The sequence below is a fragment of the Pongo pygmaeus genome, chromosome 12 (assembly GCF_028885625.2).
Source record: "Pongo pygmaeus isolate AG05252 chromosome 12, NHGRI_mPonPyg2-v2.0_pri, whole genome shotgun sequence".
Lineage (NCBI taxonomy): Eukaryota > Metazoa > Chordata > Mammalia > Primates > Hominidae > Pongo > Pongo pygmaeus.
In genome coordinates, this window is record NC_072385.2 from 35,549,487 (window position 1) to 35,621,575 (window position 72,089).

Sequence of the window (72,089 nt, forward strand, 5' to 3'; positions counted from 1 at the left end):
TCACTTCCTTTTCCTGCCCAAAGCAAGAGGTAACCCTGTATTAAGACCATAGTAGGTATGTGTGTGTGTGTACAATACACACATACAGCCACATATCTCTATTTAGAGATTCCATGATATGCGTTCTATATACACTTTACAGTCCCTTTTCTTAATGTCAAAAATATAATTTCCAACGTCTGAAGAGTGTTTTCAAAGACTTTTGCCGTATTTTTTAAAATAGTGTCTAAATATGATTAAGTGTCTTCCCAGAGAAAAGTCAAAGAGGCTCTTAGTGTTAATTTCCATATTGCTTAAGACTTAAGCTTTTAATTTATTTTATCAAGGTTGAGGGAGTATAGTAATTGTTGGAACAACCCCCCTCCAAAAAAATAGCCTGCACTTGTTTGTAAATTCCATTTGTTTTCTCACACAGATTTTTGATACACTCTTAAATAAACTAGAAATCACAATTATTTTAATGTGGCAGAGTTGTAACCAGGAAATTGCGTATATTTTCATAAACTAGGCTGTTATAGATTTATTAATATTTGTTAATAACATTATTTTAAGAATTTTTTTTAACGTCTTTCAACCCTGAAAGGGCCTGCTTGAAACATACACTGCAGCAAAATCACTGGAGTCCAGGGTTTTTGTCACACACACACAGAGCACAGATTTTTTTGATTATGTAGATTTCTTTTCCTACTGCAGTTTCATATGCAAAGCATGCATCAGCCACATCCATGCTATCTCCTAAAGCAGTCATTCTGAAACCCAATCTGGGGACAGTGCAGACTAAATAAAATTTCATTTTGATTTGGCCTCCCGCTGCGAATGGGACTGCTTTGTCTCAGCCGACAGAACCAGCAAGCCAGAAAGGTATGTCATGTTTTGCATGGCTGATGGTGTGTCTTGCGGCTCACAATCAGGCCGCCTTGCTCCCGGCTCCTCCACTTCCTGCTTCTCTTTCTCTTTCCCCTTCCATTTGCTCCCGTGCTGCCTGCCTTCTACCTGCAGGGCACAGCCGTGGCAAACCCGCACCGATTGTTTACTTTGGCATATGCTTAATAGCGCGCGTGGCTGTTTGCTTTTTTTTTTTCACTGTCTTTGTTAGTGGGGGCTTTTTTTTTTCTGTTTTGGTTTTTATTTTGCTTAGCTTTCCTCGCCCACATTGGCTTTCCCTGTTTCTCAAGGTGTGGAATACTAAAATACTGACTGAAAGGAAAATTGTATAGGCGCTGCTGTGACGCTCCAGAGATTTTACTGGAAGATTTGTCATGCTGATTTTATTGTAAATTTGAAGATGCATTTAACAGCTTTGAAGGACCTTAGTTAGCTTCTATGGCCCTTTGAGCCACTTTGGCAGAAAAGCAATCGCCCATTTTAGAGAAGGGGGGAAATAGAGAATAAAGACTCTCCTCCAATGGGACTGAACTGTTTTGCCATCTTGGTATGTTTTATAAAATGCATTGTGGTGTTTTCCTGAAGAGCTGCTGAATATGGCTCTGCTTTAAACAATGACCTTCACTGGGAGTCATCTCATGAGAGACTGGGTTGTGTCAAATGCTCTTCTTACACTTGTCCCACCTTTGGGAGAATGTACTAGCAATCAGGGACAACCTGCTGTGATGTTCTCAGAAGAAGCTTTAGATAAGATGGCGAAGCACCAGGGGACTGACAGTGGTGGGAGCTCAGTTTTCAAGCCCAAATTTCTCCTTGAAATTGTCATTGCCCTTGACCAATTCATAGGGTGCTATAAAGGAAAGAAGTTTTTTCCCTGGCTCACATATTGGCATATCATTAATCTAAATTAAATTACAGCAAACTGGTAAAGATGGAGATAGAGTAAATGACAAATTAATTGCTTAAGAGAAGAGCAGAAAGGAAAGTTCACTCTGACTCTGGGGTTCTGCCTAAGTAATTCCACGTAGGATATAGATTAGCAGATGAAAAATACCAATTAGCTTCATAGGGACCTCACCCCACCCATCCAGAACAAAAACAAAATAAGTCACATCATGTAACTTTGTAGGGGGGTCAAAAATTAACTTTTGTCAATCCATAATGTTGTAGCCATTCCAGAGTTTTGAGGGAACTGGTGCTCCAGGGGTACTTCCAGATGCCATTTCTGAACTGTAATGGCTGAGGTCTTTGCCATTACAATAAATTATCCTTTCACCACAAAAATCTCTCAGTTCACTATTTTGCACCTGTTAGCTAAGCGCTTTGGGAAAGAAGAGTCACCAAGAGCTTTAGTAATTTGTTGATAGACTCCCTACTTATTACATACAACAGATTGAAGAACAAAATGAAAGTTAGTTAAAGAAGACGTTGAAGAAACAATAGTGTGAAAACAGCACAAAATGTCATTTGGTAAATATGCCACAGCCTCACATAAGGAAGAGGAAAATGGCAGTGTGGGCCATGACTGGCAGGTCTGGATCCATAGACTGTGATTTCCAGGATCACCCAACAGTAAGTCTTTTTGCTGTAGCCTTACCATCAGAGCCACTTGCTTGTTTCATAGCTATTGATGATATTGAAAAGCCCAAATTTGCTTTTTGTGCAATTTGTCAGTGCTCTTATAGGATCCATGTGTTGGAATTTTAGGGACTTCTTTAGGTAACTAAGTGAATGTTTTAAGAAGTAAATTCTGGTATGCTGCTATACAGGCTATCTTAAGTACAATTATTTAGCAAGAATAAAGTACTTTTTATGAAAATTCAAATGCAAACACTAGTTTTGGAACATAAGGTGCTCAAAGAAGATTTATTTATCTATAAAAAAGGTACAGGCATATATGCTTACAGTATGTGTGTGTATATATGTATAAATATATACACATAGATCTAATACATCTAACATATTCATATACAGAGACTGAACCAATGATGCTATTAAAAAGAGTCACAAAGCTTATCTTGGAGATTAAAATCAATAAATATACCAATAAATATAGCTAGCAAAGTTCTAAACTATAGTTTGATTTATCATATCATATATGTAATACCATGTACAGTTTGATTTATCATATCATACATGTGATATACACCAAAGGTTTATATTAAGTGATATAATATTTTTATTAATTGATGGGTTCCTCTTGAACTCCATCTATAGGAGGCAAATTATTATAGTACAATTTAAGCTATCATGTGATTTGGGAAGATGGACTCCTCAATGTCTTAGCATAGGTCTGTATATCTCTGCTTTTAGTGTCTGTTATGCCTGATGCAGGTCGTCTTCCAAGTTTTAGTCCATATGTTCCAAACACATGATAGCTCAATGCATCTGCAAGCACGACACATAATAACCTGATAGAAATATTGAAGATAAAGACTGTCATGGTGACTCCTGGCATGTGAGTTTAGTTTCTATGCCTTTCGTTTGCTAATATTGTGAAGACCTTAATCTGATCTTACATATTTCATTAGCTGAACCCCTCTCCAAGTAAGAGAAACAACACTAGCTGGAGTGAAACGTAAATTGTGGCGAGAGACAGAGAATTCGGTTTTCTATCCACCCTTCTAACCTCCCCTGTCTTGGGAACAGTGAGGATGCTCAAGTATTCTCTGTGGAGGGAATGAACGAGCGTGTGAATATTGCTGTTGGATCGCATAGAAGAGCGGGAGGCACTTGTACCAGCAGGAGCCTGGCTCCACATCACCTAGCTCTTAGTACTCATGAAGGGAGGAAAGATATTTGAGAGACACCAATTCTCACTTTTAGGCCCATAGAAACTCCCCAGGCTTGTGGACCCAGTGAAAATGTATGTGCGTTTTTCAAAGGAAATAACTTACATGACGCAGGCAAACTGGGCTGAATAGACACCCCCCAAATGTTAAGGATTTATGAGTTCTAAGCAGGTCAGATCCAGCCACAGAAGAGTCATGAGTGGCAGAGGAAAGAGAATCATAACATTCTCTGGAAAGGTCAGTATGGAAAAAAAAAAAAAAAAGAACTCTATGTATTTATATTTATTTGTTTATTTATACTCTGTAACTACTTTCTGATTACAAAGAACACATACCATATGGAGAGACTAAAGAGAAGCAGCATTTTAAAAAGTCAGTTATGTGGAAAATTCATTTTTGACTTCTGTAGGCAAGGTAGTTAAAACAGAAAACAGTAAAGAGAATGCTAGTCAGAATCCAGCTACTGAGTTTGGGTGAGGTATTACTGACAAAACGTCTTCGAGTTACTTCTCAAAGCACGATGCTAGACTTGGAGTACAACTGCGTATGTTGTTTTAATACAAATAGTTTTATCTGATAGAAAGGTCATTGATTGTACCAGTTTTAGTTAGAAAAAAACTCCCTGCTATTAAGATGTATATGGTAATAATAAATGACTTCCGAGATCCGGAGACTACATCAAGAATATCACACACTCAGATTTTCCGTTTAGGATTAGGAAGCCTTGGGAAATCGCCATAGTTCACCAGATTAGGGCAGATATTGGGGTGAGATTCGTCACTGAACAATTCCAAATCTAATTTTACTGTTGGAGAGAAGACTTCTACTTGACCTATCAGATCACAAGTTGTATCATCTCATCAGAGAAATTCTGTAAAGTGTGTCTTGTCCACACATGGAAATAATCTTAGACCTCAATATTTCATCTCATGGACATGTCCAGCAAATCTTAAAGCCTGGAAAAAGGTGATATCCTAGATAGTCTTCATATGTGCTTGTCCTCAAAAAATGTAAGAATTAACCCAACCTTTCTTACAAAGCCCACATCAAAATGGCCATTGTCCTTGTCACATATTTAGGCAGAGAGAAGCCCTCTGGTTAAGCTTTGTTGGCTACTCTTGGTTAGTTGAGGCATGGGTGCTGCTGACAGGGTAAGACAGCCCCACAGCAGCCACTGGGGATGGACCACTGGCCAGTGAGCTGGATTGAACTCATGGCGGGGACTCAGAATTCTACAGACAAAGAGACCTGAGCCAAGACCATGGCCACAGGAGAAATTGTATACTCTTTCCCTATCATTTTATGCAAGCCAAAGTAAAGGACCATGAGCTCACCAGCTCCAGACTGTGGCCAGGAATGCAAGCAGGCTTCTAGAGATCAGATAGGAAGTGGATTCAGCAACAGGAGTGTCAGAAGATAATGCAAGGGCTCCACATGAATCCAAGAAGTCCTACTTACTCTCATAGCCAGTAGGATCCATTAATTGCATTCACCTTTCCTCACACACCAGGACATCATCTTAGGGGAAGAAGCAGGGGGGTGAATACATAAGAGATTGGGCATTTTATCCAAATGGAAGAATGAACACCAACTGAGAAAGACAGCTTAAATTATCAGGCCTGACAGCTCCAAACTTGATGGGACATTTAATTAATTTCTCTTCTCTACCTCATTCACTTCTGATTGAGGGCTTGGGAAGAAGCCTAGATAAGCTGCAACCAAAATAAAGAAAATAAATTTTATTTTTATTTTATATACAAGATGTATTGTGATAGAAATTCTGTAACCCAGCAACACTTAAAAGATCCTAGATTTTCACTTAAATGTCTGCCATCAGTGACCCAAGGAAATGTTAGAAACTTCATATGCCAATCTTAGCATCAAACAAGTATTGGTTGCAATAAGTCACATTAATCTTCTTCAGTACCTACCATGCAATATAACTCTAACTCAAGAGGATAAGTTGCCTGCAGTGTATGGATTTCTCATAGCTATGTCTCTATTTCTTGAAGGGATATTTGATGCACAAAAGCTGGTCCCAGTTGTTCTGCCGATATCTCAAGTCTGAATCCCTGGCCTAGTTCATGGACCACGCTCAACAGGGGCCCAAACACAGCCAGTTTCTCTCTCTGAGAAATTTAAAATTTGAAACATAGAAGGCCACTTGCTGGGGCTTGTTGAAACTGAGTGCATTCACATCAGCAGAGCAGAAGACACATGAATTTTATTTCTTATTCCAGAAGACCTAGAAGCCAGCTGCCTTTCTTCTTCCACAGCCTGGCTGGTCAACTCCTGTTGAGTTCCTTGAAATGCCACAGTGTTATCTCAGTCAATATCCTCCCTTCTGCTTAAGTCTGTGAGAGTTCACTTCTGTTGTTTTCAACTTCAGGGTATTCTATGCTACCTACAAATATGTGAGAAAAATTCTCACAAATCAGTATAACATTTGAGAACTTCCATTGTGTAGCCTAAGGAAGGAAGAATAGAGATGGTGAATGCTCACTTAGTCTTGGACTTGTGCCCACATACTAAAACTGAAGTGTTGTTGAATTTGGTAATGGTTGTAAATGTTCACTATTTCAACCAGACATTTTCTAGAAAGGCACATAAATGCCTTCAGGAATGCCAATAGTTTATAACACAAGGATGTCACCTTACAGAATTAACTGTTCTAGGGTATTGTCCATAGAGTAACTTTCCAAAAGTTATGCAATGTTTCTTCTATTCTATTGGTATGTTTATTCATGTAAAACATGTATCAGATTGACTGTAAGCAGAAAACTAACTTGGAATTCAAGATAAGCTCAAAAGAATCAAGTAGTATTGTAACATTGAAGAATAAAGGCAGAACCAAGCCACTACTATAGGGATCTAGACACAATCAGGATCTAATTATTTCCTACATAGAGACCAAGGAAAGAGTTTTGGGATACTCAAGGAAAATGAAGAGAAACCTCAATTTTTAAAACATAAATTATTTTGAAGTTTTGCTACTAAAACATGGTCTTTGGACAGTGCTATTAAATCAAATTTCTCTCCTGGGGAGAGAGGAAAAGAAAAGCCACCCGGCCTGCCCCACACAGATCAGGTGTTGCTCAAGTGATGAGGAGAAGGTTTAAAAATATTTCTTCTGCTTTTCATCCAGAGCAGCCTTCCAACACTTCTATAGGAACCCCAATTAGTAATTGAAAAAGAATAGGTAGTGTGATGAATAAGGCATAAAATAAGGCTTGGTCCTTACTTGAAAGTCCACCTTGTAATGTTTTACGTAATTATAGAGTAACACAAATTGTTAGTACTGTCATACATACATATATATGTAGATAGGTAAAATAGAAGAATGAATATAGAAATAGACTACTGTAGGGGAGAAGGCTTCATCCCATTGTTTCAATGGTTTGTTCTGTGTCTGTGCAAAGGGCAAAAGAAGGTGAATGTAGCTGTACCATTATCACCCGCCCACATTAAAGATGCATTTAATCCCCTCTAGTCCATAACAGACCACTGTGCATTTCACTTCCAGACTCTTTATGCTTATTAAAAAAAAATACTTGAATCTTTTAATATTAAAAAAGGTTTTAAAGGAAAACAATATATTTTGGAACTGAAATATTTTTCAAAGAAGCAGTAACTATTTATGGGCCAGCTAAATGATGACTGAAAGTGTTTTTTTCTTACCAGCTATCTATTAGTATTTGGAGAGCGTAAACACTAATGAAGGTGAAGAAATAGGTGGAACAAGGGGATGGGTTTTAGAGTAATGGGATGAAATTAAGAAAAGGGAAATTTAGGTTGATTACCAATTACCAATTGAAAATCTTCTTAATGTTGAGGTCTATTAGACTGTAGGGTAATCTTCCAAGGGAAGTAGTGGGACTCCCATTGCTTAGATGTTTAAAATTAGAGTGGACAGAGCACTAGCAAGAACACCCTGTGGTGAAAGATCCACCCCGTTGTGTGGAATGAGTGAGTTCACCTTGGTTGCCTTTACAGGCTCAAGCTTCCGTGCGACCTGGGGAGAGAGGAGAAGCAAAGCCACTCCGGCCTGTCCCACACAGATCAGGCTTCGCCTAGGTGATGAACGGAAGGGTTTAAAAATATTTCCTCTGCTTTTCATCCAGAGCAGCCTTCCAAACACTTCGATAGGAACCCCAACGAGGCAGTTATGTTGGCAACAAACACGTTCCCAAGATACGTTTTCCACCTGAAAAACTGACATCTTTCTGAGTCTTAACAAAAAACAATAGTTCGTGTCATGTGGCACTCTGACTTTCAGTAAAGTAAAAATTAGAGTGGTTAGCAAGTGACTTTGTAATAAGATGTCTGTCAGGATATTTGTGGGTGTATATGTTTTCTCATTCCTGAAAGACAAAGGTATAGAGGGAACGGGAGATGAAAAAGAGAGTTTGGAATTGAGAGAAAACAGGTCTGATTAGCAATTGATACAAATCCTGCCATATTCCGGAGGCCTACAAATGTTAATATCAGTGGTTGCTTTAAGAGTAGGCATTTCCCTGTTTCCCAGGGAGCCCATCTCAATACCTGCAAGTCAACTTCAGAAAAGACTCTTGAATTTAATGGGAACATGTCTGAAAATTATGATGTTAGAGCAGATGCAGTTATATCATCTCATTTTAATGAAATATTATTTTGTGCTGTTTGATAAGCCTTCTGTCAGTAATAACAAAGTGGGAAAGAATATTAGATCCACATGGTATTAGATAGTGTCTTTTCAGAATACTTAATTATTCTGGGTTAAATAAGAGTATCTAGCTTCAAAAGAAAGCCAGAAAAAGCATGACATGAACTAACGCATACCTGTATATAAATTGTTGATCTGAGGGGATGGTAGGAGCCAGAGACGTGAGTGATGAAAATCAGACACGCAGCACCGCACAGCCTCTCATATCTTGAGGTGATACAGGAGAGTCGAAACATCAAGCTGAGGGCAGAGACAGCTTGTGCCCTGAAAGTATCTATTAAGTAAAATGGTCTTCTCTGTGAGGCCGAATGCCAACAGGCCCCTTCTTCCTTCATCTCTGCTCTACCTGCCTAGTAGCCAATGGTTACAGAAGTAATCCTTAGTCTACAGAGCAGGTAATTTGGGGCAAGATGAGGTAAGCATAATTCAGGGCTTCAATTTCTCTTTTGACAAGTGTGTGTGCATGAAGCAGGAGAGTTAAGAGAAGAGATTACAATTGTATCTTACATGTTCCGTGGGCCATTCTGGTTTCCCATTTCCTCCCTACAATGAATTCTTTCTGTTTTTATGAGTTTAATGTTTTTTCTTGATTACACATTTCAGCAAGCTAAGTCAGTCAATAAAAATACCTAACTCCTACCAACTAGTTTCACACATGAAATGAATATTTTCCAGAAAAAAAAATCTTTTTTTTTCCCTTTAGGGGAAAATTTCCTCAGAAACTTGTGGTTATACACAAGGAAATATATGTTTCAGAGTTCACTTACATGCAAACTATTACCTTTTTTTTTTTTTTTTTTTTTTGAGATGGACTCTCACTCTTGTTGCCCAGGCTGGAGTACAGTGGTGCGATCTCAGCTCCATGCAGCCTCCACCTCCCGGATTCAAGCAATTCTCCTGCCTCAGCCTCCCAAGTAGCTGGGATTACAGGTGCATGCCACCACGCCTGGCTAATTTTTGTAATTTTTAGTAGACATGGGGTCTTGCCATGTTGGCCAGGCTGGTCTTGAACTCCTGACCTCAGCATGATCCACCCACCTCAGCCTTCCAGAGTGCTGGGATTACAGGCGTGAGCCACCGGGCCCGGCCGCATTCAACCTATTGCTTAAACTTAAGCCCCACATGGTGGTTATTTATCAGGAATGATGTTTTGAGATCAACTGTTACCTCTGCTCTGAGATCAAGGTGCCCAGCAGTTGACAACGTGTCCTGACCACGAGGCTACAGCCAACCTCCAGAAAGCGGCGCTGTGACTGCACTACCCTCTGAGTGTACCAAGGCTCACAGCAGTTTCCACATCATAAGCCAAAGAGAGACCAAACTGGAGAGGAAGTGCAAAAACACCACATCCACTTCTGTTCTCCATTCTTGGCCAAGCTGACAAAAGAGGTGCCTAGTTGACAAGCTAAATTTTCAAAATAAGAAAGCAAGTGGTTTGCTTTCAACAATTGATTGCTTGTAATCCCAGCACTTTGGGAGGCTGAGGCGGGTGGATCACGAGGTCAGGAGATCGAGACCATCCTGGCTAACACGGTGAAACCCCGTCTCTACTAAAAATACAAAAAATTAGCCAGGCGTGGTGGCGGGCGCCTGTAGTCCCAGCTACTCGGGAGGCTGAGGCAGGAGAATGGCTTGAACCCAGGCGGCGGAGCTTGCAGTGAGCCAAGATCGCGCCCCTGCACTCCAGCCTGGGCTACAGAGCTAGACTTGTTCTCAAAAAAAAAAAAAAAAGTAATTGCTTTTGGTCAAGATTCCAGCCTCCTAAAGAATGAGTGTGTGCTCACATTCTGAGAAATTCCAAGATCTTCAGTTAGGGAATCTTAAAGTCAAAATACGGAACCTAAGCAATGTTATTTATCTGAAACAAAACCAACAAGCCTCACTGCAGAAAAAGCAACACTCCTGGAAATATTTCAGTCACTCAAATTTACCTTCACAATGGATATATCCAGTATTAGCACTTCCAAATGCTTACTTCTTATGTTCAATTAAGGAGATAATTTTTTTTCCTAGATCTGAACATTGTAATTTACTTTTTAAGATGATATTAGTTTATATGTAAACATAATTTCAATTTCAAAGCGCACGGATGTTATTTTTATTTTTTAAGAAATGTTCAATTTTTATTAACAAAAAATAAGTTGATTTAATTATAGCTTAGTTTTATTTAACCGACTGGTAAAAGAAAAGTTAAGTTGAAGCTATGCATCAATACAGTTCACATTTCATAATAAACTTGTTCATAAAAATATATTTTGAAAATCATGACCACTTAATGTATTTTCCATCATACTTGCTGAAGTAGGCTTTCAAATGGTAACAGAATATTCATGCCCCATAAAAATTTTGATGTCATCTTTGGAAATGGAAATTAGACATACCCCCATACTGATTGTTTTGTTGACAGGTAGAGTGTTTAGAATTTATTTTTCAGGGCATCTTTTATGTTCCAGCAATCTCTTGGAATTCTAACTGCTCCGTGTGACTCATGTATGCTCCACCCCCACTTAGATACTCCACAAACAGCCCTGGCTGCAGTTGGCATGAATTGTGCTTTCTCTCTATTGGACCCTTTTACCAACATCTGTTAAAGCTTTAAAGGACTCACTCACAAACCCATGTGTGGGTCTTAGTATCTACAGAGGTTCTAGTAGCTTTGCTCCTCCTTGAAGTCTTCCTGGAATGTCTTCCATTTGCTTGCGAGGTAATATGCAGTATCTGAATAGCAGCTGGCAAAACAAAGAAGTAAGACAAGGCCGGCATTCACTGTGAACATCTCCAACTGATAAGAGTTCCAAGGTGTGTCTCTGTGGCCTTTGAAATGTGCTGGGATGGAGAGGCAGAGCCTCTAGGCTGATCCCTGAGAAACCCTACATCAAAGGTCAGCAAAGCCTCAGCTTACTCCACATTGTAGTCCTCTCATTCAAATTTCGAGGAGGCCTTCTGTCATAGGCAGGCCGGGTGTGGCTGTCTGTCCTTTACAGATGAGGAAAGGGAGGCATTCAAGCTAAGTGTCATTTCCAAAGTCACAGAACCAGTAAGTAGCATGAATCAGCATTCAAACAAAGTGTTTTGACTCCATGCTACTTCTTAGCTTATCCTCTGATTAACTTAGTCAAAATATGTCCTTCTACTTTTGGTTAAGAAGGGAGGATTTGAGTCAGCATCTCAAAAGTGAAGCAAGGAGAAGCTTAATAATACTAAACGTCAGAGACTACGGTTTAGTCAAGTTTTGTATTCCTACCCCAAACTGGCACCACAGTCAATGAAATGGATGAAGGCAGATGCAATGGAGGAAGCACACAAGAGTGGATAAAATTCACTAGTTAAAAACTGCTTTGCAAATACTTGCAAAAAAGATTATGTAATTTTGCTGACAAGATATACATGTGACCAAAAAAAATAACATCAGAGCTCCTGAAAGAGCATTAGCAGTCCCCCATCTTAAATCGTAGTTGGAGTCAGGATCAGCTGCAAAATTTGTGGGCCCAGCACAAAATGGGAATATGGGGCCCCTTGTTCAACAATGATGAAGAGTTTCAAGACAGTGATGCTAAAGCATTAAACCCAGCATGGGGCCCTGCATGACTGCAGAGGTCCCACACCCATGAAGCCAGTCATGGGCAACATCACTTTTTCTGCATGTTAGTCAGTTCTGCTTCAAGGACCAGATTTCAAGCTCAAAGTAAAGGAAAACTACCTACCAATTAGGGCTGTTTACAAATAGAGCAGATTGCTTTGTTAAGCAGGGGTTTGCCCTTCAATGGAAAGTTCAGACAGAACCTGGAAGAACATCTGTCAAGGATGTTGAAGAAGGGATTGATCCCCACGTTAGGACAGAGCCAGATTTGACCTCACAGATCCCTTCTCATGCTAAGATTCTGTGAGTCAGATTATTTTCATCATTGTCAGATTTTTTTAAAAGAGCCATGTTATGTGATTCATTAATGCCACTGAAGAAGCCTACCAGATTTCTTGATACCTTAAAGAGGTACCATAACATCTCAGTGCCAGAAAATCTTGTCTTATGGTCATTTGATAGAGTAAATGTGTCTGTACACACCTGAGCATTGAGAGTATCTGCACAGTATGAAAGGTGCTTGATAATGGACCTGACAGACAGCAAAGGAGGCTTGGGTATTTGATTGCTTCAAAATCTGTGTGTCTGTCGATGCTATGCAAAGCTTAAGGTCCACTTGCAGATAAAGTCTCACAACTGAAACTTTTTGGTCACTGTGATCAGTGGTGTCACTGTAATTGTGGTGTCATTACACAGAGAAGCTAACAAACTAGAAGGAAATATTTGAAAGTGCCAGAGTTATAATATTGACATGAAAATTAAGGTGAGGGTCCACAGTTAAAAAATAGCAATTGCAGTATCCCCAAAGAAACCAGGCCACACATAGAGTGGAGTGAAAAAACTAGTCAGTTTCTCAACTCACATTGGATCCTAGGACCAAAGCAACAAGAAAAGTATGAAACTACCAAAGTCTTACTGTTTTGCCCACGTAACAGAATCATTAACAATATTAACATCTTATACTTTTTATGGAGTCCCCTCAGGCTGTTCAGTTGTTTTAAATCTACTTAACGTGAGTGAAATTCACCCTGGCTAGGAGTTAAGTTGATATACTCCTGTTTGCATCCAAAGCCGTCATCCAATAGCATTTGCCATTGCCATTTTGTTAATAAAATAAGAATGGCATGGGTTTCTAGCATCCTGGATTTTTTGTTGAGCAAAGCAGCACGGTGCATGAAAGGCATGTCAAGAGATGTGACGTAAATGGAAATGGCAGAGTAGCATAATGCAGCACAACAGGTGCACAAAATAGATGTTCAAAATGGTTTCTATTATTTGGCTTTTTTGGAATCAAATCAGAATCAAGAACAATAGTGGCCATTTCAGATAAATTACTTCTGCACATTCTTGCAGATTGAGCAGCTGTAAAGGAGGGGAGGGGGAAGTTGGGGGTGCTTGCTATTTGGAAGGTGGATGCAAATACATTTGTAATGTGTATACAGTATACTCTGTATATTAAATTTTCGCCTTTCATGTGCAATGATAAAAGTAGCTTTCTTTGCAGGATTGCGTGTTTCATTAATACTACATTTTAATAATTAAAGAGCACAACTCTAGAGGCAATAGCTAACACAAAAGTTTGCAGACAATCCATTATTTTTCTCAGACAGTCCTTCTGAAGAGCCCATGGAGATGCAGTTTAATGATTTAAGTTCTAAAATGGGTTGTTTAATAAAATATTGGGTGTTTATGTAGTTTTGTTCCAGCAGCCATTATCTTTTCTTTTGTCAGGTGTGGTGTTATTAATGCTAGGAGGTGGGGTGATGGGCAGGTGCTCCCCTCTGCTCATCATTATCCACTTCTGCCTACTCTCTGGCTATTTTTGTTGCATTATGGTTACTATTTGTAATTTTTAATGTTGGGAAAGGAGAGGTTTGTTGTCTTTTTAATCCTCTTTGTTAGCATATTCTATTTTATTAGACATAATTCAGAGGGAGAGAGAGAAAGGGAGGTGGACATTGGTTAAGGGGGATATATAATTGGGTGTAGTGGGATTAAACTATTATTAGTGTACACTTCTAATGGATGCCCCATAAAGAACCCATGGCAAAGGCATTAATGAGTTATGAAGGAAGAGTAGGCAAGCTGAACAGTGTTCCCATTATCACAGTCCTACCGATACACACACTGTTCAGCAACTCCCTGAAAGAAACACCAGACTCCTGATGTATTTAAGCAGAGTAATTTTCCTTCAGCATTATCTGTTCTTTTTAAATCTGCAACTTCCAATTTGCAAGACCTCTCTCACATGCCAATCTTGATATTCAGTTCTGCTCCAACCTCAAGCCTTGACTATTTTTTTTTTAAAATTCCCTAAAACAGATAAATATACAAATGTGTATGAAAAATGGCCTCTTGTTTATTAAAAAAGGAAAGAAAAGGCAAGATATGTGAACACTAATGCCCCCAGGTGATGGGAGTAGGAAGTGAGTTAAAGAGCACTATTTTTAGGTATTAAATATTCAAAAGTTAAAAAAAAAAAAAAAACATTTTAAATGTGAAAACTATAATGTGCTTTGATGTCAGAGTTTAAAAAATAATCAGAGCTACATCCTTTTGCTTTGGTTCTTGTTGATGTTGCAGGTGAAAAATCAAAAAGAAAGTGAAAGTGCATAGGTTTTCACAGATATATTAGATAGCATGCTTGAGGTTATTTGATAGCTTACTCTTTGGTTTAAGCATGTATCTGAGGGATTACTCTCCACTTAAACTGGGTAAATATGTATAGTAAATCTCTTCCACCTTATATTTTTTCCACCCTTCTTCTTCCAATAAAGTGGGGTTGCCTCCTCTTAAAGGAACATATTATAGGTTGATGACAACAGCAGAGAAGCCCTGACATATCAGCTAGAGTTACCTTTGCGTGACATTTTCAAACCTTACAGATTTTTGATAATACTTTTTATCTAAGATGGAATTACTACTGCACTTTACTAAAATTTATAATGATGCTTGCTTGTATAATGCTTTCTCCCCGGTGAAAGCAACACCCCACAGGATGATTTTGAGGCGTCTTTATTTTTAAACTTGTGTAAGAATTAGTACTTGAGTCTTGTTTCATTATAAAGTTTTGAATCATATCCTTTCCTAAATGTATTTTTAAAAACAATTTTAAATTCTGTAGCTGGTTGTGTTTTCTGTAAATTCTCCCTACCTTTCTTCTGTGGAAGCCTGTCCAGCAACTTGGAATGTGGTTGTAAAATATGAAGGAAGCTAGGATAGTGTTCCAGTGGAAACTGAGCTCCCTCCCTAAATGGAATGTTTATGTAAGCAATTTCACACGATAAGGTTTACGGATAAGGTAGCACACATCCAAGACCTAGGATTTAACCTTCCAAAGATGCAGTTTCATTTTTCTGATGTATCTTTTCGCTTTTATAAAATGGGTTTCAGCTCTCATACATAAACTACTAGGTAGAGAAATGAAAAGTTCTTTGCATGAAAAATAGTATCCTAAGGTATATGAAAACTTGGTGTTGGAAGTAATTTTCACTTTTTTTTTCCATTCATTTTTATTGCTTTCCAAAGTGAAAACTCCATAGATTCAGAAGCCAAAGGGCCTTTTGAAAAATGCCACTTTCAGATTTCAGCCAACAGCCACAGCTGAATCGACAAGGAAGGGTTCTAACAAGACAGTTGCTTGCTGCCGGCTACAGTTCCCACTTTTGTTTCCTATGGAAACTAACGGGGCAAATTGAAAGAGTGATTATTTTAAGCCTCCACTGTCTTTCCTGATCCAGTGTCTACAGTATTTTCATAGAAAATGGGAGCAGGAAAAGCAGAGGAGATGTCAGGCCTTGTCAGTTTCAGCTGTGGTTGTTGGCAGAGAGCTGAAAGTTTTAGCTTTTCAAACAAGCTACAGAAATCTCTGTTCTTTCTGCTTTTAAAACAAAAATGTGAGTTGAACATCCGCTTCACCTTTACCTGTCCCTTCCATGTCTTCCTTTTTGCATCCTGATTTTTAGGAAGGAAAAATGGCCCAATGGTTCGTATGGGCAGTTATGAGGGAAAATTGCAGTGCCAAAACTTTGTTCCAATAAATTAACCCATGAATAATGGATTCTCTCTAACTGTAGGACACTGTATCTGTGAATGCAAGTAACTGGTTTATTCCATTGGCAATTTATGTTCTAACCCTTGGTTTTCTTGATTGTTTCCCTCCCTATGAGCATTTCTTTATTTAGAAATCTCATCTTTTATGGGGTTAGGAAAAAAAGGCATAAGTTACAATAAATATCAATTGCCCAGAAAACATGAATTAGTACCGATCATAATGCTAAAACTGCCTTAAATTAAGAATTAGTTCTGTCTTTGCATGGATAAAACTTCTCCATTGTGAGTCACTTCTCTAGGTAACTTAAACAAAATCACTAAATTTAAATTTTAGGAATTCAGTGTACTTCCTTATTTTTGATCCTCCAATTCTGACCAGTCCTTTCTTTAATCACATAGTGGTTTAAATGAGTTTATAGTTTAATCACATTCCATTTTAAGATGCCATGGTCTATCACTAAATAGGGGATCGTTTCTTTGAATGTTTCATATAATCCTGCAAAAGGAGTTCTTATGATTGCTACTGATAGTATCTATTATTATTGGGTACTTAGTATGCGCCAGGCACTTAGCATGCATTGTCTCTATTAATTCTCCCAACAATGTTTTGAGGTACTTACTATTATCCTTGTTTTGCAGATGAGAAAACTAGGGTAGGTTAAATAACTTTCGAATGTCACACACTAAGAAGTAGAGTAGAATGCAAGCGCAGGCCTTTCTGACTCAGAATGCACGTTCTTAACAACTGTGCTATATCCCATTTTTGACCTCCGCTTGCGCACACATGAGGGAGAGAGGGTGGGAAATGACAGAAAACAATCATCCATGTCCTGCTTACACTGTAGGCAGAAAGAACACCCCACACTGTTAACCTGACACGTTGGACGGCGCGGCATATATGCTCATTATGGTGCTGCAAGGTAATTAGGAAGAATGAAAGCTGTTCACAGAAAGAGCTATAAATAGTCAGAGATCTGATTTGTCTTCTTACTTTGTGGCTCCCCAGCATCTCCAGCAAGCCTGGGTGTCCGCGGCCCCCACCCTGCCCCTCCCGTCTTATCTGCAGAGGAGAGGCCTTGCTGTGGGAACGTCGTCACTGGGCGCTGCTCCTTCCAAGGCTGCCTGGGGACCAGAGCCTGGCCCTGATGCTGACAGGACAGGGGCACACAGGAGATATGTGACCTCACAGGCATGGACAGCACATCCCTAGCATCCAGGCATTTTGGGAGCAAAGGAGAGGGATCATGTTTACAGCGGGAGAAGGTGCTGGCCCAGATATGTTCTATACCTTCTAAGACATCCTCTCCATTTCCCTACACACACACACACACACACACACACCCTCCCCCCGAACAAACCATGTTTCAGTCTTGTCTCAGAGTCAAGAGTAGATCTCTATATTTAGGCTCCATCAGCTCGAAATTGCCTAAATTTTTTTGACAAGGCAAAAAAAAAAAAAAAAAGACATTCATCCTACAAATCACAGTTAATGCTATTACAAGTCAAATATCTACGAGCTTTAACAATTGATGTAAAGGTTGTATTTAAAGTTTGAACAAAGACTCCAAATTATTTCCCGGGTTGCAGAAGGTAGGGAGGGAAAGGAAGTCGGGTACCACTAAGACATTTATGACCTGGAGGTGAAGACCAGAGAGCAGACTGGACCCTTGGGATGGGGAGGAGAGGGCTGAAAAACACCTCTACTCTATGGCTAATCGCCTTTTATATGTACTGTCTGTACTCCTGAGGATTTTTGTCCACACAAGCTCATTTAGAAAGCTGGAAAAAAAATCCCTCAAAAGTATGCTTTTCTGCTTTTAATAAAGAAAAGGGGAATTTTTTTTTCCACTAAACTACTAAGGTAAATTGCCAACTTCTCTTTTTTAAGAAAAATAAAATCTGATCTTTTAGACTCAACTCTTATTGATTCTAATTTGATAACAATATTTTTTGAGACAACTGTGTATATATTTCTTAAGAGGAACATTTTAGACTGCCAGAGCAAAACCCCCAAATGACTTCAAAAAGCTATTTTGCAAATCAAAAATACATAGCATTTTCATAGAGCATATAATTAACCTTATAATTAAAAAAAATTATAATCTACAAACCTGCACTAATCTTGATAGTGTATACATAGATACATAGGTGTGTGTATATGTACATATATGTGCACACACACGCACACATATTGAGAGTATGTTAGGGGCACATGCTCCAAGGTTCGAGTCAACACTCTGGGTTTGAATTTGAGACATGCCATTTACTAATTGTATGAAGTTGGATAAATTCCTTAGACTCCCTGTGCCTTGGTTTCTTTGTCTCTAAAATAGAAAATAATAGCAGGACTTATGGCCCTGGTACATGGTAACCATTATGAAAGTGTTTGTTAAATGAATAAAATATCATAATGGTCATAATTTCCCTCCAAACAATCTGATGAAGTACTGTGGTCCCCATTTTGTCTGATAAAGTCATTCAGGCTTAGAAGCTCCATTCCATCACAGTTTGGAGACACAGTTAATGTGGTGTTAATTCCAAGTCAGCCTGACCCCAAAGTCTGTGTTCTTTCCACTAAATCACATCATCACTTTCCCTTAATTTAGACTTGTCAATGTATTTTCTTTGATATACCTACTGATGTTTAAGGCTTATATATATTTTTTTACTTGAAGATATTTTTAAGATATCATGGGTGCAAATTCTTTAATGATTATATGGGCTTTTGTTTAAATTTGTCTGTTGAACTTATATTTTATGTAGTTTTAAAAATGAAGACAAATGAATCAATCATTTCTTGTAGTATCTTTTATTATAATTTAAGATAGTTTATTAAATTCAATGTTAAAAATATTCTCTTATTTTTTCCTGAAATATTTAGTTTTGAGTTTACGTTTAAAATACATAATATGCAATATATTTTTGCCAACAGTGTGAGGTAGGGATCTAATTTTATCTTTTCTCTATCTTTTTCTCCCTGTGGTTCTGGCACCTCTTATTAACAAGTCCCTTGTCCCTCTCCTTATCTGGCGTCCCAGCTCAGCTTTTGTTGCGCTGTACTGAGCTCCCGGGTGTATGGGTGTGTGCACTTTGTCCCTGAGTTCCTGGTTCTGTTCCAGTGGTCTACTTGTGCAACTGTCCATGAGTAGCACTATGCTTCAGTCACTATAGCTTTATCATAAGCCTTGATACCTGTTTTCTTCTTTCCATTATAATACCTTTATGGATGATTTTGTCTGCATGATTTTAAATTCTCTTTTGCATCTTTCTACTTTCTTTGGGGTTTAAATTTTTATTCCTGAGGTAACCCTTCTTCAGTGATGCCTATGAATCATAAACAATCAGAATCTTGGTCTTGAAATGTCTGAATTTCAAACCTAGTGTCAAGTGATTATCGATATTTGAAATTCTATGCTGACAATTTAGTTATGTTCTACTAGTCTGCTTAATATACTATCCCACTGTCTTTATTTCTGGCACCTGCTGAGTTTACATTTTAGAACTCATATTTCACATATTTAAAAGAATCTTCATTAAATTATATTTGGCTTTTCATTATCTGTGCCAGGAGGCCATTCACGCTATCTAATTTACCATACTTCCAGAACCAGAAATCAAAGAATCCTTTACCATTGGATCTCAGCCAGGTGCCATGTTGTAGGGGACATAAGGGAGATTATGGTGGGACTCTCCAAGACTAAGGTACCCTTCTTCAGCCTACCTTTGAAGCATATCTTTGTGCTCAGTGATACATTTTAGATGTGATTTTTTTTCCATGTGTACTGTATTTCTCTTATGAAACACTTCCTGGATATTTGGACATTTTGGTGGATTGTTCAAGCATTCAAAGTCTAGAGGATAGAACCCTTTGGGACCAAAAACCCCACTATCCTTTTCAAGCTTTCCGGGCATTGGTGCTATCCTTGTGTCTCAATTGAGACAGACGATCCCATCTTCAGAAAACAGAATCCTGTTTGAGTCTACTTTGTATTCATATAATCTAGAATAGTTGACTGCACACAGAAAGGATCTTTTGAATGCTTGTTGAATAAAGGAATGATATAGAGGCAGGTAGAAGCAACAGGGATAAACCAACACGAATCAAGCAAGAATCCTAAAATGTTGCACTTCTCTGTAGTAATCCCTTGGTCTCCACAAGGGGTTAGTTTCAGGACATCCTCCTAACTCCACTGACACTAAAATCCACGAATGTTCACATCCGTAGTGAGTTATTTGGAACCCACAGATAGGAAAATTTGGCCCTCCATATCTGTGGGTTCCAACCCTTTGACACTGTGTTTCCCCTCTGGGGTTGGCTGAACCCGCAGATGCAGATTTCGTGGATGCAGAAGCCTCAGATACAAAGGGCCAAATGTATTTACAAAAAGTGATTTCACATGGAGAAACTCGAACTGCTTGATTTTAAACATGATTTTTTTTGAAGAAAGATATTGAAACTATGATATTTGTTTTGCTAAGAATGAAAATGTTGAGTTGTCCATGGACAGAAAAATATATTTCAAGGGTAACTTAAGCAGAAAGGAAAATTTGGTTCAGAAGAATAAAGCAGTATCAGGAGAAAAGAGCTTGGTAAGAGGGAGAGCATTTCCAGACTGTAGAGGATCACAAAACTGCTTTCTCCCCAGGAATGCTGATTTTATTCACTTGGCAATTTTAATCTGAGGAGCATTATCAACAGAACAGGTCTGAAGGATGACTTAAATGTTAGGCATGCAATATGAATACACATAATGATTTGAGAAATATCCATATTGTTGTAAATATATCAAGAGTCCATGATTCTTTATTATTGAATAGATTTCCATTGTATGAATACACTGCATTTTGTTTATCCATAAAACAGGATGGATATTTGGGTTGTTTCCAGATTTGGGCTGTTACAAATAAACTGGGATGAACATTCATGTACAAGTTTTTTGTGGACTTACGTCTCCATTGTCATTTTATATCATAAACACCTAGAAAACATGGCTGCAACATGTGGCAGGAATTTGTTTACCTGTATTTTAAAAATGGGAAATATTTTAAATACTTGTATAACTTTACATTTGCAACAGCAGAGTATGAGAGTTCTAGTTCCTCCACATCCTCCTCAACAATTACAATGATCAGTTTTTTAAATTTTAGCCATTCTAATATGTGTGTAGTGGTATCTCATTGTAGTTTTAATTGATATGCCCTAATCATTAATGATGTTGAGCATCTTTCCACGGGCTTATTTGCCATCTATCTGCCTCTGTAGTGAAGTGTCTATTCAAATCTTTTCTCCATTTTTAATTGATTTTTTTGTTTTCTTATTATTGAGTTTTGAAACTTCTTTATATTCTGAATACTTAGTCTTTTTTCATATGTATATTTTAAAAATATTTTCTCCCAATGTGTGGCTTGTCCTTTTTTTCTAAAAATAGCATCTTGTAGACAGAGAAAGTTTTTAATTTTGATGAACTCCAATTTCTCAGGTTTTTTTTTTCTTTTTTAGATTGTGATTTTACTGTTGTATCTAAGAAATCTTTGTCTAAAACAATCACAGGATTTTCTCTTTTGTTTCCTTCTGAAAGTTGTATAATTTTATACATTTTACATTTAGGACTATAATAGTTGGAGTTAATTTTTTCCAATCTTGAGATATATGGATAAAGTTTACTTTTGGGGTGTATGGATGTCTATTTTTTCCAGTGTGATTTATTGAAATGTCTATATTGTTTTAATATACATATATTTTAGAACTTTTTGTTTCATTTAAATGTGCAATCTTTCTTTTGTTTTCTCCTTTGTTTTGATGCTTAGAAAAGCCCCCAACTAGAGTTGCTTAGAAAAGCCCCCATCTAGAGTTCAAGTAAATTACATTCCTACAAAAACTTTTTAACTTCTTCATCTTTTTTTCTCTATTCCAAGTTTTTACCCAATTAGAATTTATTGTCATAGACAGTGACAAATATATAAATATATCTATTTCTATGTCTATTTTTATATACATACATGGTGTTGTTGGTCAATGTATTACTAGAATTAAGAACTCTACAAGACTCCATACACCAAAATGGTGTCAAGTGATTTCAGAAGTCACATGGAAAAACTAAAACTGAAAATACAAGAACACACAAGTTTTAGTTAGAGTGGGATGGAATTGAGATATAATCTATCACCACATAAAAAGATGGTAGAAAATTATTACTGAATATCAAATGTAAATTCATACTAATACATTTGGAAATATTGAAGAATCTAAGAAAATATAAAATGACAAAATTGGATGAAAAAAGTTGAAAAATTGAATATAAAAATAAATATGGAAGAAATTGGAACTGTTTTCAAGGAGTTACCTCATGAAATGCTATAGGTCCAGATGTCATTAGGGGTGAGTTTTTCCAAAAAAGTTTCAAAGTATATAAACTGAATCAGAGCACAAAAAAGAAAGTTTCCTAGTTATTTTTGCAAAGCTAGTACAACACAAAAACAAAACACAGTTTAATCTGTGCATACGGATGTAAAAAGTCCTAAACCATATTAGAAAACCAAATCAATCAAATCTAGCAGTAAAGAGAAAAATGAATGTGCCATAAGCCATTGGGCTTTATTCTAGAATGTGATGGGTAGTTCATCATCAAAAATCTAGTAATATAAACCAGTAGAGAAAAACCTCATGATTACCAGTAAAAATCTCCAAAGATCTATGTTTTAAACCTTTAAAATTTGAAATAATTGTAGATTCACACATAGTTGTAAGACATAATACATAATAATAATACAGAAATAATATACCCAGTTTTTCTAACATCTTGCATAACTGTAATACAATATCACAAGCAGGACATTTATATTAATAAAATCTGTATACCTTCTTTAGATTGACAGATATTCATTTATGTTTGTTTAATTCTATGCAATTTTTTTGTTAAGTGTGGATTCACAAGACTCCACCACAGTCAAAAAGCAAAACAATTCCACAATAAGGATCACTTATGCTACTTTTCATAACCACAGCCACTTCCCATGGCAACCACTAATCTGTTCTCTATTTCTATGATTGTGTCATTTTATTTTCAAGAATCTTACGTACATAGAATCATAAAATATGTAACCTTTCTGAGACTGGCTTTTTTTACTCAGCATAATTCCTTGAGATCTATTCCAGTTGTTACGTGTATCAATAATTGTTCGGTTTTGTTGTCAAGTGGTATTCCCATGCTATGAATGCACCACAATGTTTTTAGCCATTCACTTGTCAAAGGCCTTACGGATTGTTGCTAGTTTGGAGCTATTATGAATAAAGCTGCTGAATAAATTTATGTACAAATTTTTTTGTGAACGTAAGTTTTCATCGTTCAGTTGCTAAAACTGAGTGCAATTGCTGGGACCTGTGGTTTGCTTATGTTGAGCTTTTTAATCAACTTCCACACTCATTTTCATTTTACATTCCCACCAGCAATGTATGAGTGTTCCAGTTTCTCTGCATCCTCACTGGCATTTGGTGATATCAGTTAGCCATTCTTCTAGATGTGTAGCAATATAGCCTTGTGATTTTCCTTTTCATTTCCCTAAAGGCTAATGATGTTGAACATTGTTTCATGTGCTTTATTTGCCATCTGCATATCTTCTGCAGTAAAATGTCTGTTCATATCTTTTGCCCATTTTCTAATTGGATTGTTTGTTTGCAAATATTTTCGACCAGTCTGTGGCATGTCTTTTCATCTTCTTAACAAGGTTTATTCAGAGCAAAAGTTTTATTTTTGATGAAGTCCAGTTTATCAGTCTCTCTCTTTATGGATTGTGCTTTTAATGTCATGTCTAAGAACTATTTGTCTAGCCCTAATTCCTGAAAGATTTCTCCTGTGCTTTTTAATAAAGGTTTGATATTTTACCACATTTAAACTTGTGATCCATTTTGAGTTAATTTTTGTAGAAGGTGGGAGATTTAGGTGGAGGATCATTTTTTTTTTATATGGATGCCCAATTTCTCCAATACAGTTTATTGAAAAGGCTATCCTTTACCTACTGAATTGCTTTTGCACCTTAGTCAAAAATTAGTTGGGTATATTAGTGTAGACTATTTTTGAGTTCTCTATTCTTTTCTCTCTTCCTTGTCTATCCCTCTGCCAGTACTTCACTGTCTTCAATTATTATGTAGTGAGCTTTAATATCTTCTTACTTTATTCTTCTTCGAAATTGTTTTTAGCTATTTTATGAGCTGTGCTTTTCCACTTAAATTAAACTTGTTTATGTCTACAAAAACCATTGCTGAAGTTTGATAGAAATTGCACTAAACTCATAGATCTATCTATTTGGGGAGAATTAACACCTTTATTATGTTAGGTCTTCTGATTCATGAATATTGTGTGTATTTTCATTTAGTTAGGACTTCTTTGATTTTATTCATCAGTAGTTCATAATTTTCAGCATTGAAACCCTACACATATTATGTTAGATTTATAACTATTTCATTTTCTTTGTTGCAATTAAATTATACCTTCTATTTTTGATGTTGAGTTCTACTAGTGTTATTGGCTTATAGAAATACAATTAATTTTTCTGTGTTGATTTTATATCCTGTAACTTTGCTGAACTCCTCATTTATTAATTATTTGAGATATTTTTGTGATTCCTTGAAATTTTCTATGTACGCAGTAATGTCAGCTACGAATGGGGCAGATTTTTTTTTGTCCTTTTAGATATTCATGCCTTTTATTTCTTATTGCATTAGTAAAACTTCCAGCTCTATGTCAAATAAGAGTGAGGAAAGCAAACCTCCTTCCTGGATCCTGATCTTAGGGAGAAAAATTTAATTTTTTATTATTAAATATGATGATAACTATAGGTTGTTTGTAGATGCTCTTTATCAAACTGAAGAACTTCCTCTCTATTCCATTTTTCTGAGAGTTTTAATCATAAAGGTCACTGAAATTTGTCAAATGATTTCTCTGTATTGATATGAGTTTTCTTTTTAGTTTGTGATATGATATATTACATTAATTGATTTTTGCATGTTGAAGCAGTGTTTTATACTTGAAAGAAGTCCCAGTTGGCCATGCTGTGTAATTCTTTTTATACATTTTTAAATTCATTTTGTGATTTTTGTTGAGGATTTTTATGACCAAGTTCATGAGAGAAATGGGTCTGTAATTTTTATTTTTTGTCCTCTTTTTGTCTAGTATTAATATCAGGTATTATTATTTGTCTCATAAAATGAGTTAGGAAGTATTCCCTCTTCTATCTTCTGAAAAAAAATGTGCAGAGTTGATATTAATTCTTTAAATATTTCATAAAATTTTTTAGGGGAATCATGTAGGCTTGAAGGTTTTTGCTGTGTGTGAGCTTTTTATCTACAAATTTAATTTCTTTAATAATTTATGACTATTCAGCTTGTCTATTTCATCTTAGCTGATTTTGGTAGTTGCTTTGCAGAATTAGTGGCTTTGCAGAATTAGTCCGTTTCTTCTAAGTTGCTGAAATTATGAACATAAATTATTATATAGTATTTCCTTACTTTCTTTGTAATGGCTGCAGGATCTGCCACAATATCCCTTGTTTCACTCCTGTTACTAATGATGTTTGTCTCCTCTCTGTTCATATTTATCATCTTGAGGTTTATCCCCAAGGAATTCATTTTTTGTTTTATTGATTTTTATCCATCTTTTTCTTTTTTAATTTCATTGATTTCTGCTCTTACCTTTATTATTCCCTCTGTCTCCTTGTTTTCTGTGTATTTTGTCTTCATTGTTCAGTTTTTTTGATGTAGGAACTTAGCTTATTAATTTGAGACCTTTTCTCTCATCTAATGTAAGCATTTAATGTTGTGAGTTTTCCTCTCACCACTGCTTTGCCTATATTCCACATATTTTGATATGTTGTAATTTTCTTTCATTGAGTTCTATTTTTTAATTTTCTTTCACACTTACTCTTTTATTCATAATTTGTTTAGAAGTGTGTTGCTTAATTTCCAAGTGTTTTAAGATTTTCTTGGTGTCTTTCTATTAGTGATTTCTAGTTTGATTGCATAATTATCAGAGAACATGCTCTGCATGATTTCATTTTAAAAAAATTATTAGATTTGTTTTATGGCCCAGGATATGGTTCATCTATTAAAATAGACCATGGGTTCTGGGTATATATTCTTTTTGTTTTATGTGTTCTGCAGTTCTTCTATATCCTAGATGACTTTCTGTCTAGTATTTCGATCAATTACTGAGAATGAGTCATTGAGTCTGCAACTATGATTGTGGATTTTTCCATTTCCTCTTACAGCTATATCACTGTTCTTCATATAGTTTGAGGCGTTAAGTAATTGGTACACACAAATTTAGAATCATTATGCCTTCTTTGCAGTTTGGCCCTTTTATCATTATGTAATTTTCTCCTAGCATAAAGAGTGCTGTAAAGTAATTAAAATTAACATCACAACAAAACATAAAAAACATTCCTTTAAAGTCACAGCAATACAAGAATGCTTGTTATCATTATTAATATTTAATGTGTCCTGAATCTTCTAGCTTGTGCAATAAGACAAGAAAATAAAATAGAACATATCTGGAATAGAGGAGATGGACATATCTCTTTCTTCTTTATCCAGATAATTTAATTTATTTCCTAGAAAACCAAGGAAGGAAATTAAAATTTTGTGAATTGATAAGAGTTTTTAGTTTGTGACTAGCTATAAAATAAATAGACGGAAATAACTAGTTTTCTATAGAAGAAAATAGAGAGTACACAGTACAAAAATAATAAAATTTCTAAAAATCAACTTATAAATATGTGTATTTTAAAAAATCCTCAAGACTTTACTGACTTAAAATAGGATCCAAAAAAGCAGTGAGACATACCATGATTTTGATTAAAAGATTATTTGCAAATAATTTAATACTACCAAAATATAATAATACATTTATTAGGATTTCAATGACATTTTTAACAAGACAAAAATTATACTACAGTAAGAAATGGGTAAGAATGGCCAGGATTATTTAGAAATAGTAAAATAATGAAAGAGGACTTGATCTACCTAGCGCTTAAGTACCTTAAAAAGTTGTAATACCTTGTAGCTTTATGCTGTAAACAGTGTGAAGTTGGGCCTAGAAAAGCCAGGCTGATTAAAGGTATGCGAGAAAACTTCAGAATTAAATGTAAAACATAGAAGTAGTTAGTATACTATAAAAAGTTTTTTTTCACATCAGTGGGCAGAGCAGACCATTTAATTGAAGTTTTCAGAACAGTTCCCTTAGAATGGTGCCTTATATTTTCTTCATAAATTTAATTTGCTTTGAATCTGGGAATATTTGCCATTTCTCTTTTTTTTTTCCTTAAAGAGACTAGCTAAAGATTGTAAATAAGATTTTTCTTAAAAAAACAAAAGCCCTCAGACTTATTCATTGAATCTGTTTTTATTGTATTAATGCCTTTCTCTTTAACTCCTGGTTTGCTTTACTCTTATTTTTCTAACTTTAATATGAATAATTTGTGTTATATTCTTCTTTCTTATTTAATATCAAAAGCAGTTTATACTACAAATGTGTGTCTAATTAGAACTGTGGCAGCATACCATAGATCTTAATATATGTAAGCTTTTTTTTTTTGAGATGGAGTCTTGCTCTGTCGCCCAGGCTGGAGTGCAGTGGCACGATCTCTGCTCACTGCAAGCTCCACCTCCCAGGTTCACGCCATTCTCCTGCCTCAGCCTCCCGAGTAGCTGGGACTACAGGCGCCCACCTCCATGCCCGGCTAATTTTTTGTATTTTTAGTAGAGATGGGGTTTCACCATGTTAGCCAGGATGGTCTCGATCTCCTGACCTTGGGATCCACCTGCCTCGGCCTCCCAAAGTGCTGGGATTACAGGAGTGAGCCACCATGCCCCGGCCTATGTGAGCTTTTATTGTAATTATTTATTAAATATTTCATTAACCTCCATTCCCCCTACCCCTTCGGCACACATTATTTGTCTTTACATTTATTAGAAAAGATAAGATTTTACAAGTATTTGTTTATACTTTTGTTATTAACTTCTAGTTTTATTGCATTGCTGTTAGAGAATGTGTGAATTTATTTACTTATTTATTTTATTATTATTTTTTTTCTGAGACAGAGTTTCACTCTTATTTCCCAGGATGGAGCGCAGTGGCATAATCTCAGCTCACTGCAACCTCTGCCTCCTGGGTTCAAATGATTGTCTTGCCTCAGCCTCCCGAGTAGCTGGAATTACAGGTGCATGCCACCACACCTGGCTAATTTTTTGTATTTTTAGTAGACAGGGGGTTTCACCATGTTGGCCAGGCTGGTCTCGATCTCCTGACCTCAGGTGATCCACCTGCCTCAGCCTCCCAAAGTGCTGCGATTATAGGCATGAGCCACTATGCCCAGCCTGTGTGAATGTATTTTGTGAACTATATTGAGGTTTGCTTTGTAACTAATATAATCATATTTAAATTGTCCATAGACATGTAAAAACGTGTGGTATAGTCATGTTAGTATAATTATGTATCTATTACATCATAATAGTTTTATGATTTAGACCTTATATACCCATTAATATTTTGCCTGAAATTTGTTAGGAAGCCATAAAATTTGACAAAATCTCTCCCTTCTGTTAATTTTTGGCCAATTGTCCCTGTGTTTCTGAAAACATTTGTTTGTATAATTTGATGCTATGCAATTCTAGCCATAAATTTTATAAGCATTGCCTTCTTTGGTGATTATATCCTTAATTTGTAAAAGAAAAATTGGTCCTCTGTTTTATCTTCTGTGTGATTTGCCTTATGTGATATTAATAGAGAACATTAACTCATTTTAATCTATTATCATAAGTGATATGCGTGGTCTCTTTGTTATTATGATATTTTCTTTTTATTTACTTCTCCCTTTTATTTTCTGTTCTTTTCCTTTTTTTGGTAATGTAAACTATAATTTATATGAGTAACTTTTCCTAATTATTTTGAAGTTACAGATCCTGTTTTAACCATACTACTTGATGCCTTTAAGACATCTTTCTGGCCTCAGGGTCCTGCCCCTGGCTCCATCAGGCACAAGGAACGCTTGTCAGACCCGCTGATCTGCTGCTTGATGTAGCCATGCCTTATCACCCAGCCCAGTGACTTTTAGATGTTGTTATTTCAAAGCTGGAGAAACATATTTTGAGTGAGTGCTTGTTTGTGACCTGCACTTGCCCCTTCAAATTGAGGCAATTAGGCTTCTTCCAGATTCTCTACTTATATTTTGCGGAAATGTACTTCTCCCCATATGAGGAAAAGTACGAGCTTCCTCTTGGTGACTTCTTCAAATCCAGCCCAGCTGTACAATATCTAACTTGCATTTCTAAAAAATTCTTTAATGCAACCATAATTTCAACACTGATTTTCTCCCCACCCTGCCTCCTCTCTGTATCATCTTTTGCTCATATTAATTGGACTCTGTGGAGGAGGAGTTGATGTTTGTGCCCAAGGTGGCTCTTTATGTAGCTAAGACTGATTCTTGAGGCCGTGTGTGGAATATATTGTAGAGGAAAGCAAACTATGAAAGAGTTTTAAAAATGCAAATCCCATTTTGAGCTTCTAAAAAAATTTAATTTCTCATACTCTGAAACTTATTTTTTGAAAATATAGACAGTAATGCAATGCTGAATGATGGAGATATGCTCTGAGAAATGCATTGTTAGGTGATTTTGGAGTTGTGCAATCACAGAAGATACTAACACAAACCTAGATGGTATAGCCTACTACACACCTAGGCTACAAGGTATGACCTGTTACTCCTAGGGTACGAACCTGTACAGCATGCTACTATACTGAATACTGTAGGCAATTGTAACACAGAGTAATTATGTATGTATCTAAGCATATCAAACATTAAAAAGGTACAGTAAAAATACAGTATGATGGAACCATATCATCATATATGTGTTTAGTCATTGGCCAAAACATCCTTATACATTGAGATGCATGAGATGCATGACTGTATCTCAGTGTTTATAAAATGAGTTTAAGAACAACTTTAAGAATACAGGTTTAGTATCCTAAATATGGATATGATTTGTTCATCTTCGTATTTTAAGCCTAAAATTTAAATTCATGGAGAAATTCTTATTTACCTCATATTCCTTTATGAGAGGATTTTTTTAAGTAAAATGAAGTACCATAAAATGATTAAATCTCTTGGATTTAGAGACACAAGCACAGTTGTGTTTCATGGGTATATTATGTAGCAGTAAAATCTGGACTTTTACTATACCCATCACTCGAATAGTGTACACTGTACCTATTGGGCGATATTTCACCCTTCATCCCCTTCCTACCCTCCCACCATTTGGAGCCTCCAGTGTCTATTATTCCATTCTGTATGTCCGTGTGCACTCATTGTTTAGCTCCTACTTATAGGTGAGAATATGGAGGAGTCTTGCTCAGTGCAGTGACACAGTCTTGGCTCTCTGCAACCTCTGCCTCCCAGGTTCAAATGATTCTCCCACCTCAGCCTCCCAAGTAGCTGGAATTACAGGCACCTGCCACCACACCTGGCTAATTTTTGTATTTTTAGTAGAGACAGGGTTTCACCATGTTGGCCAGGCTGGTCTCAAACTCCAGACCTCAGGTGATCCACCCACCTCAGCTTCCCAAAGTGCTGGGATTACAGGCATGAGCCACACTGCACCTGGCCAATAATAATATTTTTAAGTCATCAAAATTAAAATTTAACATATGTAATTTTATATATCCTCTTTTATTTCTCTAGAATCACGTAAATGATCAAATCTCATTACTGTATTCTATTTGCTATCTATGTTTAGGTTATTTTAAGGGGAATAAATATATCTTAGCTTAAGAGCTTCCCTAACTTAGGATCTTTATATTTTACAAAGGCTATGTATTTTATATCTCAAGAAAGACTGCTTTATTTGTTTGCCAATGTAATAACTGTCATAAACAGCTTTATCATTCCGACAATTTCCTTCACGTAGGTCAAAACAACGTAGCAGACATTTCTTCTGGGCTGCAAATTTTCTTTGGGAATGATTATAATTGTTTAAGTTATTTTTAAGATAATTCGCACCTCTTCTCACACTGTTTTCTTTTTTTTTTGAGACAGAGTCTCGCTCTGTCATCCAGGCTGGAGTGCAGTGGCACAATCTCAGCTCACTGCAACCTCTACCTCCCGGGTTCAAGCAGTTGTCCCACCTCAGCCTCCCGAGTAGCTGGGACCACGGGAGTGTGCCACCACGCTTGACCAATTTTTTTTTTTTTTAGAGACAAGTTTTCACCATGTTGGCCAAGCTGGTCTTGAACTCCTGACCTCAAGTGATCTGCCCGCCTCAGCCTCCCTAAGGGCTGGGACCACAGGCATAAGCCACCTTGCCTGGCCAGATACACTGTTTTCAAACCCAAAATAACAATAGGTCAAAACAACACTGAAACAAAATAGTTCATGTTACTGCCTTCGTATTTCTAACTGAAGTCTAATTTTAGTGAAATATTTTTGAATTGTAAAGGCTAGAAGTTTGTAATTGAACGTTTATTTTCCTACGATTAATTCCATCTAGAATGACATGTGCAAAATAATGCAGTCATAGTAAACTTTGGAAGGAAACTTGGAAATCATTTTGTCAAACTATCTTATTTATAGATGAGAAACTTGGGCCCAGAGAAGTTCTATGATTTGTATAATGAAAGAACCATAATGTTAGCAGCATTTGTGTTTTCCAAGCAAAACAGGACTAGGCAGAAAGTTGAATTGGTTCCCTGAATAATTCAGATCAAAAGAAGCTGAGGTATCTGAATTCAAAAAGCCAGATTGTATGTTTGCCCTCAAGTATCAGGACAAATTTTATCTGGAGTTCCGCATATCCACACCATTTGCATGCTTTCTGATTAAACACTTACTCAATGATGACTATTTAAGCATAAGAAATTCAATTCTCATTTTCACTAACATTTATTAACCATTTATTATGTGCAGACACTGAGCTGAGTACTATACATACTTCATGTCATTTAAGTCCCACAGTTCCATAAGGGAGGCAATATCAGTATTCCCATTTTGCAAAAGTAGAAACTCTGAGTTCTTATATGGAGAAAATTCAGTACTCTGCTAAAGTTTACACATCTAATAAGAAAATTAGTTGCTCAAGGGGGAAAAGCACTTGCCTATCTGACTCCAAACTGTACTTCTCAGCCTGTATGCAGACCTCAGTTGGTGAAAAGTTTGTTGGAGACACTGGCCCTACTCAGCCAAGAGTTTCTTGGGTCCCTTTACCTGTTGTTGGTGTGTCCCCCATCTCTTTCTCTAAGGCCCTGCTTCTCTGGCTTGCATCAGGGCAGAGAACTGCCCTTCAGCTCCTGATTCCCCTCTCCAAAGTCTGGCCAGTGTCAGATATGAAGACTGGCTCCTGTACCCCAAGTCAGTCCATCTCTCAGGTTTGACTTATACTCCAGAGCTCCCTGGCAGATCAGACTGAGGATGCTCGTTTGCCTAGCATGACTCCCTGGCCTGGCTTCCCCTTTTCTGTGGTCTGCTTACCTCATCTTTCACCAGTTTCTCCTGGAAGCTCTTCCTTCATGCATAGATTGCACAGAAATCTTCACATCACATCTTCTTCTCAAAAGCCTAACCTGAGATGCTTGTGCTTGTACCCCAGATGATAGGAAGATGTGGACTCTGGTGGAAGGCACATGATCAGATCCCTTTGTTTTCATGTTCGCATCTCATTCCTCTGCTGGATATTAAAGAAGTGTTCCCAAATCATGCAGGAATAGCCTGCGAGGAAATTATACTCTCCTTCCAACTCCACACGAGGAGGCCTATTTGGGTAAAAGTTTTTCCAGAAATGATTACATATTTTTCTCTTTCAGCCCTGCACAATAAAACATTCAGTCCCTTGACTCTCCATATTCTCCAAGCAAATTAAGTTTTGTCCAACTTCACTGAAGATCTTATAGAGCCCTCCTGAGGGTGGGTGATCCAGAGCACAGTGACCAGGTGGACAGCAGTGTGTGTCTGTGCATATCTGTCCCACGGGCTGCCAAGAGTTGCATGAGCCTGACCACGTCCTCCCTGCTCACCAGGCTTCCACCACTCCCCAGCCTCTTGAGAGAGAACAAGTTTCCCTGGTTTGATGAATGATGCCCTTTGGCCCTGTCTCTGCTTGTGCCACTAGCTTTGTCTCCTACACTAGCTACCTTGTATTTGATCTCCCTCACTATGAAATCATCCCATAATTCCCCAAACTCAACCTGACACCACTTTTGATTATGGTTAGACATTTTTTTCCCTGGGAATTCATCCAGAGCTCTCATCCAGAATTCTGGAGGAAATCCATTTTCTCCACTTATAGTACTGAGGCAGGAGCAGTGGCATCACATTTGACTCATCCACATGGCTGAATATCATTTTAAATTGGTCTGTCTGTTTGGTGACAATTCATAAACTCCATGGATGTTGTCTTTTAAAATGAACTTCTTTGGTCAGGGACCTCAGGATCCTCTAGTCTGAAGCAATACTTTTCCTTTCCAAGGAGGAAATGTGCCACCCCAATAAGAGAATTCTATTTACCCGATTATAATGTATACATGTTGGGAACCCACATGGCTGTACTCAATAGACATAGGTGGACCTCTAGAGTCAGGAGGAAACTTACACACACATTACTGGGTCAAGCCCTTTGCTTACTAGAAGGCATGGACGCTTCCAGTTACATTATCACGCATCTTCTTCAACCCTTACCTTATCTCTTTGCTTGACAGAGACTCAGAAGTGTGAAGAGACACCCAAGGCTCTGTTTTTTTCTTTATATAAATTGAATAGAGGCATTGAAAAAAGAAACCTATGAAAACACAGGTGAAGAGGCAGCTGTGGCTTTTCCTTGAACTCACTTTGGTGATCATTCTACACCAGGGCACAGACCAGAGATGTCAAAGGACAAATGGTCCGATTCTGAGGCAGAGATCACAATATCTCTCTGCATGGTTGCATGCCTATGGGTTTCAATAGAAATTATTTAATCATGTCTCATGTGGAAGCTCAATTTAAATACCAATTCTCCTTATTTCACAAAATGGAATAAAGCTATGAGTAGGAGGATTTACACCCAAGACAACAACGCCATTGATACTCAGTCAGGATTTCATAAATAAAGTAATGAAGAATTCAAGGCAACCACTTCGATTATTTAAGTCAAAAATTTATAAGTGTATTTTCTTTTCCTGGGAGGAATTTAAGAGCCAGTTGAGGAGAGGAGAGGAGAGAGCCATATGTGGACAGTGACCCAAGAGTGTAGTGGCTGAGTGGAGCCATTGAGCCAGGCAGACTGAGGAGAGAGGAACTCACTGTGGCAGTGTGTCAGACACGGGCTTGCAGAGGTCAAGTTTTCACTGCATGGGCCAAGTCAGAGATGACATGCAGATTCTAAATCAGGGTTATTTGGTCCTGATGTCTTAATAAATAGTTACAACTATGCAATGGTGATACTTTTCATTTTGCCTTAGTAACAATCTGTTGATATCTAGGAAATGTCTGAAATTCTGCATCTAGACAAAAATTTGTGGTTTCTACCATGATTTAAGACATTTAGTCTCTGCTTGTTTAAAAACGTCTACTTGGATGCTGTCCTGATGCTGAGACTAACTGGTCAGATAAGACCCATAGGATGCTTTTGGCTCCTCAAATCTGCAACCTCATGAGGGAGAGAGATCCAAAAACTAGCCCCTGTGTAACCTGTGATTAACAAGGCCCTGTGAGGAGAGCCCGAACAGAGTTCTCTGTTGCAGAGAAGATTAAGAGAAAGCAACCCACCCTGCCCCAGGGAAGCATGGGGTTTGCTAGAGTAGGCATTTTAACCATGTCTTAAGTAGCAGTGGAGAAGGGGCTAAGGCAGGATGGTAGTGCACAGAAAGACCCAGACTCAGGTACCGGGAATCAGGGGCCCTGAAGCCTTGGGTGTGTGGCAATAAAACCTGCTTCTTTAGTCTAGGTGTACCTCCATGCATATGAACAAAATAATTTTGTGTTATGGGAGCGTGGGTTTCTCTTAATTCTTTGCCTTAGTAAATTTAAATATGTAACTGTGCATTCTGTTCAATTCAATTATACCACCAAATAATGCAAATCGATTTACTAAAGTATAAATTGTAGGTTTTGTATTCTTTAGCTGGTAGACTTCAAGGCAGTCGTTTAAAATGTTAATACTTAGACTTTTGCCCTTTCAGCTTGGTAAGGAAATATAAAATGTGTACTTTGCAATAATGAAATAAAAGGAGTCTTATTGGTAGGCACCACTTCAACCTGTCCCAGTCCAACAGAAGGCCATACATAACATCCCTCCTCAGGCTTTGGAACTCACATGTCCTCAGATGAATACAAACGAGGGACAAAAATCCTTTTGTGTCAAAGCCTCCACAAATGTGGAATCAGTTACCAGTCCATTTAAGAACAATTGGAAGCTTTTCCTGTTTTAAGATGGAACTGAAACAATACCTCGTGATGACTAGAAGTTGTCATAATTGTTTTAATTGATGTTATTCTTGTGTTATCTCCGTTTATTGTGTATTTATATGCGTTTGCTTATCGCAGGTCATGCTTGGAAATGGGCTTTCAGCTCCATTTACATACACAGTTAACAAATCAATCACGGCATGTATGTATATTTCTCAGCCCCACTTGTTTATATCAGATGGGCCTGCCATATGTAGTCTCTATACATTTCATGCCCACATGTTTATATCACACAGATAATCCATCTGAGATTGATTTCAATTCACTTTTAAGTCCGGGGGACTGACAGAGCAAATATGCATCTTGAAATACAGGCTGAAGTTGTTATTTTGCTACAGAAGAACAAAAAGACCTAATGCGTTTTTTTTTTTTTAACTCTTTGTTATGGATCTATTTAAAGTGATGTTCCTGCAGCTTGTTGCTAGAAATTGCTGGAGAAGAAAGTTGCCATCAGAACACTGCAGTTCTCTAATTTCACACTAGGCATGTCTCCTCTCACCCCACCCCCACTCCCCCTACCAGCACTAAAAGCAAAAAGATGGTGTAAACAAAGCCACGGAGACAATCACTTGCAGAGCAATGCATTCTAACATTAAGCATTTATATCACGGCTGATGGAGAAATGGCATGTTCAATTTACACTCTATTTATAAATGATAAACATCTATACACACATTCCTACCTGTCTTTCATATCCAAAACAGGGCAAATAAACCAACAAATATGCAAGCAGATATGAGGGAGAGAGTGTGCCATTGTTTCATCTATTCCATTTACAAACTTACAAGCCACAAATACACATCAGGGAAATGTGTTTTTCTCAGAGCTTCATAATGTTGATGTGTTAATTCATACATAATCACAGCCATGTGGCCGCTTTTGCTACAAGGCAACACCTTTGTCGCTTTCACTGGGGTCTGTGCCTGGTTGTGCCCAGGATTGGGTGGACAAAAACACACTACGGAGATCTGACATCTTTGCACCATAAATTATTTCATCATCCAAATTGGAAAGTAATCTCCCATATACGTAGCATTTGGACTTTTGTGGCAATAAACGTGTGAAGAACAGAGTATCTCCTTTAAGGGATGGGCCCTTAGAAGTTGCCTGGCTCTTCTATTTCCTTTAATAAATATCCAGATCCAAACATTAGGCAGGATAGTGGCATGTAAGCAAATCTTTTGGGGGACAGAGGGGGATTGCAGTGTGCAAATACTATGAAAAAAACCTGAAAAAGCTATTAGGGTCCATTGTGTCATTCCAGCTGCTACACAGACATACTTAGTCCATGTGTCAAAAATGCTTACTAAGTTTTTCTCTTAGAGGAAAATAAGCCATAAGTACACAATAGCCTTTGTCTCTTTCAAAGCTGGATAATGCAAGGGCTCTGCACATCTGTATCGAAGGTACCCGTGGTTCTGCACCTAAAGCTCTCACTCCTGCTCCATATGGTTTGCTCTAATATGTCTGGGTGCCACTCACCTAACTGACAGGGGCCACACAAAACTCAGTGCTGGGGGCACAGGCAGATGCAGACTGGGCAGACACAGCCTCTGCATTAAGTGCCTTGAGAGTGTTCCTTGCTCCGTTCCAAAAGCTCACACTTTCAGAACTTTCTGGAGTCACATCATATATTCAAGTTAACAGACATACTGGACACTAATGACCTAAAAGGCTTCACAGTGGTTGAAATGTTTATACCACAGTTGTAGGAGCCAATGAGAATGGCCACTTTGCAAATACTTGGGATGAGAACCAAATGTGCAGAAAGATGTGAAGTTTTCTTAGGAAAAATAACCAGAGCCCAGAAAACTACAAAATCCATATAGAAAATAGAATCATTTAATTGTAGAGATTGAGGAGACCTCAGGGAGAATACGGTTCAAAATAGGACTGGAGGGACAAAGTAATTATTTGTAGAAATTTGCCAGGTTCATGGCCAGAGACAACGTAAGGGGCCAGGTCTCTTGACTCCCAGCAAAGAGATCTTCATGCCAGGCTATGCCTTCCTCACCATATACACATGCACGATTCCTCTCCAGAAATCTTTTTCATGAGGTTCCAGAAAGAAAATAAATTATATGAATTAAATTATGTGATAACATATGTAGAGAACAACTGATTTTATATAAACAAACTCAACAACAAATTTATCAGTGGAAAGACATGTAATGATTCCCTATGACCTGAGGGCTTTTTCATTTTAAGCTTAGCCTATAATAATATTCTAAGACAGAGTTGAAACTACCAATGTCCTGCCAAAAAAAAAAAAAAAAAAAAAAGTGTTTGTAAGGATTCCCAAGTGAGCCCCCTCTTTTTTTGTACCTGCTGTGGTTCAACTCACATCATCATAATATTTCTCATGACAAGGATCCCACTCAAATATCAAATTATTCTACTGTAGGCCTATGATTTGTCACCAAAATTATGTATTTCTAATCATTCACTTGCAAGAATCCTTTGAATTTAGAGGATCAATTTTGTGAGTAGAACATAAGTGTAGCATTGCAAATGAGAAAAGCCAACTTCAACATGTCTCTGGTAGGGAAGTGAGTGAGTATTGGCTGTGCCTGGCTACATGGTGAGTGTCTGCAACCACATCCCTTTTGGTATTTATGACAGATAGTCTAATAAAACATATTGCAAAATAGAATAAGCGGCTTAGTAAAAATTTAAAGCAAATGAGATGGTTTCATTAAATAACTATTTTTAAGTATACAACAGTGGCAGCGTTTTAACAAATAGTCATGGTTTTCTTTTAAACAAATGATGCAGTAACTAAATTAGTATTATAAACTCAAACGCTGTTGCAAAGACGAGAGATTGAGTCAGACAGAAGGAAGGGAATTGGCTACAGCATGTTGCTCCTTCTTACCCAGACTCATGTAGTAGGTGGGCTTTCCCTGCATGGCAAGAGTGGGTACAGGGAGAGGGTTGGCTGGGAGTTGGTTGGACTCTGCAGTGACTGGAGAAAGTTGTTTATTTTACTCATTTATGAAAAATCGATGGAGCCCACTTGATGCAGGCAGTATGCTAATTGCCAAGGTTATAAAAACACATAAGACAGGCCTTGCCTTAAAACCATCCTGTGGCGAGGAGTAACAAGTACTTAAGATAAATAACTACAACACAATGAGCTCTTTTGTGTAGAGGTCAGGGGCCACAGAAAGCATTATCAAGATGTTACCTGAACCTTAAAGGTTTAAAAGTAGATCTCAAGGTGGCTGGTTGAGAGGAAAGCATTCCGGGGAGAAACTAGTCCAGGGAAAGCTCAGAGGCCTAGAAAATGCAAATACATAGGGTGAACTTAATGTTGCTTAAGTATGCGATTATGATTGGTTTTTCCTTTAATCTTCAGGCTTTGGGTATTTTCTAAATGCTATGTGATAAACTTTTATCATTTGTATAATCAAAAATAAAAAAAACTACTGCTCCAAAAATCAAAGAAAGGTTGACAAATGAGATCATGCATGAATTTGGGTTTTTCTCTGTACCCAATGCTAAGAGTCAACAGGGTTTTTAAAAAGGCAACTTGGATGGTCAGAGTTGCTATTTAGTACGTGAAGCTGGCATCAGCCAAGATGTAAATGGTGGAAATAAATCCCAGAAGGTATAAGAGATTTGGAATTGACTGGATTTACAAATCAGAAATTCAGAAACATTTTTTGTAATCTTCAATGCCAAAAGTAATTTCCATAAGACTACCTATAACATTCTTTAAAAAAAACTCAATTATCTCCTAATTTGAGTATCAAAATTTCTAGCCAAATACAGTTAGAATGCTGTGTTATTGATCGTTAGTGTGGAATAAAGATTATCTAGTACAATCTGATCCCAATTTATTCTTAAGGACTTATTTCTTTTAAGGATATTAAGACCCATGATTCATTAATGTAATTGAAAAACATAAAAAGCCAGCAAATACAACAGTGCATTGTTTAAGGGGTACCTGGTTCATGTTCATAGGCAACATACTTTTCTGCATGGTAAACTTCCGCTCAGTGGTGATGAGACGACCTGGGCCATCGACAGGGCCTGGGTTATATTTAGACTATTTAGACTCTACTTAACCAGGAAATGCAATCATGAAATGTGTAGTATCAATATTTGTGAATGAAAGCTTGTCTTTGAACAATCTATTTGGAAATTTAGAATTATTTTGAAACATGCTATTTTCACAAAGACACCTTGGTAAGATCGACATAGCATAGCATTAAAGTACTTTTATTTTTTATGAATGATTCAAATTTACTGGATTTTTATGAACAATTGGCAGTTGAAAGAGTTTGGGCTACATATAAATACATGAAAACTGTAGGACCCTTTAAAATAATTTCACTGTTTTCACAATAAACAAGCTACAGAATATATTAAATCAAGATCACGGGAAGTGAAAAGAACATTTTGTAGCACCAGAGATTTCAAGAGAAGTTAAGTTTGTAATGGGAACTAACCAGGGCTGCTGGTTTCTTGAATGGAGTAGGTGAAGTGTTGCAGAAGTAATATGCATCGCTTCCAGTGGAAGGAACTAAATGAGTCATTATGAAGACACTCATTACTGGCTGTTTCACTTAATGGCTCCATGAAAAGATGTATCAAGGGCTACAAACTTTGTGACCAATGAGAGAGTGGAGAAATAATGAGGTAAACTTGCCCAATCTTTAGGCAGATAAAAATTCCAATAAGCCACAGTAGGGGGTGAGTGTTTGGGGTTGTACGTTCCTTGGTTCCAGGTGCCAAGGGTTTTCTAAAGCCTGATTGAAACCAGGAAATGAGAGGGGGTTGAGGGGTTGGGGGAGAGAGAGAAAGAGACAGAGAGAGAGAGAAGTTACTGGTGATACGATTTTATTCCTTATAGAAAGCATGTTTCAATGTTCTTGTCACATACTTGTTTAGACACTATTGAGTGTTATGTTTCTGTAAAACATTTCAAAGGTTGATGGAAGTTGTACATTTCACGAATTATGAAATAGTACACTGTGCACTCTCTAATAACAGATGTAATAAATGTATTTTGACGCTTATTTAAGAACAGTGTTTCTTCTCTTGACACTATAATGTAAAGATGTAGAATGGGAAACCCTCAGACATATATATTTGTTCCCATTCACATAGATCCCCAAATCAATTATTTAAGCAGAGTAAGAGGATTAAATGACACATCAAGCTACATATATAAGAGAGGACTTGATTTTAAAATTCTGAACCCATCCCAATTAATAACGCATTAAATTCAACCTCAGCCATCTCTAGGGAAGAAACGTCCACACAAGCCCTCCCTCATCTTCTCAAACTTCTGATAGTGTTAAAGCTCATCCTGATATTTAACCTAAATCTGCCCTATTGCAGCATAAGCCTATTACGTCTTGTTTTGTCCCCATTGACTAATGAGAATAATTGGTCCCCATCCTCTTTATAATATCCCTTTATGTGGGAGTAAAATAGTTATTATGCCTCCCTCAGGTCTTCTTTTCTGTAGATTGAATGTGTCCAGTTCTTTTAACCTTTTCTCATGGGTCACATTTTCTAACCCTTTTATCATTTCTGATGCTGCCTTCAGAACTCCCTCTCATTTGTTCTGTCTGTGAAAGGAGGGATGCCCAAACCAAGCCTCCAAATGGAGCCTGTCCAGTTCAAGTCAAACTGAATAACTGCCTAGCGTGGTTTAAACGTGCGCACTTCTTAACATACACTGCGATCGTCCAGCTTTTCTTGGCAGACAGATCTGTTTGCTGGCGTTTTATTACACCCTCCATTCCAACAGTCCACCTGGAGAGGGGAATTAATTGCCTTTTCTCTGATGACTCCTCAGACTCTTCTCAACAGGGAATATACTTGCTGGAATATTTTCACTAACTGGGCCCTTGTTTTGATATCATGTTTCTCCAAAAAAAGCTCTCGTGCTGAGTACCAAACTTTTGTTTTCCAAATTATATATTAAAGCAAATTCAACTGATGTGCCTTTAAAAAAAAAAGATTTTATTTCAGAGCAGTTTTAGGCTCACAGCACAATGAAGTGAAAGGTACCGAGATATTCCATATTCCCTCTGTCCCCACAGACCCACAGCCTTCCCCACTATCAACATCCTACACCAGAGTGGTAAACTTGTTACAACTGATGAAACCACATTGATATATCATTATCACCCAAAGTCCAGAGTTTGCATGTGGGTTCACTCTTGATCTTGTACATTCTATAGGTTTGGACAAATGTATACTGGCATGCATCTACCATTATAATATCATACAAAGTATTACAGTTTCACCACCCTAAAAATACTCTGTGCTCTGCCTCTTTCATCCCTCCCTCCCCTCAACCTCTGGCAACCACTCATCTTTCTATTGTCTTCATAGTTTTGCCTTTTCTGGAATATTACATAGTTGCAATCATACCATATGTAGCCTTTTCAGATGATAAGTTTTCTAACTGTTAAAACAATCCTGTTCTCAACAGTGTTCTCAATCTCTAGAGAGAGGGGATATTTATATGTGGCCTGGGTGCAAATACAGAAAACTGCAGTTTTCTCTGCAATCCTACCATGGACCATTCCAGCTCTGGGTTCCTAGCTGGGAACTCTGCCTCAGTCTCTTCATGTGTGTATTCTAAAGGAGTATCAGTTCATTTTAGTACTTAACAATTCCATTCTATAGTCTCAGAAAAAAAGGACAAATCCTCCAGCATCAACCATGGCTCTTAAGTTTTATGATCTTTTGATAGCCACACTTCTAAATTTGAAAACAAAATCACCAAACTATATCTTATCCTCTTTTTACATGAAATAAAATGTGAAATTCCTTTTAAAATTACAAGGAATTACGATCCCCTGCCAAAAAAGTCTCAAGTCCTCCCGGCTGAGGCCCCAGGATGATGGAGTAGAGACAAGCACCCCTTGTATCCATTCTGAATTCCTGACCCACAGAATCTGCATGCATCATAAAACAGTTATTTTTAAGAACTGAGCTTTGGAGTAATTTGTGAGAGAGCCAAAGAGCACCAGAAAATTTACCCAACAGTTTTGAAGGGTGTCTGTCAGTCTAGGCAAGATGAAGAGACATTGAAATTAGGGCATCGCAATTTGCTGCCTAGCTGGTACAATTTTCTCTAGTAATAAATACACAGCAGCAGCTCAGAGGGCAAGACAGTGTCTATAGAGGTGTATGAATGTTTAACTCGCCTAAATATCTGTGAAACTATTCCTTACATAGGAAATGAAACAAAAACCCCAAGCAAATTATAGCACCCTACAATACACTTTTCAATGAAACTTTTTATTCCTTTTAACAATCAACACTTACTTCAGGATAATTTAAGTACACATCTCATTTTCTAAAAGCTTTCTTCTGTGAGTTTAAATGTTAGCAGTTTGGACTCTTCAAAGATACCTGGATTCAGAGTCTCATGTTAGTATGAAATACCATTATACATTTTTTTCTAACAGAAATTGCTTCTGTTGACACAATGCAATTAGTGTGCAAACAAAGAACAAAGTTCACATCTTAGTACAGAGAACACTGACTCTCAGTTGCCACATTCTGTCTCTGAAAGCTGCCCTTGTTTTAGTTCTTCCTAAAACCTTGTAAGACAAAATGAAAAGTTGGCAAATTGTGCACAGAGATGTTATTTATTAATGAGTTAACTTTCTGCATTCTCATCGTCTTTCCTTTCTAGAGGATGTTGCAAGCCCAGGTAGTCACTATCACTCAGTGGAGACTCTGGGAGACAACTCCTGTTTTACTTTCTGTTCATATCAGATGATTCATCAGAAAATTTCCTTTCTTTTAGGGATGAAAATATGGCACAAAGCAAGGCAGAGTGTACAAAGACTTTTCCTTCTTCTGTTTGGTTTGTGTGTCGTGAGGTTTTGGTTTCTAGGCAATGGAATCCCTTTTCCCCTTTCTTTTTTTCTTTTCCTTTCAGAGGTTTATGTTCAGGGCATCACGGTAACTGAGCTAAATGCCAAGCGAGCTCCCTGCTGTGTGTGGTCATCCACATGCCACCCATCCCCTGGCCACGGAGATTCAAGCTATTTAATTTCGGAAATGACATTTCTCCACAGTTCTTCCAAGATAGCAATTTATGTCAATCATGCTGGAACCCCTTCTGCCAATGACAATGTCAATGGACTTGAATTTCCTATTGACTTTGGGGTGAGAGGGCTATCTCTTTGACTCTTCTGAGTGGTACCTTTCACTATTATATAGAAAAGTTTACTTCCCAAGGAATTTTCCTTGTGATCTCAAACCTAATCTGACCTTCCTTTTATAGTCATACAGAAAAGGAGAAATTTTTGCACGGTGTTTTATTGCCAGGAAGCCTGGGTCTAGTTGACTGACTTCATAATGGACTCCTTCTATGATTTTATTCTAGAGAAACTCAGTTATCACTCAGGGAGGAGAGAAAAAGTGACCAGGGCACCCAGATTTAGGGACATCAGTGTGCTGTTGCCTCCTTAAATATAAAAATAAACCTGCAAATTGTTTTGCATGTGTAAATTCTAAAAAACGCTACATTTGTACAAATAAAAAGATGTGTCTCTTCTTCAATATTATTGTGAAGCTTTGAGAAAATATGTGTGCATCTTGGAGACGGGGAAGGATTAGATTTAAATTTATGTCTAACCTCCCGAATGCATAGCTGGGGTTCTTCTGTGTGTCACTCAGACAAATCAAACATCTGTACCTGAAGGACACAGGTAAGGTTAACAATAGGTATATCATTAAGAAAAAACAATTTTGACAATATTTACATTCCTACACTTCATTTAAATATGTAGGTGATCTGAATATTTTTATTTTACAAATAGTTTGCAAAATCTGTTTCGAAGTGTTAAGAAAAGTTATTGTCATCCAGAAGGAGACAGTGATCTGGGATAAAGGTAAATGAGATGGGGATCAGAAGGGAGCTGCTTCTGCCCGTGCCTTAATTTACCCATTCCCCAGTGAGAGGAGGGACTCCTGGGCAAGCTTCCTGCAGCCATCCCTCCCAGGGAGCTGCCCCTGGGAGCAACACGAGGCCTTCTTGCTACCCACTTTCCAGCTCCTACCTCACGAAAGAAACAGGTGCTGACTGGGCACGGTGGCTTATGCCTCTAATCCCAGCACTTTGGGAGGCCAAGGTGGGTGGATCACCTGAAGTCAGGAGTTCGAGACTAGCCTGACCAACATAGTGAAGCCCCCTCTCTACTAAAAACACAAAAATTAGCCAGGTCTGGTGGTGGGCACCTGTAATCCCAGCTACTTGGGAGGCTGAGGCAGGAGAATTGCTTGAACCTGAGAGGCGGAGGTTACAGTGAGCCGACATCATGCTATTGTACTCCAGCTTGGGCGACAAGAGCGAAACTCCATCTCAAGACAAAAAAAAAAAAAAAGGAAAAGAAAAAAGAAGCAGCTGCTGCTTCTCTAAAATAGGACTTACTGCCCTGAGAGAAATTTCCATTTTTCATCTGCCTGGGCCGGAGATGAGCAAGTCGATTGTCCTGGCCATAGTGCCCTCACTCAGGGCTCTCCAGGGCCGCAGCAAAGGCCCCTGATCTCTTCTGCACACCAGACTGCTTTTCTTTCTCAGAAGACTGCGTTTCCTTTCTTTTCCCTCTCCCTCTCCCCGTAGCCGCTTCTCTGCTTGTAGGTCTCTGGATCTAGGAGATGGGAGTTTCAAAACTGTTAGCATCTAACTTTGATTAGCACTTCTGTGGCTGGCAAAAATTTAATAATAAGTTGGTATTTCAACTCGTATTTGTCCTCCATCCTCGAGGAGATAACAGAGAGAAGGGATGAATGGTAAGATCTTGTTAACGAAGTCCCATTGCTCCCCAACATGAGCAGTGTGGTGTGGGAGGGAACAGTTACTCCTGTGTGCTGTGCACGAGTGAACTGAAAGCACATGTCAACTCATCGGCAACGTTAGGCAGTGTCCATACTCTTCAAATCAACCATTTTCCTCTAGCTTTTAAAGAATCTTCTGAGGACCAGATCTTCATAAGTCCCATTTTTGTAAGGCTGCTCCAGATCAATTATCTCCTTCAGGAGCCTCTGCTCTGTGTCCCCTTGTGGGCTAATTGAATATGTTGCTGATGCAAAGCTGATTGTCCACCGTTTGATTTTCCAGTTAAAATTTTGGTTTGTGGAGGGTGTAGGATGGCAAATAAAAACCCTACTTTCCCTTCCTGCTTTGGTATCTATTAAGAAATCAGACATAGGGGACAGAATTGCAAATAAAAATATCAGCTGTGTTACTATTAAGCTGATTAGAGAATATGGTTTTGATATGCACCCCCTCGCCAATTTGGTCCTTTTAGGGTCAGGGCCCAAAATGGGCAAAGCCAGCTTCTCTAAGCTTGCAAAGAGCCAAGAGCAGGCCAAAATGCACCCAGCAGGGGACAAGTGGATCCAACAGAGACTAGGCTGTGCCAAGCCCACCAGGCTGCACTCATTCTCCCCAATTCACTGCTCACAGAGGTCTCTCCTACCCAACCAGGAAGGAGGGAAGAAGGAGTAGGGAGAAGCTGGAAATGTTTTTCCTGGGTTTTCCACGCTCAAAAAGTGAAACAAAAATTTCCTTCTTTCTATGGTAACACTAGGATTGCAGAAGTTTCCTGTTTGCAATTGTGTGAATATTTGTGTCCCCAAAATTCCTCTGTTGAAATCCTCATCCCCAAGGTGATGGTATGAGGAGATGAGATCCTTGGGAGGTGACTGGGTCTTGAGGGAGAAACCCTCACAAATGGGATTAGTATCCTTATAAAAGAAACGTCAACAAGCTCCCTCTCCCCTTCCACCATGTGAGGATGCAGCCTGAAAGCCTCATCTACAAGCCAGCAAGTGGTCCTCACCAGACACCGAATCTGCCAGCGCCTTGATCTTGGACTTCCAGGTTCCAGAACTGTGAGAAATCAATTCCTGTTGTTTATAAGCCACTTGGTTTCTGGCATTTCGTTATAGCAGCCTGGTCAGCCTAAGACACTCTTAGCACATGAAGCCACCTCCAACATCACTAGGAAATGAAATAAAAATTAGACAGCACTTGTAACGTGCTTATCACAGCATCTGCCACACAATAAGTTCTCAATTTGTGTTACTTTTATTGTTGGTATCATTATTGGGCCATAAGAAGGTCGATAGGAACCTCAGATTCCAAAGTATTCTTTTCTAAATAAAACAAAATAATCTACTTGGTATTTTGAAAATGATACCAAGTTTATTAGAAATGCCTTCTATTCCTTTAACAATAGCTGGTGAAGACAGGTTGATGAGAGATGCAGGCGTAGCTTCCTGGACATTGAAACCTTTTCGCCTTCTGCCCTTGTCTTCTCCTCCTTGATTCATTGTTTTCATGGGCCATAAGCACAGAGCATTTTTGTTTCATTTAGCCATGTAACATCACATATAGACCAACCACAAAGACTCCTCTCCTGGCCAATGTACGTGGAAGTGTCCATTTTAGGGGGTTGAGTGCAAGGTATCCACGCTGCAGCCTGCTCCACTTCACCAGTGCCTGGGCATGCAGAGCTGTCTTGGAATGATTGTGAGGGAAGCCTGCAGCTTGCCACAGCAACTGAGCAAAGGTGGCCGTGTGGACACAAAGGAATGGCTCTGCCCAGCTGCATTCCAGATGAACATTCCAGGATATCCATGGAATGATGAGTAATTTTATTCCTACCAACAATGTCCCAAATACTGCACTGCTATGTACTTCGTGTGCCAGTAAGCCTTTAGAAATCACAGCTACTTCAGAAGCAAAGTACAATTACCCTTATTGTATAGATGCACAAACTGACTCGCCTAGGAGGGAAGTGATTTCTTAGAGGTGCAAGAGTAGTAGGTAACAGAACTGGTTCAAGCTCATCCCTTTGTAATACAAACTCAGGCTTCATTTTTTCTTTTGCACCAAGACTGCCCTCTTTGAGAGACAACAATATTTGGTGTGTTTTTTCAGGGAGTGGGGTTCTGGGGTTTCATTTATCATTAAATATTCATTATGCCTCTGCAATAAACTAGGTGCTGGGAATAAGCCATCTCCCCTGATGACTGCAATACAGTGGAGGACACTAAGGGCTGAGAAAGGGTAAAGATGGGGCATGCCATGGGGAAGCACTTACGGGAGATTGGTGCTGAGTGCAGGCCTACTGGTGTTCAGGAAAGCAACCTTGGCTCAGGGAAGAGTGTGCAGCATTCAGCCAGAAGCAGGGTCTGCAAAGTGAGGGGTGGCTGGCACCGGAACAGAGGTTACTAATGCAGAGGGACCAGGGAGACAGAGGGCAAAAGATCATCTGAGCCATGTGGAGAACTGGAAGCAGCTCAGGAGAATCAGAGCCAGGGAGAATAGCAGGAATGAGTGCAGCAGTGAGACCCGAGGCTGGGGAGGTAAGCAAGGGTCCAATTTCACTTGCCAAGAAATTGTTGGTGTTAGTCTGCAGGCGCTGCTTAAGTTTACGTAAGTTGCAATCATTGTGACCTAGAAGCTGGGAGCCAAGAGAACAGGTAGGACCTGTGCTGGCAGAGACTGTAGTGAGAGATGATGGTGATGATTGTCTCTACTGTCTTCTGAATCTTTTCAGGACAAAGATGTATATCCAGCTAGAATCATTTGTCTTTAAACCAGGTTAAGTTGCCGTCCATGCCAAATGAGTATTCATGACAGAGGTCATGTACAGGTACAGTCAAAACTTAAAATCTTGTAAATTACATATAAAATTATTTGAAGCTATTTAACACCTGATAGCACCAAATAAATTCTTTGGATAGCTTCACAACAACATTGCCTATAGAGCAAATTAGGGCAATACATGGAAGACGTATTTTTTTTTTTGAAAAGTGGTCACTTCATCCTTCTGGAATAACTTTTATTTATTTAGGAACTCCTCATTCCAGCTTTCTGAATTTCATCTGGAAGATGGGCATTGTTTGGATATCACAGTTCTTTATTTAGTAAAGGTGGTTTGGCCAAACAAAATCCCAGGCAAATTCTGTTTTGAATTCCCTTGGCCTCCACAGAAGCCATCAATTTAAGCTACCTTCTGTCTGGATGTCCCCTGCCAACAATTTGCTGCTTGATCATTGTTTCCAATTGCTAAAGTGACCCTTAACTATGGCTGCTAGAGAATTCCCTGGTTCCCTCAAATCGATGGAGAAATCCTAGAACAGTGGGATTTTTTGTTGTCGTTTTTTACCAGCCATGTGCTCTGTGCAAATTCTTTGATAGCTGCATATTCTCGTGCCCTAAATAGGTACTCTAGTACTCAAAATGCTGGTGATGTGACCTCAAAAAAAGAGGTGCGGCTGTGAAGACAAGATGCTGTCTATAAAGGCCTGTGTGGCCTGCCAAAGGCTATCTTTTACAGCACCAGAGAGGAGCGGTTTTTTAGCTTTTGTCCACTGCCCAAATGTTTTGGGAGAAATCTGTACTAGAGTGGCCAAAAAGGAATATAACCTACCTGCATGTACATTAGTTAGGTTATATTATCTGAAAAACTAAGCATATTATTTTATAGAATTATCACCTCTAGTGAAGTGCAGCAAAGAAACTTCAACTCCTATACCAAGAATGGAAAAGAATTACTCCGAGAAGGGACTGCTTCTTTTGATCACTTTTGTACTCAGGCTGGAGTGACTCTGCCCTATTCTCTCTCCTCAGTTCCTCAGGCTCCTTAGCAGATGTGGAGGAATGCCTCGGTGGTCTCAGAAGTCCTGGACTCTGCTTCAGTGAAAAATAGGAGAGAAGCTGCTTTTTGGTTGCTGTTTGAACTTTTCATGAAGAGAATTCGGATACAGCATTTATGTGTGTTAAAAATGTTTGACAGCATTTGCCTATTTATGAATATATTCATTCTTTCTACATCTTTCTACATCTATTGCACATCTTCCCCATAGCAGGAACCATTAAGACTTGGGGGGCCACGAAGTACATAAGTCTTGGCTCTCTGCTCTGGGAGCACTTGCTAGAACAGAGGGAGAGACATGCAAGCGTATAATTGAAATACAAGGAGATCATGTTCGTAATCGAGATATAAAGTGACTGCTATGAGAGGACTGCTCAATGAGCCACCAGCATCCTGAGGAATCAGGTCATGCCTCAGTGGAGTGTGATATTTGAGCTTCAGGTATTCCGCGGTTTACATACAGCTCGTCCCCACCGAATCTCATGTTGATATGCGGTCCCCATGTGCTGGTGGGGAAGGTGGGACTGGGTGGGAGGTGTTTGGGTCATTGGGGGGGGGGTTCTTTCGTGAATGGCTTGGTATGGGTCTCATGGTAGTGAGTTCTGGTCTCCTTAGACTGGATTACTTCTCATGAGAATAAACTGATTCCCCTGAGAGTGGGCTATTATAAAGCGAGGACCCCCCTCGGATTTTGTCCTTTCTTTGTTGTCCTTCATCCATGTTATGACCCAGCACAAAAGTCCCCACCAGAAGCTGAGCAGATGTTGGCACCATGTCCCATCAACTTCCCACTTTGTGGAACCATGAGCTACAGAAAGCTCTCTTCTTTATAAATTACTCAGTCTCGGCTGGGCACGGTGGCTTATGCCTGTAATTCCAGCACTTTGGGAGGCTGAGGCGGGCGGATCACTAGGTCAGGCAATTGAGACCATCCTGGCTAACACAGTGAAACCCTGTCTCTACTAAAAATACAAAAAAATTAGCCGGGTGTGGTGGCGGGTGCCTGTAGTCCCAGCTACTCAGGAGGCTGAGGCAGGAGAATGTCGTGAACCTGGGAGGCAGAGCTTGCAGTGAGCCGGGATCGCACCACTGCACTCCAGCCTAGGCGACAGAGGGAGACTCAGTCTCAAATAAATAAATAAATAAATAAATTCCTCAGTCTCAGGTATTCTGTTGTAAGACAGAGACTTATAAGAGGAAATAAGACAGGGTCAAATGTGTTTCACACCCTTAGAATCACTTCAGTTGAATAAAAAAATGTATTGGGAGTGTGTGTATTCATTAGTTTACATTATCTGAAAAAATTAGCATATTGTTCATTTCCGTTGGCAAATGCATGGATATGTAACTGTGTTCAATACAAAATACACTGAAGAACTGTAAGCTACAAGTGGAAGCTATCACAGCAAAAGTGAACTTTCTGGTTATTTAACTTTTATATTTAGTACAAAAATATATAGCTTAAATATTTAAAAGGCTTATTTAATTTTTCAAACCAAAGCTGCTTACGTCTTAAGAGCATGAATCATTCTCAAACATGAATTACAAATAAACAGAGATGCCTGTTTATTCAAAATTCAAATTGGGAAGATCAAAAAATAGACATAAAAACAGATTCTACAAAATTTCATTTAGTTACCACTTAATGTCCAGAATGTGCTATTAAAATGAAAATTCTCATGGTTTGTCATAGAATTAGATGATACCAGATTAACATGAAAAAATCATGAAATATTGAAGGGCCCTAGGAAATACTAAGAAGTTAAATTCAGTAGCCTGTTAATGCTAAATATGCTTAAGTAGAAATTCCCTGAAAACTTATTACTTCAATATTTTATAAACAGTAACTGAATAAACAAAAACATTTACTTCCCCCCTACCTGTTTCATCTGCAGTCTCAGGTGAAGGCTGCCCAAACCCTGCAGTCATTCAGGTCAAAATTGCGCATTCAATTTCCTTCCTACTTCCACTCCCCACAGCCATAGGTAAATCCTATAAGCTTTATCTTCAAATTATGATGGGAGCCTGGGCAACATAGTGAGACCCCTGTCTTTACAAAAAAAATTGCTAAAAAAATTAGGCAGGTGTAGGAGGGCACCCCTGTCGTCCCAGCTACTTGGGAGGCTGAGGTGGAAGCATCTCTTGAGCCCAGGATTTTGAGGCTGCAGTGAGCCATGATCACTCCACTGCTCTCCAGCCGGGGCAACATAGTGAGACCCTGTCTCTTAAATATATGTATGACCAGAGTCTGGCCTGCCCACCACCCATTAGGCTGTCCGATCATGCCATTCCTCCATGCAATTCTCCAATGGCTCCCTCCCACAAGTCCTTATGATGGCTTGCAAGACCTTAACAAACCTTGTCATCTTTCCACTCAAGCCTCCTGATACTGCTATCCTCACTCACACTGTTCTAGGCATACTGGTCCATTTGCTGTTTTCTTTTCTTTTGTTTTGTTTGTTTGTTTTTTGTCTCCTTAGGCCCATTCAGCCTTGGCACGGGGGCAAATTCTGTCTGGTATGTTCTCTCAGGGACCTGCTAACTCCTTTACCACCTTCAAGTCTGTTCAAATGCCACCTTTGCAATAAAGATTACCCCAACCATCCTACTTAAAATTACAATCTTCCCACTTCCCAAGCTCCCCACTCGATAATCTTTATTCAATATATTTTCCAAAGCAGGAATTACCTTGCAGTACTGTGTAATTTGCACACCTATCATTTTATTGTCTCTTTCCCCCTGTTAGAATGTCATCCTCACAAAGGTTAGGTTTGGGTCTCTTTTCTTCCCTGACTTATCTCTGAAACAACTCTTGGCACATAGGAAGTAGTCATTTAATATTTGTTGAGTCTAAATAACATTGTCGTCTTGCTATCACTACTCCTTTTCCCTCCAATTTCCCCTTGAATCCACTCCAATGATGGCATCACTCTGGGTTCTCCTAGCTTACTGGTCACATCTTCTAGGACTTCTTTGCCAATTCTTTTTCCTCTTTCAGCATAGAAATGGACCATTGGAACGCCACAAGAACCACTCCTTGATGCCTTCCCATTCTATCCTCCTCACTTCCTAGGGGACCACATCCAGTCCCAAGGCTAAAATCACCAACACTATGCTGTTAGCATCAGATTTACACTTCTAGCTAAGAGCTGAGAACTTTCTTCTCAAGCCAGAATTGTACTGAGCTCCCCACTTGACACTTTCACTTGGATATTATCAACTAGGCATCTCAATCTTAGTATGCCCCAAGCTGAACCCCTACCTCTCTCTCAAGATATGCTCCTTGTGTATTCTCCTTCATCTTAGTTAATGACAACTCGTACTTCCAGTTGCCCAGGCCAAAAACCTGGAAATATCCCTAATTCCTCACTTTTTTTCATGTCTCAAGTAGCATCCAAATATGCCCAGCCTCTGACCATCCCCAGCCATATCACTTTGAATCAAGTGTTAATCTTCTCTAGCCTGAATTATTGCCTTCTAATTGGTTCCAAATGATTCTCTAGCTTGCACCAAGGTGGCCCTCCTGAAACATACGTTGGCTCATCTGGTCTCTGCTCAAAACCCTCCAATGTCTTCCAGTCTCAATTCATGTTACATTCAAAGTGTCTACCATCATCCATGAGGCCCACGTGATTCGGCTCCCCCCATGTCTTCAGTTTTCCCAGGCTGTCTCTCCTCTCCTCTTTCCAGCGACACTGAGCTCCTGGCTGTTCCACAGGCATGGGGGGCACGTTCCCACCTCAGGGCTTTTGCACTCTGTTCTCTCCACCTAGAATGCTTTTCCCCCGGAGATCCCCAGCTCTCACTCTCTCACTTCCTTTAAGTCTCTGTTCAAATATTACCTTACCCAAGAAGCCCTCTCTGACAGCTGAGAATAAAAGCAACACCCTCAGCACTCTCCACCCGTTCACTGTTCTGTCGTTTTTATCATTCCTATACCACTTGACATTGTTATATTTATTTATTTGTTTACATCTATCAGTAGACAATGTGACCTCCTTGAAAGCTAAGGATTTTTCTGTTGTATTCACAGAAAAGTGCCTGGTTTAAGCAAAATAGTTTTTAATAAATGAACACTATCTTTCTGAAAACACTTACTAAAAGAAAATGTATTCCCTTCCTGGGGTAATAAATACTTCAACAAAATTAGCATATAATTCCTACCTCATATCTTACACAGAAATTCACCCAAAATGTATCGAAGGCCTAAATGAAAGAGTTAAAACTATAAAGCTGTTAGATGAAAACACAGGAGCAAATCTTTGTGACCTCTGATTGGGCAGTGGTTTCTAAGATATGGTACCAAAAGCACAAACAATAGATATGGTACGAAAAGCACAAAGAAAAATAGATCAAATTTACCTGATAAAAATTTAAAACTTTTATGTTTCGAAGGACATCTTCAAGAAAGCAAAGAGACAACAGAATAAATGGGAGAAAATATTCGCCTATCATGTATCTGATAAGAGACGTATCTAGACTATAGAGAGAGTGTGAAGAATTGTTACAATTCTACAACAAAAAGGTTAGTAACCCAATTTAAAAATAAGCTAAGGATCTGAATAAACATTTCTCCAAAGAAGATATATAAGTGGCCAATAAGAACATGAAAAGATGCTCAGCATCGTTAGTCATTAGGGAAATGCAAGTCAAAACCACAATGAGACACCATTTCACAACCACTAGAAATAGCTATAATAAAAAAGACAGATAATAACAAATGCTGGAGGATGTGGAGAAATTGAAGCCTTCATAAACTGCTGGTAGAGATGTAAAATGATGCAGCACCTTTGGAAAATAGTTTGGCAGTTCCCCAACACATTAAACAAATAATCCAGCAATTCTACTCCTAGGTGTCTATTCAAAAGAAATGAAAACATATGTCCACACAAACACTTGTTCAGGAACGTTCATAGCCGCTTTATTCTTAATAGCAAAAAAAGTTGAAACAATGCAAACGCTCTTCAATGGATGAATGGATAAATAAAATCCACTGAACGGATTGTTATTCAGCAATAAAAAAGAAGTATTGACACATGCTACAGTGTGTATAAATCTTTAAAACATTATGCTGTGTGAAAGAAACTGGTTTTGAAAGACCAGATATTATATGGTTCCATTTTTATGAAATGTCCATAATAGGTAAATCTATAGAGACAGAAAATGGATTAGTGACTGCCTAGGGCTGTTGAGTCAGGGAGACTGGAGATGATGGCTAAAGAGTACAGAGCTTGCTTTGGGGGCTATGAAAATGTTCTGAAATTGTGGTGATGGTTGCATAACTCTGTGAATGTACTAAATATCTATTTATGAGTTTCCTTGCCTATTGCATTTCTCAGAATGTGAGCCTCATGAGAGTAAGCACTTTTTCCTCTTCACTGCTGCTCCCAGAGAGCCTACAATAGTGCCTGGCACATAGTAGGCACTCAATAAACATGTATTAAATACATCCTAGGGGACAGCATTGTTACAAAGACTAGAAATCAACGATGTCCGCAGAGCATGTAACAGGCACCTGGAATATGAACCCACAGTAAAAGCAAAATTTGAATACTTCCTGAACAGAATAAATATCTTAGATTGAATCATTTTATTCATTGGCAAAAACAGTTTTTATAAAGGGATTTCCTTGATAACTGAGAGTTTGCTGCATTATTAAATGTTTTAATGAAGTGTCCTCTCATAGAAATTGTTTTATCTAAACACACTGGAGCCTCATCTTAATTTTAACTTTGCTAATTAAGTTATACAAAAAGATTTGCAGAAGGGATTTCAACGAAGACCAACAGCAGTTCCTGCTTGGTACACAATATACATTTGATTCTTCTTACACTTTTTAATGATTTTGTAGATAACCAGCCAAATCATGCTGATTATATAATCCAGTGCTAATAATTATCTTCATGGAATTTATAGTCAATTTTCTAAGGAATCCAACTATCAGAGAAACATCTGTTTGTCCCTCTTCTGTGATTTGTTTCTTGCTTTTAATTTCACTACTGAAACCAAAATACCATTTAAACTACTTTTTATTCAAAATTCCACATTGCTCATGCAATGGGAAATTGGGCTGTCTCACCTAATGTAATGCTACAAAGCTATTTATAGCTGCTGCAGTATCTGAAAGACATAAAAATGGTTATTCCCGGGAGTCTGCCTTGAAAAAACAAACACTAAGATAGCTGATAAAGTTTGGGAATTGACCACAAGGTCAAAATACAAATATATTTACCACCTAAAGTATCCCACACAATCCTTTATTGAGTTCAGAATTTTTTTAGTGAATTTCTCAGTAATCCCCAAACTCAAGTCATTTGAATCACATTTCCTTATTTTACAGCAAGTATTTGCACTGCTCCATTTTGTTCCAGGCAAAAGTAAATTTTTTCCCCTTCCTCTGTAAAAGGGCTCTTCAAAAAAATATGTAGACTTATCACACAAAAGAGAATCAACAATAAACTCCATGTAATTACTGTTAACCAAATAGGTCATTAATTGTTGGAAGTAATGTATGTTTTAAAAACCTATCTTTACATTTAAAAAATATTTTGCAAGTGTGACCAGGCTTTTTGAAAGGTACTTATTTTTCTATATTAAATGTACAGTAATTGAGAGCGACATAATCAAAAACATCTTCACGGCTTGTAATAAAAAACTGAATATTTCCAATAAAATGGCTGTGTCGAAAGCTAGTTACGTTTTGGTTTTCTGCTCTCTTGCTAGGGTTGTCATGCTAAAGGAAATAGATTTACCTGGGCTTTGGGAAGTGGTGGTCTGGCCAGTGGCTCCGGTGGTGGCTGCAGTTGCATGAATGGTGTTTACACTGTAGTGATGGTGTCTGCATCACCTCCAGCAGACAAGCTCTACCCCCACCCAGATTCATCAACAATGGCTGTGGTTCTTCTGGAAGGATCTAGAGAGCAAAAAAGGGAAGAGAAGGAAGCTCAAAACAGAAATGAATATTAATCCACATCAAAAGATTTAAAATAATAATGTAAAAACCAGTGTGGGAATCCAAAGTCCTACTCAGACTTTCTCCTATTTAGCTATTTTCCACTTATTCAAGCAACATTCAAATGAGAATCAGAGAAGCTCCAATTTAAGTCACTTCAGCTTTGTAAATACCAGGAACAGATGGAATAGAATACCTAGAACCCTTAGTCTTCCTTCCCAGCTTGGCAAAAGACCACATGCTCCTGTGACCAAAATTATATTCTAAATTTTGACCTATTGTGAGAGACTATCTAGCTCTTTAAAATATTAAGAATTATACCTTGTCTACTGCACATTTGCTACAACGCTCTCCATTGAATCTGATGATACTTCAATTTGAAAGTATTATTAAGTCATGGGCAAGCATCCTTTCTTTAGATTTAATATTCTGCAACCACACTCTGTCTCTTCTGCTTGAAGACCAGTGTCCTCTGAGTCCCAAGAAGGATTTCAGTTCACGTTTTTCTTGCAATGTTTGCAAGATTTCTCTGACCCTTTCCTAAAATGATTTGCACCCATACTCCAGCTTTAAATGAAGGCACTGTTAAACCCATGCTTCATTTCCTTTTCCATCCTAGCGCGCAACAGCGATTTAATCTCTGATCCCTCTGTCTCAGTGGTTCTACCAGGTGGAGGAGGACTTGAGTTGGCCTATGTTCACCACCCTGAGGTTCACCACACTGAGGTTCTCCACTACCAAATGGCAGCTCCCTACCTCAACAAGGGAATTTTACTCCCCCAGCCGTGACCCCGGCACCTCTCCACACCGTGTATCCTGTCTAGTGAGTGAGTTGCCTTGTCTTCTAATGTGAATACTTTTCTCCTGCACCTTAGAAAAAACTTCTGCATTTTGTTCCTTGTTCATTTTCATTGTACATGCTTTTTATCGCCTTCTCTACTGCCCTACAACTAAGCAAGGAGAGTTAAACTATAACAACAATAAAAAATATAATTGGAAAGAGAATTACTTCTTCCTTCCACTCATAGAAATTGAACATCAAAATCGCAGGGATTTCAGGAGGAAAAAAAAAGTTAATCTCATAGAATGCGTTGATGTCAGGGGTGTGCAGGGAAGTGGAGAGGATAGATTCCCCCATCCTCTGACCTTCAAGGTCATAGTTATTCCAGATTCTAAAAATAGATATATACTCACCTGAACAGTTTGTGTGTTTAACCGCTAAAATTATGCAATGTTCCTCTTTAACTGTAATCATGAATTTTGCCACAAATTCTTTTTTGTCTGAAGTAAATGTTGCTGTACCAACATTTGGAAATAATTAGATCTATTTCTGTTCTTTTATTTCCAATATTTCTATATGATTTTGTTTCATATAAGCAGAAGATGGCTTTAAAACAAAAAAATCACTCTGGCCAGGCATGGTGGCTCACGCCTGTAGTCCCAGCACTTTGGAGGCCAAGGTGGGCGGATCCCCAGAGGTCAGGAGTTCGAGACCAGCCTGGACAACATGGCAAAACCCCATCTCTACTAAAAATATAAAAAAATAGCCAGGCGTGGTGGCGGGCATGTGTAATCCCAGCTACTCGGGAAGCTGAGGCAGGGGAATCACTTGAACCCGAGAGGCAGAGGTTGCAGTGAGCCAAGATAGGGCCACTGCACTCCAGCCTAAGTGACAGAGCAAGCCTCTGTCTCAAAAAAAAAAAAAAAAAATTCATCTGCTAGTGTCAATCTTATAATAAATGGGTTTAATTTATAACATTTATTGCAACTTCTGATATATTTGGAACTAGTTTTACTGCAATTCTTTTCTTTGTACCTTTTTTCTTTACTTCTAATGCTAATTTGTTTGATAAAGCTTTCTATATTTCTCTTTTAAATTAACCTCAGAATATTAACTACAAATGTTTCTGATAAGATCAATGGTTATTTGATGTCTCTATTTCCTTTCTGAAAAAGACAGGGGACTTAGCTCACGTTAACTACACACTGAACAACAATCTGTTTTACATTAAAGGGTGTTCTGACACACAAAGGGTGTTTGTCAATTACATTATTAGTTTTACTATTGTTTTTTTCCACCCAACTCCTCTCAATTTTATTTTTCTTCTTGGAGAAGTCATTAGGAATTTTTCTCAATGAGGTCTGTAAGTACTAAACCCTATCTTCACACTTCTGAATTTTAAAAAATATTTCTCTTTTTATTGATTAATAGGTGGTTATAGAATTCAGGGTTGATAGCACTGAAGAAATTCAGCCTTTGTTTTCTGGTATCATTTATTGCCAGTGAGAAGCCAGCTGTGGAACTTAAGTTAAAGTATCTTTCCTTTCTGGTGGTCTCTTTTATGTGATTCTGTTTCACTGTGATATCTCTAAATGAAGATTTATTTTCTCTTTATTTTAAAGTTTTTGGTTTTGTTTTTTGGAAGGACATTTTTAATCTAAGGACACCTCTTTTTAATCAATGCTGAAAAAGTTTTAGCAATCATTTTATCTAATATTACTTCACCATTTCTTCTTTTTTCCTTTTCTGGAAGTCCTGATTGACCTAATTTAGAGCCTTTTGACCTATCTTCTATAAGTTCATAAATTTACATTTATATAAATGTAAATATATATATTTTCTTCACAGTAAATTAATTATAGAAATATAGAGAGAATATCTATCTACCTATCTCTCTATATGTATGTATATATATACATGTATGTATGGGTACATAGAAATAGATGATAGATGATAGATACATAGATAGGTAGATAGATGATACAAAGATAGGAGTAATCTGAATGAAATCCTCAGTACTATCTCTCAATTTTATATTTCCTTGTGAATGTGTCCAATATAGAATTTACTTCAATTTCATATTTTTTTGTGAATTACTACTTTTTTTCCCAAGATTTCCAACTTGTTATTTTACACAAATACATTTTGTTTAACTTCTGTCTTTTGCAATGTATTATTCTTGTTACACATGTTGTTCTTTTATTTTTTTATGATTCATAAACATACTGAAATCTTTTCCAGCATTGTCCTATTATTTTGATTTTTATCTATAGTGAATTTATATTTGGATTGTTGATGTCTTGGCTGTCTTTCTCAACACTAGGATTCTGTTTTTTTTCTGGTTTGTTTGTTGTTTGCTTGAGACAGGTCTCACTCTGTCACCCTGGCTGGAGTGCAATTGTGCAATCACAGCTCACTGGAATCTTGACCTCCCAGGCTCAAATGATCCTCCCACCTCAGCCTCCCAAGTAGCTGGGACTACAGGTGCCCACCACCATGCCAGACGAAAATTTTATTTTTTGTGGAGATGTGGTCTCACCATGTTGCCCAGGCTGATCTCAAACCCCTGAACTCAAACAATCCTCAGGCCTTGGCTTCCCAAAATGCTGGGATTACAGGCATGAACCACTGTGCCTGGCCTAGAATTCTTTAACACAGTTTGAAATTTTGATTTGTAGCATCATGTGTAAAATATTTGATTTTATTGTGTGCAGTTCACCCCCTTTCTTGCTCTTTCTTAGTGTAGAGCTTTTTTTTTTTTTTTTTTGGCGTTCTAAGCGACATCCCTGTAACCTTGACTCCAGGACCACTGTTACAGTGGTCACAGGAGCTTCTTGCCTTGCAATGGTATTTGAAATACTCTTTTCAGGGAATGGCTTCTCCTGGTTCTTGATACTAGAATGGTGCCAATGTCTTCCTTCTTTTTGGGCACACAGCTTCGCAAGACCATAGTCCCTGAGAGTAGCAGGGACCATTTTGAATGTTCTCACCACAAAGAAATAATAAATGTATGAGGTGATGGATATGTTAAATACCCTGATTTGAATTTTTATACAGTATATACATGTACTGAAACATCACACTGCACCCCCATAAATATTTACAATGATTATGTGTCAATTAAAAACAAAAATAAAAGAAGAATTTGTTAAGGAAAGCACAAAAGAAAGCAAGTACCAGAGGAAAAAGGATTATTTTTCTGATATTAATTTTTCCATTTTTTTTCCCAATGCATATATCCCTACATAGTTTTTTTTCTTCTATACTGCCAATGCTGACAATTTTTATAGACTGGAAGATCATTTTGTAGATACTTTCTATGTATCTGATTTTCTTGTTTAGCAATATATTATGAGCTCTTTCCTAATAGACTAAAATAAGACTAAAATAGTTGTTTTCACTATTGTTAATATCACTATTTGAATATTTGGGGACATACAATCAGGGCATTTGAGGTAATATTCTTCCGAAAGTGACATAACAGGATCTGTTTCAGGACTTATGAAACATACTGACAAAATTGTCTTACAAAACATTTTCCACTTTATATTTCTACAGTTTAACTTCAAATTCTCCCATCTCAAAATATCTTGAGATGGGAGTAAATCTCGAGATCAACAAAATGAAAATACAAGCAAAAGGAAAAATAAAACCCTGAGGAGTTAGCACTGTTGAAATCAAGAATGCTATTTCCCATTCCTGCCTATAGTTGCAGAAATACAACAATGCTGGAATAGTACTTAACAGCAATAAATCTATTTTCACACGAAGGGGAAAAATTGTTTCATAGTTAATTAAGATGTGAAACTTCTCCACTTTTCAAATTAAGAACGTAGTGCAGCTTTGTCCAATAGAACTTTGTGTAATGATGGAACTGTTTTACATCTATGCTGTCTAGCGTGGTAACCACATGTAGCTAGTGAGCAGTTAAGACATGGTCAATGCTACTAAATTGTTTGTTATATTTAATTTTAAAGAATTAAAACTTAATCAGCCACATGTGTCTAATGCCTACCATCCTGAACAGCTCAGCAGAGTCAGAGTGTTAATGAAATAAGCAAGAAATTAACATCAACAACAGGTAGAAGTCATTTTTTAATAAGATAATGGATGTTTTAATGTATCTTAATAAATCAAATAAATAAATAATCAAATGATTTATGATATAAAACAATACTTAATCATTCTTCAATGTACCATGTCTCCCCAAAAAATACTTTCTTCCCCCAAAATACTACATAGCATTTATACTGCTGCTCTTTCTGACCTATATTTTTAGGAACAAGAAGAAAGCAATGAAAAATCAACATGATAAAGTGGATTTATTAAGAGATTACCCATTTCATCCTGTAGGTTATGTAATAATATGACTCCCAAGTCAGGATAAAACTCACTTTTAGTATAGTTGATTTATTATGGTAAATATATATATAAAGTAGACTCACAGTTTACTTAGAGGTTAAGATTTTAGCTCAAGTGAAAAACAAGATAATCTAAAGCACCTTGAAAAAGCGTTCTTTACATCCACTATAAAATAATGTATGGTACTAACTCTCAATAAATTTACCACAGACCACATTTTCCTGCCAGATTGGAATAAATTATCACTTCTGAGGCTCTAGCTGTCTTCTGTTGAAACACCATGCTGTGGGAATAGCATATCTGGATGGAAACTCACCAGAATCCCACTCGGAGGAGAGGTGTCCATGCTCTGGAGCCACAGGAACTGTGGACATTTGAAGAGCAACGGTCTTAGGCCCCCTCATTCCACTCAGCCCATGGCAATGCCATCAAGTGGCAGGCGGACGGGGGCTTTGTCCCATTTCAATTCTCTCTCTCTCTCTCAATTTCTCTCAGAATTCATGAAGTTGAATTCCAGCAAGTTGTATGTTCATGCAATACTCCATTATAATGTATTTAGAGAAAAGTAATATCAATAGAAATGGATAAAAACTAAAGTCTTTGGCCCTAATTATGTACATTTCAGTTACCCAGAAAATTCAAACCTTCTTTTTTTTTTAACCATACTGGTAATTAAGGTTTTAGACTATTCTTGAAATCACAATAAAAATAGAGTAAGAATGTTAGCTCATCTCTGAGCACAATAACCATCTACAAAAAGACTGATCGATTGGAAGTGTGTCCCAATTAAGGTGTCAACACAAATTGTCCACCATAGTCGGGCTCGAGTCCATCTACTGTGACACGTCTCCCTTCTCTATCTGTGTCTATTTTGGTGCCTTATCGGAGTTATCTGAATGATGCTGTTACTTCTGCACTATAGCAGAAATAAATAAAAGCATTGACTAGCATTATACATCTGCTTAGGGGGAGTCCTGATTTAAAATAAAATAATTCCAGATATGTTAGGCAAGAGGATAGAACACAACCAAATCTATAATTTTGTTATGTTTAACTCATTCTAAATAACAGTATATGATATATTTTTTTTAACTTTCATATAAATACTTTTCTCTCTTTGACCTACTCATCCTTCAATTTTTCATTATGGAACTCAGAGCGATAATACTAATAGGACCAAAACGTACTAAGTACTTAACATAACTTACAAGGTCATGATCTTGACCTTCAGAAAAATATCTATACTCTTCACGTATAAGTTCTTTTGAATCCTACATTGAACCCTTTAACAAAAATACTTTTCTACATTGACTAGAACCTGTTGGTTCTATATTATTTGATAAGAAGACTTGTGTTTTTACTTGAGGATGAGGTAATTTTTTCATTTTGAATTATTATTTGATTTTCTTCCCATATCATTCCATTTTGAACCAACAAATAAGCAAATTGCCTTGTTTATTAATATTACCTAAAGACCTGGGTCCACTGCTTGTGTGTTTCTCCATTCCACCCATGCTGTTGACTTATCCCTTGTAAAGCAATTTCATAATTCTCAACTCTTCTTTGTCTCTTCTGATTAGTGTTTGTGCTTTCCCATCTCTCTAGTGTGGGATTGCCATCGTACCACATTTGACACATGTTGCTTTCATTTATCCTGTCATCATCCATAGTCTGAGAACTGATATATTTAGAGAATTGCTTTTTTACTGTTTGCCTGCCTTTTTCCCACCAGTCTTCCGCAATATGATTTTCTCTCCCCCGCAGTCAGAATACAGTGAGTAATCACAAAAGACCTTTCTGGAATCAGAACTGTTCCTCTCACTGATCCTCTGGAGAGTTTCTGGCTCTGAAGGAAATACCTGATTGCGATCCCAGTTTGTTCCAACCATCATATGGTCCACGCTTTTGTACACAGACTGAGGCTGCAGATGGGAGGACAAAGCTTCATATTAATGTGGACCCTGTAGCAGTTTTTGAATCATGTTGGACGTGTTTGCAAAGTCAAGTATACCTTTACTTCTAAGTCCTTTTTCCTAAGCACCCAAAATGTGTTTTGATGTATTATCATCTTTGTTTCCTACTTTCCTAACTTTCTCTTTGAGGGGAGAGTAAGGGGTAATATGTATTTATGAATAACACATACATATTTGTGTGTCCCACCTCAAGTGAAAAACTTGGGATCGTTTCTCTTCCACATCCCTTTTCTGTTGAAGTCATCTATCTAGTAAGATGATTTTGCCACAGGAGGCCCCCAAAATCTCTCAGTTGATCCGATGGATATACTTTTGAATTCTCACTATAAACCAGGCCATGGAGATAAAACAGCACATGGTTACTACATGAAGTCATTCACAGACATGTCACAGGCTGGGAATGACACAAGGAATGCTGGAGTCAAAAACCACCGTCAATGTTTTGCAGTAAGCATTAAAGGATCAAGAGTCAAGCCCATAGACATAACTTAGAGGGCATCTACTAACTAATCCTCTCTCTCCCATACCTCTTAGCAATCAAGTTGATAAGCGTTCTAGTATCGTTAGAAGAAAATCAGTTAGAAAAGAATCCAAGTCCACAAATAGCATGGCTAGCTAAGCAAGCCCATCTTCCAAGTCCACAAATAGCATGGCTAGCTAGCTAAGTGTCCTTAGACCTTAGTATCTGTACCAAAAAAAAATACAACCAAACCTTATATTTATATTATCACTGTTGCTCTTTCTGGGAATTACAGCTCAGCCAAACAACTTCCTATCTCTGTAACCTCTGGTAATTTACTTAATCTCTCAGAATTGGTTTTCTCATAGACTTGCTACAAGGATTAAATGAGACAGTCTTTATGATATGCCCAGAGTAAGAGCTCGATAAATGAGTACTATTCTTGCTGATGCTGCTGATAATAGTGATGGTGGTTTGACATCTTCTACATGAGCAAAGTAACCCTGTGGGGAGGACCAGAAGTTGAAAAGTAGACACTGACAATGGGCTTTTTGTGCCTTGTCACCAACAACTCAGAAGAACTTGGTGCTTTGCCTGGCAGCACAGAGGGTCAAACGTGAAACTGTGCCAGGAGCTGGAAGGCTCAGGTGGAGGTAAAAGAGGACCAGAAGGCAGATTTGGGCAAGGGAGTGTGATTTAAAGCCAGGTGAGGACAGCAGACTTCCCTAGAGATGAGAGAGTCTTGGCTGGCTGACGGCATCTCTGCTTATATGCTGGTTCCCTAGAGCTCCTCACCAAAGCATGGATCCCAGGCCCAAACTCAACCTGGGTGGTCAGAGGAGTGCAGGGCCTCTCCCTTCATTCCTTGGGCCCAAGAAGAATGGAGGAGCCTTTACTGAGGCTGAGAGGACTGGTGGCATCTTCTACCCAGGTGTGAACTTTATAACAAGTATGTTGTTTAGATTAGGTGGCTAAATGATTCTGGGTTTCCCTAGCTCCATGTTGAGAATGTGTCAGACCACTCATAAATGGCAGGTATCTGTGTAACAGTCCTCAAGAAGGAGCAGATATTATTGTGCACATTGAGCAAAAAGGGCTGTGAAGGGCAGCTGTGTTAAACCATTTGCCTCTGGTCCTGCAATTAGTCCTCCACAGAGCTGGGTCTGGGCCGAGGTCATCGTAAGCCCTTCTTCTGATCTTTCCTGTGGCTACTGCTGTCACTTCTTTAATTAAAGCTTGCAATAATTTTTCCTAGCCTAACGATAAGAAAAACAATCATTCAGAGCCAATAAAATAGGGGAAGCCAAGTCAAGAGGATGGTAACTATTTAAATATAAGCCATATTTAGATATTTTAAACCAAGTAATGTGCTAGCAAAACATTTCTTATGCAAGCCTTAATTAAGCAAAGATGCAGGGAGGCTATAAAATCCTATATCTTGCAGTCCACGTTTACTTGAATAAACAAAAAGCTCTTATTAGCCAAGTTTCCTTAGTCAAGAAGCAGAAGCGTCATGTCAATGAAGCTAACTGTTAAGAACAAAGTATTTTAACTTCACATTGTCATTCAGGAAGGAATTCTGAGTACTCTTTTTAAAAAAATTGGCAGTTGTCATTTAATATATGATGTGATCTAAAAGCATATTATTTTTTAATGTTACCTAGGAGATTTCATCAGCTTCATGACACTCTTAATCTTTGGTATAATTGTCTAAATTGATAGAACATCTTTTATTTAACTGATGGAGGCACTGCCTGCCCTTTTGTAAGTCAAGTAAACAGGTCTCTGAGTTCTCACTTCCTTTGTCTCGCTTTAAAAAAAAAAAGAAAGAAAAGAAAACCTTCCTAAAACTCTCTGATAATGATAAAAGTGGAATTGTTTTAAAAGATAAGAAGCACCCAAATTATTTTCTCTCTGACCTTTATAGTGTCCAGGACAAGCAGCCTCTGCAAGCAAAATTGTTCAAGTTTTTTCTTACAATGGATACCTGACATTGTTCCCTAAGAAAAACATATTGTTCCTGATAAGGAAAGTTATTACGCCCTCATCTTTGCTCAGAAAACAATTTAACAAAAATAAAATTGTAGAGTATTTTAGTATTTCTGAGGAAAAATTTGAAAGAAAGGATGGAAAAATACCATAGATTACATTATCTGTAGGTGCCCATGTAGTTTTATACACTGTGCCTTATTGAAACAATCTAAGATAGGTTTCAAGGATAATTCTTGGCAGCCTTTTGATACAAGCAGAACATTTACATAGCTAAAGTTTAATGCGTTAAAAGTTTTGTAAAAAGAATTATTAGGAGAGTGAAGCAGAAAAATCACACAGTTAAAATTTTATATATCATGTGTTAATCATGCTTAAACCTCTGAAACTGGCTATTTCTTAAATTGAGGAGCTCAGTTTCAGATGCCATCTCATTCTAAACTTAAAGTGACATGTTTTTGGTTAAAAAAAAAAAAAAGCTACCCGTTACCTGTTGTTCAGAGAGGCAGCATGGATTCAAAGGCTAATTCACTGGTGATGAGTTCCCATTATCATTTTTTTTCTGGGGTTTCAAAACAAACAAGCATGATCTGTGTATACTCGCAGGTTGCAAAGTCTGTAACAACACTATGACGCTATTGTCATCAATTCTTAAGGAACTATGAACTAAATAGCTATGAAGGCAAAGTGATAATAAAACCTCTTCCCTTTACCAAAAAAGTGGGTATTGCTTTTGCAGTGGTTTTTGCCCCAGCTGGAGGTACAGTATATAGTCAGGGAAAAGGCATGAAGTATATTACAGCCACATAAAAGGAAGCATATATTTACAAATAATAAGATTCATTAAGGAAAATAATAGAACAGGCAGTAATAGTCATTAACTCTAGAATTCATAACTCTTCTGATTTCTCATTCACAGTAAGCTTTGTGGTATGCCACAGTTTTTAATAGTCTGGCAGCTTTTTTTATTCTTCTTTTAAAAGATGATTGGCTTTGAATGCTAGAATATGCAAATATACATAGAAGACTGACTTTACTGACCATTTCTTTGTGTTTGGGTATATATTTCTGTAAGGCATAATATTTCCACTTGCACTGGTTTCCTGGCATGAAAATGTTTATTGCGCTCATTAGCTAAGAGGGTATCGGCACTGGTCCAATGAACACAGATCTGCCTTCTGATTTCAGCCATTAAATTGCAATGGGATTCACAGGCTTAACATTGTGGGTGTGAGAATAATAAAATGGAACTCCATCTTTAGCCCAGTTACCATGGATGCAGTTAAAGGTCATAGTGGCAGCTGCTAACTAGTTGCCTTTTGAGCTGTGTTTCCCCTCCTGCTCTGTGTTTTCGAGCACTTTCCTTTCTATGGGTCTGCCGTGGAATACCTTCACCTACTTTGGTGACACACTAACCTCTTCTTTAAGACAACAGGCTCCCTCTTTTCAAGACAATGGTTGCCATGGACCTTCTCTTGTATTTATGTGTCATGGATATGATATAGAATCAGAAGACAAAAGCCTTAATAAAAATACAAATTGTGGTTGCTTCTGCATCCTGAATTACTTTCTCATTTTCTGCACACCGGTCTACATTCCCAACCAAAAAAAAAAAAAAAAAAAAAATGTATAGTAAATTCCCATCTCCGTTTAAACTGGTAATGGGTTCAGGCACTGATGCATTCACAACGTGAAACATCAACTTCTTCTTCATTCGGCCCAAAGTCCTAGGAGTTAATTCCCTGTACTGCATGAGGTGTCAGGGTAATTACCGCTGATCAGCCCTATTTCTCCGCGCGCTGCCCGCTCCTCGGGCCCCCTGTTTACTGATGCACCACCACAGCATCACGGCGCTTTCATTCAGGCAAGCTTCTTAATCGAAAGCGTTTGGACAATGTCGGATTTTCAAAGAGAAGTGGGGGAAAAAAATTAAAAGTAGCCAAGCAAAGTAAAGTGCATGGTAAGAAACCTGAAAGCAGTACAAAATATTTCCTGATGTCAACACTTCATTTCAATAGATCTTAAAACTCCTATTCATTTCCAATGAAGGTATTGTGAGCCTTGCCATGGGCAACCTAACTGCATGATCATATTTTGAAATATTTGGGGACCATATAGCTTTAAAACGCCATTTTGGAAAAACATATTCTTTTTTGTTCTGTTTAGAAATAAGTCCCAACCATGTAGCTATATATGCCAGAATACAAAAAAAAAAAAAACAAAAAAACCTTACCAAAAAAATGTTGTACCCCTCTGTTTTAAACACACATTTATATAACTTGTCATTTCATAAAAATAAATTAAGTATTATATGAGCCAAATGTTTCAATTCCACACAAGAGTGGTTTCTGGGACTCTTGGCAGGATGCCACTATATTCATTTTTATTTCAGACACAATGTGAAGTCTTTAATTTTAATATACTTTGTAACTATAATGGTTATAAGGCATATACTGTACTAATTCATCCTCATCCTTTCCTAGTCCTAGGGAGATTTCACTGAGGAGCGGGAAAAGTTGTTGATTTCATGTCTCCTTCGGACTTTAAAATGTTGTTGAAGAGTGGCCTGGGGTGCAGGGAAAGCAGAAAGAGAGAGAACTGGTCATTGGGCACTCTGGGCTCCATGCCCTAAATGCTGGCTGTAGAGTTGGCTATCATCCTTCCTGGTCCCTGGTCTCTGAGTTCAAGTGATGGCCAAGTAGAAAGGCGAAGAGTGGAAGACTTTGCTGCCGCCTGGGGCTCTTCCCCAGCTCCTGAGTTCCTGCTCTGGCAGCAATTCAGCTGAAACAAGAAGAGTATTGGCGAGTCAGCTGATGGGAGCCTCTCTGTCACTGCCCCATGTGATAATAGCGTGGGCACTGGCCAAATTCTTCTCCACAGCTCCTTTATTCTCTGAAACCCCACTGGCCAGGAGTCAGAGAACCAAGCAGGGACAAGAACACTGTAGGAGAATCTGGCCCCGTTTAATCCGCAATATCCTGCCAGAAAAAAAGGAGAGGCTGATCCCCAGTAAGAGGGAACAGAGTGGCACCCACAAATACGTATGTAAATCAGTTAATCCCCAGTGATCGTCCTGAGGTTTTCTGGTGACCTCAGAAGCAGAGTGGTATTTCTTCATTAAAGGGGCTGTGTAGAGGTGGGGAGAGAGAGAAGTAATTTTCATAATCTGTATGACTGTATTATTGGGAACACCAGAATAACATGTTTCAAGCGATCATAGAGACTTCAGCTCTACTCTTCCTCTGCCACACTCCTAATCAGAGAATTTCTTCCTGTGCCTTGTTTACTGTTGATATTTTCTGGCTGATTGGAGAGGAATGACATTTTGACAATTTACTGTAGCAGTAAGCACTGTACAAACAAAAGGTGCTGATGAAAACTGGAACCCATTATTATGTAAATGATGGCTGAGTAACACAGAATCCATCTCCCAGTCACCATCATTGAGACCAGTTTTACTCAATGATAATAATTTTCATGATTGCAGACTTCAGAGTGATCAGAAATATGCTTTAGCTGTTGCATTTATCTACTGCTGGTACTTGACCCTTAATTAAATTCTGAAACTTTTTTATATAATAAAGTAAAATACAGCTGACACTTCTGTTCAAACAAAGAGGCTCAAACACAGATCCACCAAATAAGATAAAGGTATTTCAGACTTACCTCGCTGTATTTATAGTAAACATGGATTGTACAGTGTATTTTGAAAGGGAGCTTAAAGTTTAAAATGCAGATGTGTGTTTTCAAGTAATTTCAATTCTGTACTTTGGCTCTGCTCTTCTTAAATGATGCTGAATCTCTGCAAGCTCATCTTGGACACGTCATAATAAAAAAAATCTGCTTAAAAGACATTTAAATGTGCTCTGAAAATAAGTTCTGTGGATTCTTTAAACCTTCCATCTTAATATCTAGACTATTCAAAGTGAGTCTTCAAAACTATGCCACTTATGAAGATCCACACAGCTTAGTAAGCTATTGCATCGAGTTTTGTAAAGGAATATTTTCGTCATAAATTTGTTCTTGTCTTAAAAAGAGAAAGCCAAGGCAAATTTTAAAGCAGCATTTTGACTTTAATGAAAAATTGATTGGCTAAAACAGATGTCAGACTGAAACTACAAAGAGCCCAGGCATTATGCAGGTATCAGCTGCTTTGTTAAGAATGGCTGACAGTGAGGAGACTTTGGCTAATGTGTTCTTATTCCCTTTAAACCCTGCCAATGCTCCAGAGCATTTATTTACCTTGGAGTTTCCTCCCTCTTTCAGGGCAGGAAGAAAGATTTTCATTTAGAATATATTAATAAATACAAGTCAGCTTAAAGGGGCAACAGTGTGAGCCCGGTTTTTAATATTTCCTTAGATATAACCCTTTCTAACCAGGCAGCTCACAGAGGCAATGAGCTAAGAAGGTAATTACTTAAGTGGATTTCATGAAGAGTAGAAAGATGATTGTGCCACATTAAATAACAATTGTGTCCTTAATGATGTGTTGGGCTATAATGCAAACATCCCTCCACCATCACAGGCAGGCGCTCCAGCGTACCTTTCTAACGACTCCGGTGGCTCCCGTCCCCCTGCCAGGACGTGGGGCTTTCAGAGCCTATGTAAACACTAAGTGAGCTGGTATATTTTTTTAAACTGCAGTGCCTGCAGCTGCGTGGTCATTGATAAATTGGCTATGAATTGCTGAAATACTTCATATGAATATAAACATTGTTGTAGTTTTGTAGCTTTAAGAAAGACAGAAAGGTACTTGACTTGAGAGAGAAGTCTGCAGCTCCAGAGCACAGCCTTCCAGAAAGTTCCTTCTTTGTTGTGTGTGAAGGATCTATTTTCACAAAATCCAGCGAGGTGGACTCAAAAAGTGTGAGGGGGTGGGAATGCGGTAAAGAAAATTCATTATTTTGAAAACTTAAAGATTGAATAAAATGTAAGTTAGCGTTTAAGTATCTATCTTAAATAGAAGCAGGAAATAATATTACAGCATATTAGATTTTATTGCTTCAGAATATGTAGTATTCTGAATGTGCATGTCCATTTGACTTTCTGTAGAAACATTAAAAAAAGGCCACCATAATAAATATATCCAACACCTGAGTTAGGATTCACATTAGCTGCCACATAACCTTAGAGGAAGAATTTTCACAGTGATGTAAACTTGAGACATGAAAAGGATAATTAGTCCATGACTATAAATTTTCCTGTCTGCCCTTGGATGTTGTTATAATGACTATTTCCCCCATAGCCCAAATTATTATCTCTTTGTGGACATGCATGCTGAATCTCTAGTCATTTACTCTCTGATGTTAACATTAACAAATTTGAATTTGAGAGACATGATTCAAATAAAATGCACAGTCCAAATGTTGAGAAAGTACTTTACACTAAATCCTAGCAAGTTCTTTAGTATTGTACCCATTTCAGAGAACAGAGAAATAAGATACCTAAAATTGGAAAACTCTTCCGAATCTTGACTGTAAGCTATATTGTGGGAATTGAAATGAACAAATCTCTTACCTCTTTTTTGTTTGTTTTACTTAGGGAATGAAGACATTTGGAGAAGAATCATTTACTGAAAGGAGACTCCTGGACTGGAGGAAAACCATGATCTACAGTTCATGTTGACAGATATTGTGTTTTTGGTCCTAGATCTGACTTTTGAAATGACTTATCACAAATTCAGATTTAGCAATCATGAGTGAAGTACCCACAATGTGCTAAGCATCTACCTTTGCAGATAGAACACTTACCGTTCCTGAGCATGGGAGGGAATAGAAGTTCCTGGGTCCTGGCCTCAACTCATCAGGCACTGCCAAATTTGACGCCTCCTTCCTGTTCACGGCAGTCCTTTGGGATGGGGTATTAGATGCCACCAAATAGCTGCATAACTCACCTACTTTGTCAGAGCCTGGGTCTAAGCCAGGTCTGACAGACGCCAAAGCAAGCCCTGTTTACAGCATGACTGGGATCCAGTGGGTAAGGCCAACCTGTCAATGCCCAACTGCAGATGCAATAATAGTGCTTCAACTGATTGTTGCAAGCCCCTCATGAAGGATGCCATATCCCAGCGCAGATGGTAACACAGGCTACTTTTCACCTCCAACCTCCAATATCCTTTCTTTCTTTCCTTTTTTTTTTGAGATAGAGTCTCCTCTGTCCCCCAGGCTGGAGTGCAATGGCATGATCCCAGCTCACTGCAGTCTCCACCTCCTGGGTTCAAGCGATTCTCCCGCCTCAGCTTCCCGAGTAGTTGGGATTACAGGCACCCGCCATCATGTCCAGCTAATTTTTGTATATTTGTAGAGACGGGGTTTCACCATGTTGGCCAGGCTGGTCTTGAACTCCTGACCTCAGGTGATCTGCCCACCTCGGCCTCCCAAAGTGCTAGGATTACAAGTGTGAGCCACCATGCCCGGCCCCAAT